The sequence below is a fragment of the Microcaecilia unicolor genome, chromosome 3 (assembly GCF_901765095.1).
Source record: "Microcaecilia unicolor chromosome 3, aMicUni1.1, whole genome shotgun sequence".
Classification (NCBI taxonomy): Eukaryota; Metazoa; Chordata; class Amphibia; order Gymnophiona; family Siphonopidae; genus Microcaecilia; species Microcaecilia unicolor.
The window spans coordinates 213,373,763-213,431,582 of record NC_044033.1 but is presented as its reverse complement, the minus strand read 5'-3'; the positions used below and the strand labels follow the sequence as shown (position 1 = coordinate 213,431,582).

The 57,820-nt window shown below is 44.7% G+C and overlaps 3 protein-coding genes across 3 annotated transcripts; 2 read left to right on the top strand and 1 right to left on the bottom strand.

Moving 5' to 3' along the window:
- The first annotated feature begins 4,710 nt into the window (after window positions 1-4,710).
- LOC115464345 lies at window positions 4,711-28,786 on the top strand. The gene is made up of 10 exons (XM_030194734.1): window positions 4,711-4,737; window positions 5,033-5,126; window positions 9,212-9,247; window positions 12,186-12,462; window positions 14,957-15,105; window positions 19,408-19,684; window positions 23,063-23,211; window positions 26,382-26,470; window positions 28,120-28,198; window positions 28,724-28,786. The coding sequence occupies exons 1-10, from the start codon at window positions 4,711-4,713 to the stop codon at window positions 28,771-28,773; spliced, it is 1,227 nt and encodes a 408-aa protein (XP_030050594.1). The 3' UTR covers window positions 28,774-28,786.
- Window positions 28,787-30,273: 1,487 nt separating this feature from the next.
- Window positions 30,274-41,388, bottom strand: LSM2 (LSM2 homolog, U6 small nuclear RNA and mRNA degradation associated). The gene is made up of 5 exons (XM_030195351.1): window positions 41,248-41,388; window positions 35,865-35,932; window positions 35,113-35,143; window positions 33,050-33,109; window positions 30,274-30,966 (listed from the first exon to the last, which is right to left on the bottom strand). The coding sequence occupies exons 1-5, from the start codon at window positions 41,248-41,250 to the stop codon at window positions 30,841-30,843; spliced, it is 288 nt and encodes a 95-aa protein (XP_030051211.1). The 5' UTR covers window positions 41,251-41,388; the 3' UTR covers window positions 30,274-30,840.
- A 2,940-nt stretch (window positions 41,389-44,328) lies between these two features.
- On the top strand, window positions 44,329-46,459 carry LOC115466274 (heat shock 70 kDa protein 1B). Its single transcript, XM_030197429.1, has one exon. It carries the CDS (start codon window positions 44,426-44,428, stop codon window positions 46,346-46,348), a length of 1,923 nt encoding a protein of 640 aa, XP_030053289.1. The 5' UTR covers window positions 44,329-44,425; the 3' UTR covers window positions 46,349-46,459.
- The last annotated feature ends 11,361 nt before the right edge of the window (window positions 46,460-57,820 follow it).

Sequence of the window (57,820 nt, the reverse complement as noted above, 5' to 3'; positions counted from 1 at the left end):
CAAGTAGCTGTAACGACCGACGGTTTATAGCAGTAGCAGCAGCAGCACCACCTACTGCCCGGTCACTGCAGCGCTATGTGTGCCTGATGTTAGCAAATGGCCGAAGCGCCGTATATATAAACAAACGGCCGCTTTATTAAACCTGCTTACGTCACTTATATATGTCAACAGTCAGTGAGGCAAGATTTAATAAAGCGGCCGTTTGTAGCGTAGCTGCAGCGCCACCTGCTGCTCGGCAACGGTTACTTTAGTTTACAGCTGTGTAGTAATAGTATAACACGCCAGAGGGCAGGATTGTAACCGCTATCTGCTGGCCAGAATAGTCATTGCAGTGCTATATTATGTGTGGCTGATGCCAGCAAAATGCTAACAGATCTGAACATCATAATGTAGCAGCTTCACCTGCTGGCCGGCATTCCATGATACATATGAATAACATTTAGTTATAAGTAAAAGGCAACATACTATTACTACTACTAATCAGCCTTGGATTAACCATTAAGCAAAATAAGCACGTGCTTAGGGCACCAAGGGAAAGGGGGTACCCAGAGTTTTTTCCTCTAGCCACAAAGCCAAGTTACCCAATTCCAGGCTGGAGATTTTGGGACAGTCTTGGATTTCTGACCACCTCATCCTGATGCATTATGGGACTTGCAACACTGACTTCAATGGGCAGAATCAGGCACTACAAATCCCACACTGTAGTTTCAAACCAGGACTGAACAAAAAGTCTTCATAAGAACATAAGAATAGCCATACTGGTTCAGATCAATGGTCCATCTAGTCCAATATCCTGCTTCCAGCAATGGCCAATCTAGGTCACAAGTACCTGGCAGAAAACCAATTAGTAGCACCATTCCATGCTACCAATCTCAGAGCAAGCAGTGGCTTCCCCCCATATCCATCTCAATAACAGACTATGGACTTTTCCTCCAGGAACTTGTGCAGTTACCATATCCTCCTGCAATGAGTTTCAGAGCTTAACTATTCTTTGAGTGAAAAAATATTTCCTTCTATTTGTTTTAAAAGTATTTCCATGCAATTGCACCTGCCCCATAATGCCACCCAACCCCGTCCATATCAGTACCAGTGGTAGTCTCCCCTTCCAGCGGCAGCAGGAGAGGCCTTCCTAAGATGTCATCTCCTGCTGCTGGCAGGAGGAGATGATGTTTTGCTGCCACTGGAAGGGAAGGCTGCTCAGTGGGAGATCCCGACTCCTTGACCCACAATAGCGGGAGTCTCCCTCTGAAAGCAAGAGACTAGGTAGGTCTGGATTTGCAATTGAGACAGCGGACTGAAATAATGTTTTGCAGAATTATTCATGATGACTCCAGATTTGGGGTAGTAATTCTGTGTTGGACACGAGGGGCATTTTCTAAAGAAAAGTCTAAGTTGGGATTTAGATGTCTTTGTAAAACGTCCAAATCCAGAGGCGGGGAAAAGCTTATTTTCGAAAAGAGATGGACATCCATCTTTCATTTCAAAAATACCATGGACGTCCTTAGATTTGGACATCTTTGAGTTTTGGCGATTTTCGAAACCAAAGACACATCCAAGTCAGAAATGTCCAAATGCAAGCCATTTGGACATGGGAGGAGTTGGTCCCCCTGACATGCCAAGGCAGCAATTGGGCACCCTAGGGGGCACTGCAGTGGACTTCATAAAATGCTCCCAGGTACATAGCTCCCTTACCTTGTGTGGTGAGCCCCCCCAAAACCCACTACCCCCAACTGTACACCACTACCATAGCCCTTATGGGTGAAGGGGGTCACTTATATGTGGGTACAGAGGGTTTCTGGTGGGTTTTGGAGAGCTTGCTGTTTCCGCCACAAATGTAACAGGTAGGGGGGTATGGGCCTGGGTCCGCCTGTCTGAAGTGCACTGCACCCACTAAAACTGCTCCAGGGACCTGCATGTGCTGTCTTGGACCTGAGTATTACATCTGAGGCTGGCATGTTATATTTTTAATAATATTTTTTGAGGGTGGGAGGGGGTTAGTGACCACTGGGGGAGTAATGGGAGGTCATGCCCAATTCCCTCTGGTGGTCATTTGATCATTTTGGGCACCTTCTTGTGCCTTATTCGTAATAAAAACACATCCGGGTGAAAACGTCCAAGCTGTAGTCATGGACGTCTCTGCTTTTTTCGATTATGGGTCAAAGACGTCTAAGTCTTAGGAATGCCCAAGTCCCGCCTTCACCACGCCTGCAATATGCCCCCTTGAAATTTGGACATCCTTGCGACGGACTTCAATTAGAGACATCCACAATCGGGTTTCGATTATACCGATTTGGACGACTCTGAGAGATGGATGTCCAAGTACCGATTTATGTCAGAAGATGGACATCCATCTCTTTCGAAAATGAGCCTGAAGGTCTACTACGTGGCTTTGTGGGTTGAAATCCTGGTTAATTTCTTTAGATTCTGAAAACAATTTTTTTATTCTTAACTGAGGTATTGTAGTTGCATTCTAAATTAGGTGAGCAGAGATCTCTGGAAGAGTCCGTAACTACAGCTTTAGAAGTTTATTGCCGAAAATGCCGAAAACAGTACTCTCTGGAAATCTGAGTCTTGAGACAGCACTGGAGTTTTTGTGATCATGAAGGGATGTGATTTCTATGCTGCTATTAATAAGTGACATACCACTTGTACCTGGGTTTGATAGCAAATTCTAAAGGCAGTGCTTTGCTTAGTGACACACAGGATGTTTTCAGAAAGTGTATTGTTGAGCTCCCTTATTTACACTAGTAATAGGAAATTTTGAATAAAGCCACTGCAGAACACCTACAGCACAGGACAGGAAGCTACACACACACACCAACAAAGTCTAGAGCAGGGATTCTCAACTCAGTCCTGGTTTTCAAAATATCCATAATGAATATGCGTGAGATAAATATGCATGCACAGCGTGCATTGTATGTAAATCTATGTTGTGCATATTTACTGTGGGTATCCAGAAAACCTGACTGCAGGAGAGTATCTGCGTGGGGCCATGGGGGCCTGGGCCCCCGCAGATTTCGCCCTGGACCCCCCTACCACCTTCAACCCTCCCCCACTGTTGCCGTGGGCTACCTTTGCTGGCGGGGGACCCCAACCCCCGCCAGCCGAGCTGAGGTCTTTTAAGTTCTTCTTTGATCGTCCTCCGTGCTGTTCAAAGCTGCTGAATCCAGTTTTGGAGTCTGACGTCGCTGCACGTTGTACGTGCAGGACATCAGACTCACAGACTCTGTTTCTGTGAGTCTGACGTCCTGCACGTACAACGTGCAGCGACGTCAGACTCCGAAACTGGATTCAGCAGCTTTGAACAGCACGGAGGACGATCAAAGAAGAACTTAAAAGACCTCAGCTCGGCTGGCGGGGGTTGGGGTCCCCCGCCAGCTGAAGGAATATTTTTAAAGGCAGCGGCAGGAGGAAGCGGACCTCGGCTGGCGGGGGTTGGGGTCCCCCACCAGCAAAGGTAGGTGACGGCGGCAGGGGGGGTCGGTGGCGGGGGGGCTATAATGTGCCCCCTCACTCTGGTTCTGGCCCCCCCTACCGCCGAACTTCAGATACGCATCTGCCTGACTGGCTAAGTGTATCCCAAAGACTGGGTTGAGAACCTCTGATCTACAGCAGGGTTTCTCAACCCAGTCCTAAGGTCACATCAAGCCAGTCTTGTTTTTAGGATTTCCACAATAAATATGCATGAGATAAATTTGCATTCACTGCCTCCATTGTATACAGATTTATCTCATGTATATTTATTGTGGATATCCTGAAAACTTACTGACAGGATGGTGTTTTCAGGATGAGAGTAAGGTTTCAAACTGTATCCCGATTTGCCCAATAGAGTTGATCCAAAGCTGCCTACTGCATGCACAGGGCCTTATAGTCTTGCTTTTCTTAGGGAATGAATGTAATGGAGAAATCAGAACTATGTGATGCACTGAGGTAAACCCACGACTGGATCAACTGTCAGGTGAATCTGGATCTAGTTGGCAACACTAGTCTAGAGGGAGCCAAGGTTTGTGGCCCCAGCTGAGGACTGTCACTGTGATGGTTCAAATACTTGGGTGGGGATAGAGGAAACCCCTGCATAACTGAGTTCGATTCCCACTTCAGGCACAGGCAGCTCCTTGTGACTCTGGGCAAGTCACTTAACCCTCCATTGCCATATGTAAGCCGCATTGAGCCTGCCGTGAGTGGGAAAGCGCAGGGTACAAATGTAACAAAAAAAAAGGCTCAATGGACCAGACTTTGTGGACAGTCCTGGTTTTGAACTTACATTTCAAAGCAGTGTGGGATTTGTAGTTCCTGGTGTTGCCCTTTGAGAATCAGTACTGCAACGCAACAGAATAGGGCGATCAGAAATCTAGGACTGTCTCAAAATCTCCAGCCTGGAACTGGATAACCCGGTGTCTCTGCTGTAAGCTGAAAGACCACAGGTAGCTAGAGAAAACCACTGGGCCAAGCTACACTAAAATAAACAGAAAAAGAACTGAAGGGAAAACAGGTAAGCTGTATTTATGTATTCAAAGTCTGTGACGCACAGCAGAGCACCAGAGCTAAGCTCATGCAAAGTGATGTCTCTTAGAAGAACATCTCAGAGCTGATAGGACAGATAGGGACACTGACACTTGTAAAGACAGAGGTCAGATGCTTCCTGAAAACAGGCACTCCAGAGTCTATAGCCACTATCAACTTAATGTTCCCTCCATCCTGAGAGCGGATATGTCCTCCAGCTCAGAAATGGAACAGGTACGTAATAGAAAAGGGGAGAGGATGGGGAGGTGGGACAAGACCAGGTCAAAAGCTGGTATTCATCTACTAACTACTGCTCAGTATTTCAGCAGATAGTGACAAAAGCAAGTGCTTCATTGTTTCTGCACCTCGATTACTGCAGTGTGCTGCATTACTAATTTTTTTGGCAGAACACATCCTGATCTTTGTGTTCCACTGCCACTCTACAGTCACTGCACTTATAATAAATGCATATAGAGAAAAAGGCCATAGTTACAAAGAATTGTATTTATTTTTTACATGTGTATTTAAGAAGAGAAAGTTTGACCGACTGAAGCTGAGGATCCTTCTGCTTCCTAATGGTGTCTGCTCCACATTCCTTCTGATGTTGCTGCTGCTCTGGAGAGGTACATGCATGATGGATTCCTGATGAGAGCTAGAGAGTAGGCAGACAGAGGAAGGTCAAGACATGAGGGTTCACTGATAATGTTAGACACGGGGAGAGATGATGAGCTTCAATGGCTCCCTGATGAGAGCTAGAAGAGGAAAGAAGAGAGAGAGGCTGTGCAGGATGGCTTCCTGATTTATATTTATTTTCTTTATTATCACCACAAAATGCTGGTAGGGTGCAAAACAATTTCATAAAAATATATACAATCAATAAACCAATATAAAACATTGGCACATTAAAAAACCTATAAAACATTTCATCTCAAATACATGTATGCAGTTTATAACACCCTCTCCTATGATTAATTAAATGTTTACAAATATTTCTTGAAGATGAATTGAGCATAAATCCTGATTCCAATGTGCAGGAATCACACAGTAAAAGTCCATCGCATTGCTCATGGTGGCCTATATTCTGTGGGGAGCTCACAGAAGTGAACGGGTCTGTGACATTGTTAAGCCTTAAAAATAAAAAAGGATATCACCACACTAATTTACAGAATAGGTGCACTTATTCGCATGAATTACATCACAAATTGGCATTTACACATGAATGTTTTAAGTGCTATTCTAAAAAAATTGGTGGACTAGTCACATGGCGCATAAAAGCAAAAATAGGCTGTACCAGTGGGCGAAGCATGGATGTGTCATGGGCATAACAGCAAATGGGCTGCACCGGCGGGCGGAGCATGGATGTGTCATGGCCATAACATCAAATGGGCTGCATCAGTGGGAGGAGCATAGACATGTCATGGGCGTAACAGCAAATGGGCTGCACTGGTGGGCAGAGCTTGGATGTGTCATGGCTGTAACATGAAATGTGTTGCACCAGTGGGAGGAACATGGGCGTGTCATGGGAGTAACAGCAAATAGGCTGTACCAGTGGATATACATGAACATGTCATTATAATTATTATTATTATTTGTTAAAATTGTATCCCACATTTTCCCACCTTTTGCAGGCTCAATGTGGCTTACATATAACCATTAACAGCGTTAGCCAGTTACGGTTTGAACAAATACATAGTATGAATGAATACAAAGTGATATTGTGTTGTAATGAGGTTTATGTGTGGTAGGAAATATTTGGGGGGAACTTAGAAAGGGAAAGGGGGAAGAAGAGTCAGGTAATGTCCGTTATGGTCTTTGGTTATATTGTGTCGCAAGTGACCGGTATTTTATGTTGGGTCATTGGGCATGCTCTTCTGAACAAGTCTGTCTTTAGTGCTTTCCGAAAATGTAGGTGGTCGAGCATGGTTTTTACTGCTTTTGGCAATGAGTTCCATAGTTGTGCGCTTAGGTAGGAAAAGCTGATTGCATAGGTGGATTTGTATTTGAGTCCTTTGCTGGTTGGGTAGTGGTTTAGATATGATTGTACAGATTTTGTGGTCTTTCTAGTTGGCAGGTCAATGAGGTCTGTCATGAATCGCGGTGCCTCGTCGTACATAATTTTGTGAACAGTCGTGCAGATTTTGAAGGTGATGCGTTCTTTGATTGGTAGCCAGTGCAGTTTTTCTCTAAGTGGTTTGGTGCTGTCAAAACGTGTTTTTTCAAATATAAGCCTGACTGCTGTATTTTGGGCGGTCTGAAATTTCTTTATGATTTGATCCTTGCATCCCGCATAGATTCCATTACAGTAATCTGCATGGCTTAATACCATGGATTGAACCAGGTTACAAAATATTTCCCTCGGGAAGAATGGTTTTATGCGTTTGAGTTTCCACATTGAGAAAAACATTTTCTTTATGGTGGCTTTCGCTTGGGTCTCTAGTGATAGGTTATGGTCGATTGTTACTCCAAGAATTTTCAGGCTGTCAGAGACAGGGAGGGTGTATCCTGGGGTGTTAATGTTTGTGGGTTTGAATGTATTGTATTGGGATGAGACAGTGTGTTTTTTTATGTCATGGGCGTTCTGCCTAGCAATACGCACACCTTATAGAATAGTATCCGATGCACAGATTGCAAGGTGCACTTAGGCACCGTTGACCTGGCATAAATTGTTGCACCTAAGTTTCACTACGCCAAAGTGGCTTTGCACTAATGTTCTATATCAAATTATGCGTGCCTTAATGCCATTACAGAATAGGTCAGCGATTCTCACACTCGTCCTGTCCAGTCGGGTTTTCAGGATGTCCTCGATGAATATGCATGAGCTAGATCTGCATACCAAGGAGGCAGTGTATGCAAATATGCATATTCATTGCGGATATCCTGAAAATCTGACTGCTGGGGTTTCCCTAGAGCAGGTTTCAGAATCACTGGACTAGGCACTGGGGAGGGCAGAGGGGATTTATTTATTTATTTAAAATATTTCTAAACCACACTATCATACAATTCTAGTTGATATACAAAGGGAACATACCTAGGAAACGTAGAAATACATATACCGGTAATAATTCATCACAACATATAATTAACATTACACAATGAACATCTTACAGTCCTAAACCAGATTGTCATGCCTTCACCAGTTAAAATTAAAATATAGCACCTATATATGGTATGCCTGATTAAAATCAGTGTTTTTAGCTGTTTTCTGAACTTGAGAATTGAGTTAATACTTCGTAGCTCTATTGGCAAAGAATTCAAAAGCCTCGCCCCTTCAACCTGAAACATGGAAACACGATAGACATCAAGTCTGGCGTGTTTAAAAGTAGGGACATCTAAAAATAGTTTTTCGGCTGAGACAGCAAATTGTGATTTTTCGGCTGAGACAGCAATTGTTGTGCGTGCCTCATTGTTCAATGCTTTGCGAATCAAGGTAAGTACTTTCACTTGAATTCGGAAACCAACTGAACCAAAGCAAGTCTTTTAGCATTGGTGTAATGTATGTGTGACATGAATTCTAAGCGCCTCAATATCATTCTTTGGTGCGACCTCACCTTGAGTATTGCGTTCAGTTCTGGATGCCGTATCTACTACTACTACTTATCATTTCTATAGCGCTACAAGGCATATGCAGCGCTGTACATCATACACAGAAAGACTGTCCCTGCTCAAAGATAAGATAGGTAAACAGAACAATAAGGGTAAGGTAATAAAGAGGAGAGGATAAAAGGACAGGGCAGGTGAGTGGTGGTTAGGAATCAAAAGCAGTGGTAAAGAGGTGGGCTTTAAGTTTGGACTAAAAAATGATATAGCGAGATTAGAAAAGGATTAAAGAACAGCAACCAAAATGACAAAGGGGATGAAACTCCTCTCATATGAGGAAAGGCTGAGCATACACAATGTGAGGGGAAGCAGGGCAGGCAATGCGGCAGAGAACAGCGCTGGAGAAAGGCTTCTGTTGGCGGGGCTTGGGGACCTCCGGCAGCCACACCAGAAGGCCTGAAGCTGAACCCAATTTGGAATCCTGTGTCTGCTCCTCCCCAGCCTCTAAGCGGAGCCCTGGTAGTTAGCACGATCACCCAAGTCCCATCAGGAACAGGAAAGAAACATACCCCGGCACCAGGCCCCCCTTGGAGACCTGGCCTGGTGGAATCTTGCCCCCCCCCCCTTCCCCCTCTCTCGGTGGCCCTGGCGAGTGCCTATCAAGGGTTATAGTAGAGTAGTTCCAGATAAGTGTCACTGCAACATTTCATATTGGCTGCCATTAGGATGCAAAAATATATTTTAGAAAATAATGAGATATTGATATTAGAGACCCGTTCCTCGTTTGGAAATAATATTTTGCACATAAATTTGAAAAAAGATAAAAAAGAAAAAAAAAATAGAGGGTGGGGAAGGTTTTTGGTCAATGATTGAAAATATCACCGTCAGGGTTTTGCTTTAACCAGCCAATATTTCAATGGACAGTTTCCAGGTGACATCTGAGACCTTTTCCTCCTAACTAAAGTGAACTATTTCATCCACTTTAGTGCTGTATTTTTGTCCCCGTGGCCCCACCTAGCTATGCCCCTGCGAGAGAGGCTATGCATAATGAGTCTTTGATGAAACTAAGTGGTGAGAGGAGTAAGGCGAGAGGCTGTACATGACTTCCTGATGAGAGCTGCATGATGAAAGAAGTAAGGATTGAGTCAAAATCTAATTCCTTCTTTTGCAGACCTGCGAGAATCTGATGGAACCTCAGTGACTGAAGGTGAGAACAAGTCTGGCATGGAGTCAGAGGAATGGAATCAGTCAGAAACAAGAAGGTTTGATTAACAGGAGAAAGTAGGAGCATGCTTGGTCTAATATCTGGCCTGCAGCCAGTAGGCGAAGCTTGTCATCCTATCAATTACATTGGTTTGAGTGTACCAAGATGGTGGTGGCTGCATTGGGGAGAATGAAAACCTCTTTGGGTGGACAGGCTTCAGGACATCACACCATCTCCTGTCTATCCAACCTCCTTGATCAGAAACTAGTCATAAAATATTTATTTATTTACATTTGTTATACTGCTAAATGATCCGGAGATATCAAGGCGGTTTACAAAAAGAATGTATAGGCTGGGTAGGCCACAGTACAGAGACAATGGACACAATGAGAGAAAAACTAGATATGTGGGGAGGTAGGTGGTGTTACACAACAATCATTACCTAAAATACAGCAAAAATTTAGAGAATCAAGTTTCCTTGTTAAAATAAAAAAAATTGCTGAACACAACTGGATGGGGGAGAAAAAGTGGTAGAAGGGAGACAACTCGGAGTGAGCTGGGGGGGGGGGGGGGGTCATTCCACAAAGAAGAGACACAATAACATGTAAAGTTACCACATGTAGACATGCTGTCGCTGAAACCACAAAACAGTGGGTTAAGGTTACCATATGTCCGGATTTCCCTGGACATGTCCTTCTTTTACAGCCAGCCCATTTTCTAGGCTGGGCTGGAGGGCAGGCTGGCTGGGGGGCTGGCAGGCTCACCTTCTCCCCCCCCCCCCAAGCCTCAGGGTGCCCTACAGTAACGTGCCCTGGTGGTCAAGTGGCCTCTTTGGGGCAAGAAAGAACTCCGCTCTTTCCTGCCTCCGCTGCTGACCTGTTCACTGCCGCTGTTTCTTCAAAATGGCTGCCCAGACTTCAAGTGGCAGCCTTATGGACTACAGTGTGGCAGGGGTGGGGCTGGGAGGCATTTTATTTTTTGTATCCTCTTTTTTGTCTCCACAAATATGGTAACCCTACAGTGGTTCCAGTGGATATGAGAATGCAGAAAGGCCTATATGGAGTTAGGAGAGAGGCCAGACAAGGCAGCATCATGGAGTACGTAGAAGTACCTTATATCAGATTCTATTGCCAACAGGAAGCCAATGTTGTTCAAATAGGAGAGGAAAGACGTGATCATACTTTTTGGCATTGTAGAAAATCTTCACGGCAGTATTTTGAACAAGTTGCAAGCGGTGGATCTTATAAGTAGGATGTAGGAAGGCTGACTAGCAAGGAGTTACAGTAGTCTATTTGATTAAAGATCAATGCATGGATGAAAGTTTTTAAGGTCTTATTGCTTGGTAAGGGCTAAGAGATCAAATTTTTCTAAGTGCTGAAAACATGCTAGTGATCATAATGGAGATGTGCTTGGAAAAGCTGAGTTTAGAGTCGAAAATCACTCCCAAGGAGCAAACTGAGTCTGTCAGGGGCAGATGAACCACCACCAGAGACAGCTGAACAAACTTCCATAGCACTATCTGGGCAAAGTTGGGAGTTACCTGGTTATTGTCGATTTTCTCTCTGCTAATCGGTTAACTAACCAGACAGTGTCCCCCTCCCTGCTCACTTAACCCAGTTATTGCAGTAAGAATCCTCAGCAAGGGCCCATGGTCCACGGTTCCTATTTAACAATGCAGTCAGTGACTGGCCCTAAATTTGGCCACTAGGTGTCACCAACCTGCAATCACTAGGGTTACCTCTCTTTTCCATCCCCTCCCTCCCCCCCCTTCCCCCAAGATTCCTCCTGCCCTGAGCAATGAAAAACTTGAGCTAGAAATTAGACCCATTGCCACTGAGATGCTGGTCTGGTCTCATAATATGCCATGGTCAGCCATTCGCTGCAAGGGTCAGCGACCACAGGCACAGTATTGTCACACAGTGGAGAGCCATTCCCAAGCAAAGTGGAACATGTCACTCTGCTTCAGAGCAAATTCAGGGTCTGTTTCTTTTACTGTATTTTTTAATTTAATTTTTGTATTTCAAATCTTTTTGTAACAGTACAAAGAATACAATCAAATTTACACAATCTTAGACCATACAATTTAATAGCTATACAACTTGAGGCTTCAGTTCATCTCAAAATATTTAATAGAAAAGTGTCTCTCTTTCTCTGACGAGATACACCCGTTAGAGGTCAACCAAATTTCAGTTTCGGTTTCAGCATCGAAACCGACCCAAAATCTGGGTTTGTGTTTCAGATGAAAATGCCAGTGCATTTTCATCTGATGCCGAACTCCCTCCCCCTCCTCGATGATTCTCCGCGCCCGCATCCCCCTCCCACCACTCACCACCCAAAGGCCCTCCCTGGGCCTACCTTTAAACCTCCTGGTGGTCTAGTGGCTCTTCAGGGCAAGAGTGATCCCAGGTGGCTCTTGCCTCCTCTGGTTCTACAGCCAAAATAGCTGCTGGGACTTCCCGCAGCAGCCTTGCAAGACTGTTGCAGATGGTCCCAGCAGCCATGTTGAGATTGGAACCAGCATAAGCAGTAACAATCTCCAGTCACTCCTGCATATGTTGTTTCCATCTCAATATGGCTGTGGGACCTCATGCGACAGTCTCGCGAGGCTGCCACAGGAAGTCCTGGCAGCCATTTTGGCTGTGAAACTGGCAGGGCCATGAACTACTGTGGATCGCTCTTAATCTGAAGCGCCACTAGACCACCAGGAGGTTTAAATGTAGGCCTAGGGAGGGCCTTTGAGTGATGGGTGGAAGGTGGTGGTGATGGTGAGTGAGCGGAGGAAGGGGGGGGGGGGCACCGAGAATGATTGCGAGAGTTGCAGGCGGAGGGGGGTGTTCGGTTTCAGTTTCAGCTGAAACTACACTGCAAATTTCAGTTCCTGGGTTCCGTTTTGGACAAGTTTCAGTTGCCCTCTAATACCCATCATGGCTTATTTCCACAGGGATCAACGTGGCTCTTCGTGGCATAGCCAACCAGTCAAGCACCTTTGAGGGGGTTGGATTGGCCAGCAAAGCCATTGATGGGAGCCTTGCATCAAATTATCTCCAGAAAGAGTGCTCTCACACTGACAAGGACTATGAGCCCTGGTGGGCCGTGGACCTACTAGACACATACCACGTGGCTTTTGTGGCTATTACCAGCAGAGGAGATTTTGTGAACCAGAGGTTAAACGGGTCAGAGATTCAAGTGTGGGGCGACTGGTATAGCCATCACAGCAGGTGAGGTGTGGTGTCATTGGGCACAGGGTGGCCTCAGGCCTATGTGAAAACAAATAGGGAACTGGCTATGTTATATGAGTTAATGCACATGCGGGACTGTCACGGGCTTTTCACCAGGGAGGCTGTGGTATTTACAGAAGTCTGTCAGTGGGGAAGCATTGTGAAATTTAATGAAGTTTATTACTGGTGAAGAGGAGTCCATGATGTTTGGAGTCTGTGAGTGTGCTGGTAAGTACTATGAGATTTCAAGAAGTTTGTGAACAGGGAAGGGCTGTGAATTCCAGAGAAGTCTCTCAAAATAGAAATAAAACAGAAGACATTTATTAGACTAACTTCATATTAAATCTCTAACTTGAAGAAGGTGTTGCCTTTGAAAGTCAGTCAAAAATGTGTTAAAGTTTGTTCAGATAAAAAGGTATCATCTTATCTTTCTTTTGATTTGTTTTATTTCTATTTATTACCTTTAAAGTGGACTAACATGGCTATCACACTGTTTTATCTAGGGAAGTCTGTGACAGGCACGGGCATAGCTACTGCTGGGCCCAGACCCACTCAGCAGCAGCAGATAACTTCTAGTAGCTCTCCCTCCTCTCATCCCACTGGCGATCTGGCATCTGTCCTGGACTTGGTTATATTGCAGTATCAAATGGTGTTGTAACAAGGTAAAACCATACAAATCCAGTATCAACACCCAAGCATAGCAATGTTCCACAATAATGAAAACATTAATTTTAAGGCTTACTTCCTACTTACAAAAAAAAAATTTTTTTTTGAGAAAATGGAGACCTCAGATTCAACTTAAGTGCTGTCTTTTTTGGACTTATATACTACTACTACTACTTATCATTTCTATAGCGCTACTAGACGTACACAGCGCTGTACACTTGAACATGAAGAGACAGTCCCTGCCCGACAGAGCTTACAATCTAAGGATATACAAACAGGACAAATAAGGGAATTACTAAGGTGGGAATGATAAAATAAGGGTTCTGAACAAGTGAATAAGGGTTAGGAGTTAAAAGCAGCATCAAAAAGGTGGGCTTTTAGCTTAGATTTGAAGACGGCCAGAGATGGAGCTTGACGTACCGGCTCAGGAAGTCTATTCCAGGCATATGGTGCAGCAAGATAAAAGGAACAGAGTCTGGAGTTAGCGGTGGAGGAGAAGGGTGAAGATAAGAGAGATTTACCCAGTGAACAGAGTTCCCGGGGAGGAATGTAGGGAGAGATGAGAGTGGAGAGGTACTGAGGCGCTGCAGAGTGAATGCATTTATAAGTCAATAAGAGGAGTTTGAACTGTATGCGGAAACGGATAGGAAGCCAGTGAATTGACTTGAGGAGAGGGCTAATATGAGCATAACAACACTGGTGGAATATTAGTAGTGCGGCAGAATTTTGAACAGATTGAAGAGAAGAGAGATGGCTAAGTGGGAAACCTGTGAGAAGCAAGTTGCAATAGTCTAAGCGAGAGGTGATAAGAGTGTGGATGACGGTTCTGGTAGTGTGCTTAGAAAGGAAAGGGCGAATTTTGGTGATTATAAGAAACGACAGGTTTTAGCAGTCTGCTGAATATGTGCAGAGAAGGAGAGGGAGGACTCTTTGAAAGTCTTTGTCACTATTTAAATATTACGTTATTTTGAAATCACATTTAAGTTTTGCACATTATATTTAAAAATAGTTTTTTGGAGACTAATGAAAGAAACTGAACACCGGCATTGCTCTATACAGAGCTTGAAGTGTCAGAGGTTGGTTCCTTGGAATCTGAGGTCTCCATTTTCTCCACAAAAATTTAAAAAACATTTTTTTGTAAGTAGGGCATAAGTCTTAAAATTCATGTTTTCATTATTGTGGAACATTGCTGTGTTTAGGTGTAGATATTCAATTTGTATGATCTCTCCTGAACTCTCAACCCTCCTCCCCTTTCACCCATGTATTTTTTAAAATGTTCACTTCCAGAGGTCGCCGGCAGCTAGCAATGACTCATACACGCTGATCGGGCAAGCCCCAGAGCCTTCCTTCCGACCCAACTTCCTGTTTCCACATAGGTGGGACCATGCCAGAGGGAAGGCTATGGGGCTGTCACAAGATGTGTGTGAATCATTGCGCACTGCCGGCAACCTCCAGAAAGGAAGTTTTAAATGATACCATGGTGGGGGGGGGGGGGGGGGGAGGCAGGGGTTGAGAGACTAGGAGAGATGCCAGATGACCAGTAGGGGAGGAAAAAGAGATGCCAGACTGCAGGCGGGAAGGCAATGGAGATAAAAGTTCGTGTCCACCCAAAATTGGCCTTCTGGCTAAGCCACTGAATAGAAGGTTGTGATTTCACAGAATTTTGGCATGGGGGAGGGGCATTGAATTATTATAGAGCATTGTGATTTGGAAGTCAGCATTCTTACAGAAGTCTATGGCTGACCATCCTCAACTTCTAGATGAAGAAAAGGTTAATTCCCCCAGTTCGTGCTCTCCACATATTCACCCCTTGTCTCTTTCCCTCTAGGTGTGCCACCATCTTCTCCATTGGCACTGGGGAAACCAGGTTCTATCCTTGTGGTGGGTTGAAAGGGCGCTATGTGGCCGTGGTCATTCCTGGGCGCAGAGAGTTTCTGACTCTTTGTGAAGTTCAGGTCTTCACCCTGCCCCTACCAGGTGAGCCTTTTCAATTTTCTTGCAGTGGACACCATAGGATGCCACAATCACTCTTTCAGTCATAATTCTGTTCGCCGTATCTAAAAATATATAGCAGAATTAGAAAAGGTGACCAAAATGATTAAGGGGGTAGAATAACTCTCCTATAAGGAAAGGCTTACGAGGCTACGGCTCTTCAGTTGGAGAAGAGACAGCTGAGGGAGGATATGATAGAGGTCTACAAAATCCTGAGTGGAGTGGAACGGGTAAGTGTGAATCGATTGTTTATTCTGTCAAAAAGCGCAAAGTAGATGACGGCAGAAAAAGACCTGCACGGTCCATCCAGTCTGCCCAACAAGACAATCTCATATGTGCTACTTTTTGTGTATACCCTACCTTGATTTGTACCTGTCCTCTTTAGGGCACAGACCGTATAAGTCTGCCCAGCACTAGCCCCGCCTCCCAACCACCAGCCCCGCCTCCCACCACCGGCTCTGACACAGACCGTATAAGTCTGCCCAGCACTAGCCCCGCCTCCCAACCACTAGCCCCACCTCCCACCACCAGCTCTGGCACAGACCGTATAAGCAAAGACTAGGGGATGCACCATGAAGATACAGGGAAATAATTTTAAAACAAATAGGAGATCTGGGTGGGTTGAAGTGAGACTCAGACTTCAATGGCAACTCCAGTCTTTGAGGAACAAGACCAGAGCCAGGCAGACTTCCACAATCTGTGCCCCTAAAATGACAAGGACAGACCAAGTTCAAGTATGCATATGTAGTATCACATCATACCATATGCTAGAAGTTTATCTTGTTGGGCAGACCGGATGGACCATGCAGGTCATTATCTGCTGTCATTTACTATGTTATATGTTAATATGTAGTTTGGAAGGGGGGAAAAGTGAGAGGAGGAGGCAGTGGCATAGCTACGTGGGGCCTGAGGGGGCCGGGGCCCCCGCAGATACACCCCAGGACCCCCCTCCCGGCGAACCCGCCCCCGCTGCCGCCTACCTTTACTTTTGCTGGCGGGGGATCCCACTCTCCGCCAGCCGACGTCTTCTCAGTCCTTCCTGCTCTTCAATTTGTTTGCTGACGTCCTGCACGTAATTGTACGTGCAGGACGTCAGCAAGGCGGGGGATCCCACTCTCCGCCAGCCGACGTCTTCTCAGTCCTTCCTGCTCTTCAATTTGTTTGCTGACATCCTGCACGTAATTGTACGTGCAGGACGTCAGCAAACAAATTGAAGAGCAGGAAGCGACTGAGAAGAAGACGTCGGCTGGCGGGGAGTGGGATCCCCCGCCAGCAAAAGTAAAGGTAGGCTGCAGCGGCGGCGGGTTCGCGGCGGGAGGGGGGCGGCAATGTCGGCGGTGGGGGGGGCGGCGCCGGGGGGAGGGCTAAAATGTGCCCCCTCCCCCGGGCTCTGGACCCCTCCCCCACGGAAGGCTGGCTACGCCCCTGGGAGGAGGAAGGATTGGGTTTCACAGTGGAGTTTGTGGAAGGAGAATGGAGCAGGATAAAGCCAAGGGGCACAAATCCACTTACCTCAGGGCCAGAATAAGGTCAGCTGGTGCCCCTCTGCCTTTCCATTGCTTAACTGACAAGACATTAAGAGGTAGATGCACTAAACGTTTTTCATCGTTAAATGAGCCCTCAGGGAAGAATTTCCTATCCTTTCCATGCACTTAAGCCTATTTTCCGACGACAGTAGCAGCTAACAAAAACGGAATGGAGATGAGCAATTAGTGTGAAAACCCCATTGAAACGACATGCACTAACCTTTTCCGATTGCCTTTACGCAGGAAAAAGGCAGGAAAACTAACGAGAGGTCTGGACCTCTCGTTAGGACAGCTCCGTGGCAGGAAAAAGTGTTAAGTGAAAAAATAAACAAACTTTGAGCCAATCCCAGCGCATTAGCATAGCTAAAAGCGCTGTGATTGGTCCAAAGGACCTCAGAAAACACATAAAAAAATAAAAATAAAAAAAGGATCGGGAGGGGGCAAGGGCGCTCATCAGGAGCGTCCTGTACGGACGGCCTTGCCCCCCCCCCCCCGCTCCCCACTTTCCGCCGCTCCCCCCACCCCGAAAAAGCAAACTTCTAGAAGCCCCTGCCCCCCTCCCTTCCTCACTACTCTCTCACCTCAGCTCCGCCTCCCGACATCCTCCATCCGTGCCCCGCCCCCTTTTGGGGTCGTCGCCGCCATTCCCCTCCTCCATCGGGCCCCCCTTCCTCTTACCGGGCCCGTGCAGCGCCTCTCTCCTCTGTCCGAAGGCGCTGCACGGGCAAGAAGAAAGCTGAATCAGCTGATGCCTGCCTTCGCGATGGCGCGTCTTTCTTCTGCTGCGCCCGCCCCTGTCTGACGTCAGTAACCTACGTAGGTTACTGACGTCAGACAGGGGCGGGCCCAGGAGGAGAAAGACGCTCTATCGAAGCTAGGCGAAGGCAGGCATCAGCTGATTCAGCTTTCTTCTTGCCCGTGCAGCGCCTTCGGACAGAGGAGAGAGGCGCTGCACGGGCCCGGTAAGAGGAAGGGGGGCCCGATGGAGGAGGGGAATGGCGGCGACGACCCCAAAAGGGGGCGGGGCACGGACGGAGGATGTCGGGAGGCGGAGCTGAGGTGAGAGAGTAGTGAGGAAGGGAGGGGGGCAGGGGCTTCTAGAAGTTTGCTTTTTCGGGGTGGGGGGAGCGGCGGAAAGTGGGGAGGGGGCAGGGGCTGCTAGAATTTTGCTTTTTCGGGGTGGGGGGAGCGGCGGAAAGTGGGGAGCAGCGGGGGGGGGGCAAGGCCGTCAGTACAGGACGCTCCTGATGAGCGCCCTTGCCCCCTCCCGACCCTTTTTTTTTATTTTTGTTTTTATTTGGGAGCCATGTGCTTGCGATTTGACTGTGTTTTGACTGTTTGTGGCATGCGCAGAGCAGCTAACATAACGCTTGGCTGCTCTGCGCATGATTTGGGGGCCGATTAACGATGTGTATTGTGATTCTTTGATACATTGTACGTTTCACTACCGATCTCAGCATGTGTGACTTTTTTTTTTGGTGCATTTTTCGTTATTTTAAAATCGTTAGGGACTTTAACGATTTAGATTTTTTTACGTTTGGTTGCTGCATCTGCCTCTAAGACTCAGTAAGTGCTGATAAATATCATTATTGTACGAAACAAAACATCATATATATATTTATAATGATTAGAAAAACACCAAAATTCATGCTGGATAATGGGTGTGGCAGACGGCAGTGAAAGAGTTAAGGGCATGATAGCTAGGGGAAAAAACATTGTACTGCCCCCCCCCCCCCCCCAATGCTCTGAGCATCTGCTTATTTTGCTTAATGGTTAATCCAGGGCTGACTTACCTGAACCAAGTGGTAAAATGGTTGGAACTGGCACAGGCGAAAGATACTAATTTCAGCAAAAGAACACAGAATGACCCGTATTAAGGCTACTGTTATGTTAACAGAATTTTCAAAGGTAGATTGATGTGGCTGAAAAATCTCCTCCTTTGTCTGGCTAAATGTTTGCATCTTCACAGTGTCTGTGCCTGGAGGAGTTTGTGGGATGCAAGGGTGGGTGGGTGGGGGCGATCTTACCAACAGTCCAAGTCTGGATTTTGAACTTCATGGGGATGGGCAGGACAGACTGGAATAAGAAGCCAGTTAGCAGCAATATTTGGGCAGCTGCAAACACTCATGCCTAACATTAGGTACGGAAATGCAGACTTACATTAGTACTCTACAACCGTGGGTCTGTGTGGAACTGCCAATAAAGAATTTGTGATTAGTTCACATCCTCAACAGGCTCTCTTGAACTCAACTAGACGTAAAAGCTTTCTTTTTTTGCTGCCCCGTCCTTATGAAATTCTTTACCCCCTTTCCATTCGAGCTGAACAGTCTCTTAAAAAATTTAAATCTGCCTTATAAACTTGGCTGTTCCATCCTGCGTTTGATCATTCTTAATCAGGTTGCAATCTCATATCACTGGGTTTATGCTTCTTCAGTCTTTCTTTCTTTACCCTCTTCCCCTCCTTCTCAACCCCTCCTTCCCCCATCCTAACTTGTTTTCTTCTTCCCTTCCCTGTCTCTACAGTCACATCTTTTCTTTTGCTTTCCCTGCTTTTCCTTTGGTCTGATTATTCCTGCTCTTTCCTGTCAGAAATTTGTCATTTCTTTTTTTCAATAAGCTTTGTATTTTTAGATTGTAAACCGCCTTGATCTGCAAGTTAGCAAAGATGGTACAGCAAGTGTAATTAAACTATAAACTATCCCAGCGCCTACATTTCGGGGCTATTTCTTGAATTTACCCCCATTGTGGATTGTTTTTACAGGGACCAACATAGCTCTTCTCGGCACAGCCAACCAGTCCAGTACAGCTCAGAGCTTCTCTGAGGCCGGCAAAGCAATCGACGGGAGCCTAGCATCCAACTATTCTCAAGGACAGTGCTCTTCCACGGACTATGAATACCAGCCCTGGTGGGCAGTGGACTTGCTGGACACGTACCCTGTGACCTTCGTGGCCATTACTAACAGGGGAGATGCTGTGAGCGAAAGCATAAGTGGGGCGGAGATTCAAATCTGGGATACCTGGAATAACGTTCACAGCAAGTGAGTGGTGCTGATGGGGAACTGGCTCTATCATATGAATTAATGTCTATAGGCCCGACATTCAACCGGCGGGAGGCAGCCCATATAAGTGCCACGATTGGTGCTGATCCCGGATGTTCAATGCCGGCCTGTTTCTGGTGACCAACATTGAATATCCCTTTTTTTTTTTGTCTGGCTCAAACCTAACCGGCTAATACCGTTACCTCTAAGCTGATTGGGAATCTTCCATCCACAGTCCTGGCCGTGGTGGGTACTGTTTCACTATCAAATTTTCAATAGTGAGAGACAGGCAAGCTCTGCAGGACACCAGGGAACCTGCCTATCCCTAGTGATTGAAAACAGAATATTGAAACACTGCTCCAGCGCCCCCTACTGGCAGCAATGCAGTTGGAGGACTCCCGCTCAACTTAGAGGGTACAGTGCCGGCTAAGTGAATATTCAGTTCCGGCCGGTTAAATTTATAGCAGGCAAAGATAGGACTGCTATTTATGCAGTCTGATTTGCCCGATAAACTTAGCCGGTCAGCACTGAATATTCACGATACAGCCGGTTAGCCGCTATGGGCCAGATTCTATATATGACGGTTTAAAAATCCACGCAGAAAACATTTCCATCTAAGCGTATTCTATAAGATTTAGGCACAGTATGTAGAAATACGCTTAGTTGGTATCTCAGCGCCTAAAACTGTGCACCTCTATTTACACCAATAAGTAATGCCACACTGGGAAAAGACCAAGGGTCCATCGAGCCCAGCATCCTGTCCACGACAGCGACCAAACCAGGCCAAGGGCACCTGGCAAGCTTCCCAAACGTACAAACATTCTATACATGTTATTCCTGGAATTGTGGATTTTTCCCAAGTCCATTTAGTAGTGGTTTATGGACTTGTCCTTTAGGAAACCATCTAACCCCTTTTTAAACTCTGCTAAGCTAACCGCCTTCACCACGTTCTCCAGCAACGAAGTCCAGAGTTTAATTATGCGTTGGGTGAAGAAAATCTTTCTCTGATTTGTTTTAAATTTACTACACTGTAGTTTCATCGCATGCCCCTAGTCCTAGTATTTTTGGAAAGCGTGAACAGACACTTCACATCCACCTGCTCCACTCCACTCATTATTTTATATATACAAAATTGTGCCCTATCCTGAGATGTGTGCACAACTGAATTTTAGCGTCGAAAAGGAAAATCTTATCCCAGTTGTGTATGCCATTATAATATTAAGACTGGATTACTGTAATACACTCTAGAATGGTCTGACTACAAAGGGTCTGCACCAGCTCCAATTGATTCAGAATGCTGCAGCAAGACTCATAGAAGGTAGCAAGTGACATAACCACATCACACCATTTTTGCAAAAACTTCATTGGCTACTAGTACAATACAGGGCTAAATTTAAAACTCTATGTCTGATCTTCGAGGCCCTTAAAGGAAATGGCCCCAATTACTTGAAGAACAGGATGACCCTCTACACACCTCCAAGAACACTAAGGTCCTCCCAAGGAGTATCCCTAACCACACCCTCTCCAAAAGACATTACATGATGTGATACCCACAAGCGAGCCTTCTCCGGAGTAGCCCCCACACTCTGGAATGCACTCCCTGAAAGGCTCACACATTCCCAAGGAGTAATACAGGCTGCACATATTGCACAATGAAAAAGTGGCGTAAATCAATGGGTCATATTTTATAACAACGTGTGTAAATTTGGGAACACCCACAAAATACCCATTTCCCTGCCCATGGCCATGCCCCTTTTGAATTGTTCGCTTTAGAATTTAGGTGTTCATTACAAAATACGCTTAGCGAGTTATGCGTGTAAATTCTAATTATTGCCAATTACTGCTCATTATTGCTTAAGTGCTGTTAAAAACACTGACTGGCTTGTTAAGCCAATTAAGTTACCCACGTTGTTATGGAATACACTTAGATTTCAGCACGTAACACTAGGTGTGATATATAGAATCCGGCAGTATTCGCAAGGTTAAATAGAGCTGAATATCGAGGGGATATGTGACTGGCAAAGAAGCCCGTTACTAGGGAGGTCTTCAATGTTTGGGAACATCTAGGACTGTGGACACGTGAGTTTTAGAAAAGTCCGTGAAGAAGGAAAAGGTATGAATCTGACTGTGGAAGTGCAGTAAGTGTTTGAAAAGTCTGTGAAGGAAGGGGTGTGAATTTCAAAGAAATGTGGGATTGTTGGGAGACTTAGGGGGGTAATTTGCTACAGGTCATCTAAAGTTAGCCAAGTTCGAATTCTATATCAGCAATTATCCTTCCTATAGTTATTGAATGACTGATGACGTGCATGGTTTTACTTTCCTATTTTTTTTCTTAAATTTGGAGTTCCTTTCATCTTAACTTATTTAATTTATGTAAACAGGAGCGGTATAACAAATGATAATAAACAGTAATTGCTGTTATAAGAATAGTAACATAAAATTGAAGTTATGCACCTAACTTTAGCTCAATGGTTGATACGAATGCTAGTATCAGTTAGACACATAACTGCCAGTATTCTAGAACCCGTGTGCATAAGTGCTAGACACGCCCCTGACCCGCCCATGCCCCTCCCAGGTCCACACCCCCTTGCAGTGGTGCACCATGATTTTGCGCTCACAATTTATAGAATCCCAACCAAGGGCAGTTACTTGTGTAAATGCTAATTAGCAGCTGATTTAACAAGTTATGCATATAACCTACCACAATTCTATAACTTGCTTGCACAATTTTTATGCACAAGATCATAGAATTAAGGCGTTAGTAGATTTGGGAGAAATCTGGCTGAGCACGTGGTCTGATTAGTTAACAATATCTCTAGCAGTGGCGTAGCCAAGGGTGGGCCTGCGCCCACCCAGTAGCAGCACACCTATGATGTGGCTGGCAGGGATTCCCAAGCCCCACCTGCTGAAAACTCCCAACAACTGTGTCTCCTGCATAGCTTGTAAATAGATCTTCGCCTGCTCGCACTGGCCCCACAGCCTTCCCTTTGACGTATTCCCACCTGTGCGGAAACAGGAAGTTGCATCAGTGGGAAGGCTGTGGGGCCAACATGAGCAGTGCATACAAGTTGCTTGCTGCTGGTGAAAATCTGTTATTTAAAAGGTTGCGGGAGAGGGGAGGATGTTCGAGAGACCACATGGCATGCAGGTGAGAGGAGAGACCAAATCACCTCTGGGACAGGGTTCTTCTGCCCACCCATCTTGGGCCCAGGCCCACCTAAAATTGGGTGTCTGGCTACACCCCTGATCTCTAGATGGGGGAGAGGCAATGACTTTTGATTAGGAGGGCAAGAGTTGGTAGCTAAGTCTACAGCCAATGACCCTTAGCTCCAAAAAACTATAATGTTCATTGTCTCATCTCATCCTCTTTCCCTCCAGGTGTGGCACTGTCATCTCCATGGGTGCCGGGGAAACCAGCTTCTTCTCTTGTGGTTCAGTGAAAGGGAGATACGTGGCCGTGGTCATTCCTGAAATCTCTGGGTTCCTGACCCTGTGTGAAGTCCAGGTCTTCACCCTACACCCACCTAGTGAGTCTTTACACTTCTTGTGCATGGTCACTATAGGATGCCTCCCAGGGGCAGTTCTATCATTAAGCATGGTGAGGCACTCGCCTCAGGCGGAACATTTTTAGGGGCAGCAGTATGGACGATATGGTCAGCAGAAACATGAAAAGAGAGTGGAGAGACTTGTTGACCTGAACATGTATACCCTGGAGGAAAGGAGAACAGGGGTGATATGATACAGACGTTCAAATATTTGAACGGTATTAATCCGCAAACAAACCTTTTCCCTAGATGGGAAGGCGGTAGAACTCTTAGAGGACATGAAATGAGATTGAAGGGGGGAAGACTCAAGAAAAATGTTAGGAAGTATTTTTTCACAGAGTGGTGGATACTTGGAATGCCCTCCCACGGGAGGTGGTGGAGATGAAAAGGTAACAAGAATTCAAAAAATGCATGAGATAAACATAAAAGAACCCTGTTCAGAAGGAATGGATCCTCAGAAGCTTAGCGGAGATTGGGTGGCAGAGCCGGGGCTAGTGCTGGGCAAACTTCTACGGTCTGCGTCCTGAAAAGGGCAGATACAAATCAAGGTCAGGTATACACATAAAGTAGCACATATGAGTTTATCTTGTTGGGCAGACTGGATGGACCGTACAGGTCTTTCTCTGCCATCATCTACTATGTTACTATGTAGAGTAATACTGTTAAACATAAGCAGTATTTGTATGGGTGAGCGTCTGCCCTAGGTAACTGCTTTCTCTTGCCTAATGGCTGGACTAGTTCTGCTCATCTCACAAAATTAAGTGTATAGGTGCAGTCAATTAAACAGCAAAGCCACTAAATTATTTTCAATCCCTCTCATTAAGCCGTGCACAATATAAGCACCATTTTTTAAAAATTGTGCCTGTTTTGGAGGATGTGAAAAAGCCAACAGAAAAATAATTTTGAAGTCAATATTCACCCATTTTGAGGACTGTTTTGATAAAGCTCACAGGTTCTGGGCTGGTCTGGTAACAAGAAGAAGGAGAAATTAGGTCTTACCTGATAATTTTCTTTCCTTAAGTCCTACCAGAACAATCCAGAGTGCAACCCAACTACAGTTTTTTCCCATATAATAGTTGTTACACACGTTTAAAAGTTCACGCTAATGTATGTTTATTTTTTTTTCACTTAATGCAAATCTTTGCAGTTTTTTCACACCTAAATCCTGGGAACACCCTAACCCACCCATGCCCCCATCTGAGTTGCAGACGAGAGAATTTAGGCATGCAGAACAGCACATAGGCAAATCCGTGTATGTCCTAATTATTATAAGTACATAAGTAATGCCACACTGGGAAAAGACCAAGGGTCCATCGAGCCCAGCATCCTGTCCATGACAGCGGCCAATCCAGGCCAAGGGCACCTGGCAAGCTTCCCAAACGTACAAACATTCTATACTTGTTATTCCTGGAATTGTGGATTTTTCCCAAGTCCATTTAGTAGCGGTTTATGGACTTGTCCTTTAGGAAACTGTCTAACCCCTTTTTAAACTCTGCCAAGCTAACCGCCTTCACCACATTCTCCGGCAACAAATTCCAGAGTTTAATTACACGTTGGGTGAAGAAAGATTTTCTCCGATTTGTTTTAAGTTTACCACACTGTAGTTTCATCGCATGCCCCCTAGTCCTAGTATTTTTGGAAAGCATGAACAGACGCTTCACATCCACCTATTCCACTCATTATTTTATATACCTCTATCATGTCTCCCCTCAGCCGTCTCTTCTCCAAGCTGAATAGCCCTAGCCTCCTTAATCTTTCTTCATAGGGAAGTCATCCCATCCCCGCTATCATTTTAGTCGCCCTTCGCTGCACCTTTTCCAATTCTACTATATCTTTCTTGAGATGTGGCGACCAGAATTGAACACAATACTCAAGGTGCGGTCGCACCATGGAGCGATATAATGGTATTATAACATCCTCACACCTGTTTTCCATACCTTTCCTAATAATACCCAACATTCTATTCGCTTTCTGAGCCGCAGCAGCACACTGAGCAGAAGGTTTCAGTGTATTATCGACGACGACACCCAGATCCCTTTCTTGGTCCGTAACTCCTAACGTGGAACCTTGCATGACGTAGCTATAATTCGGGTTTTTTTTTCCAAATGCATCACCTTGCACTTGCTCACATTAAACATCTGCCATTTAGCCGCCCAGTCTCGTAAGGTCCTTCTGTAATTTTTCACAATCCTCCCGCGAATTAACGACTTTGAATAACTTTGTGTCATCAGCAAATTTAATTACCTCGCTAGTTACTCCCATCTCTAAATTATTTATAAATATATTAAAAAGCAGCGGTCCTAGCACTGACGCCTGAAGAACCCCACTAACTACCCTTCTCCATTGTGAATACTGCCCATTTAATCCCACTCTCTGTTTCCTATCCTTCAACCAGTTTTTAATCCACAATAGGACATTACCTCCTATCCCCTGACCCTCCAATTTCCTCTGTAGCCTTTCATGAGGTACCTTGTCAAACGCCTTTTGAAAATCTAGATACACAATATCAACCGGCTCCACTTTAAATTGCCATTTAAACACCAATTAACAGCTCATTATTTAGTTTGGGCACCATTTATAGAATCCAGGGTATAATGTATAATATTGTATAAGTAACCCATGTAAATGTGAGCCCTGTTCATGTTGCACCCAGACTCTACCTATGCGTACATGGATCTGTCAGATATACACTATGCAAGATATGTGCATTTACAGAAATGTGTTTAAGTGGAATCTTTTTATTTTATTACATTTGTACCCCGCGCTTTCCCACTCATGGCAGGCTCAATGCGTCAGGCAATGGAGGGTTAAGTGACTTGCCCAGAGTCACAAGGAGCTGCCTGTGCCGGGAATCGAACTCAGTTCCCCAAGGACCAAAGTCCACCACCCTAACCACTAGGCCACTCCCTTGGCATTCGTGTGTGTGAACGCATGCATGCACATATGTGCCATTATTATAATTATGTGCATAATCTGCTTTATAGAATTATACTCATATGTATTTTATACGTAAAAGGCTCAACATTCAGCAATGTTTTAATAAAATACTAGGGGGTTATTTGAATGCACAGAACTAAATGTTTCTTTTCATACAAACTTATTATTTGGGGGGGGGGGGGGGGGGGTCTGTGTGTGTTTTTTTTAATCAACAGTCCAGAAGACCGTGCTGCGTGTGGTTTTAGCATCTGCAGTGGGAAATGCTTTGGAGACTCCTGAAAGCCAGGACTTGGTTCTGAGGAACGTAAGCCAGCTCCCATCTTATGCTTTTTCCAGGGTCTCCTATCCATCTCTCTTTTCTCTCCCCATATCCACCATGATTCCTTCTGTTTCCCATCCAACATATCCCCTGTGTCCCTGTCTCCTCCCCCCCCCCCCCCCCCCCCCCAATGTTCAGTACTTTCCTCTGTGTCCCCATACTACTACTAATCATTTCACTAGCACTACTAGACATATGCAGGTACTTTCTCTGTCCCCGGAGGGCTCACAATCTAAGGGGCCCTTTTACTAAATGAATGGGTGGTGGTAAGTGCTCCCTCCAGCATGGCCACAGAGTAAATACAATTTTACCACATGGCCCTTTCAATTATCAGCCTTTTTTTTTACCCGCTGCGGTAAAAAGGGCCCTGGTGTGCAGCAGAAACAGCAGAGCCCTTTTTACCCACAGCTGGGTAAAAGGGTCCTTAAGGGGTTTTTTTGTACTTGGGGCAATGGAGGGTTAAGGGGCCAAGGGTCACAAGAAGCTGCAGTGGGAATTGAACCCAGGCTGCCATCCTCAAAGCCTGCTGCACTAACCATTAGGCTACTCCTCCATCCCCATCCCATCTCATGTCCAGCATCACCCCTCTATGTCCCTGTGTCCAGCTTCTACTCTTCTGCCTTTTCTCCTGCACCCTTCACCCAAGGGGCCAGTATCTCTCCTTCTCTCACCCCTGCCTCTTTACCCATAGTACATCTTTCTCCCTTGGTGGGTCTATTGTCTCTCCCCACTTCCCCCATCTTGTCTCTCTTTTCCCTCCACCCACCCTCAGTCCCCTCTCTCTCCCACCATGGGCTCAGTGTCTTTCCCTCTCTCCTCATGAAGCTCTCTTATTCCCTTCACTCCCTCCTTTTGGCATATCTCCCTCATCCCCCCCCACCCCACACACACACACATTTTTGCATCTCTCTCCACTGCAGTCTGGCATATTTTTATCCCTTCCCTTTCTTCACCTCCAGGTGTGGTATTCTCTTTCCCTTCTCTTCTCTCCGTGATCAACCTCCAACCTTCCCCATGAGCCGCTGGCAGCATCAGGCTTGACAGCACATTGCCTCTTGCTGAGCCCCAGAAGCAACTCCTTCTGCTACATCCCACATCTTCTGACACAATTTCCTGTGTGCAGGTAGGTGGGATGTGAGAGAAGAAACTCTTTTGGGGCCAGCCAGAGGTAGCGTTTAATTATTGACACTGGTGGCCTGTTCGGCTGAAATTGAAACAAAGCTAGATACCAAATTTGGATCGGTTTTGGGGCCAAAACCAAACTTCAGTCAGCCTCTATTTCAGGCTAAGAAGCATACAAAGCACTAAGCAGTTTACAATAATATAAAAAAAAAAAAAAGAACAGAATTATAATATTCAAAACAGCATAAGCAGTAGGAAGATCACGGAAGAAGAACAAAGACAGAGGGAACCTCACCAGCTGAACCACCCAGCTGCAAATGTAAGGAACAAGGGCAAGTGAGGCTACAGCCCTGCACAGGTTCAGACAGTATCAATTAGGTGGTTGCATCTGAATCTTCAGGACTCCCAGGTACCGAAGAAGAAGAAAAAAACCAAAAAGATCAACTCTGCTTTAAATTTGATCGCCCTGTCTCTTTCTTTGTTGCTAACATCAGCTTCTCCCTCTTTTTCAGCTTGAGGCTCATATTGAAACACATTTCGCCGCTGACACCTTCAACCTGACCCGGGGAGGTTACCATATCGAAAGTCAAGGTGACCGGAAAACATCTACTGTTATGGATTTATTGGGGTGAAGAAGGCATAGTTGCTCAGTCCATCATCTTTCAGCACAAGAATATGGTGGTTTGGGGGGGGGGGGGGGGGGGCGAGGAGGATAAATGATGCTAAAGGTTAGGCAAGAAAAGTGCCTCTGGCCACAGATGGAACCACAAGGTGGAGACAAAATGCAGAAACAGAAGTATTTAGTCAGAGAGCCGACACGGTCCACCTTTTGGTGTATGCCTGTATCAAGGGTCAGTGAAAGGTACAGCAAACGTTTTCTTTACAACTCTGAGCCACTGCTAGTACTACTTGTTGCCATGCAGAGATTTCAAATTCTATTCTCACTTGTGGCAAAGAATATGCCTGCAGAATGAACCATAAAGTGAAAACACCTATGCCCAGATCTTAAATTTAACCCTTAACTCAACAGGCAGCCAATGCAAAGCTTTGAGAGGTGGCAATATGATCAAAGCAAGAGTTATGAATATCAACCTTCTCATGTTTCTGCTTGAACAGCTCCAGCGGTCAAAGAGGAAACCAAGACCCAGGACTGCCTTGGCATCTGAAACAATCCGCTTCGCTTTTTGCAGTTCCTTGACTTCCGGAGCGCTGGGGGGGGGGGGGGGGGGGGGGGGGGGGGTGTGACGACAGCGGTTTTCAGTCGTCATGTAACAATCATATTAAAAGGGCCAAAAAACTGACGTACGAGTGCGTTACATTCTTGCAAATGTGACAAGGACTGCAGCTGGAATAATGTGATTTTGCCAGTTCAGTTAGGGGTCCAATATTCAGTGCTACTTAATAGTTATCACCGAGGGGTCAGAGTTGGATTTTCAGCAGCAAATAACCAGATCGTGCTGCCAAAAATTCAGGTAGATGGCTGTGGCACTATGCCATCAGTGTCTGGAGGACATATGCAGGAGTTAACACAGGTACTGCCACAGTTCAGTGGCGGTGCCCAGCTGGGTTAACTCAGGGCAAAGGCTACCCTACGTTAACTGCTATCTACGAACCATACTGCACCAGATGTAAGGTCCTGTTTACTAATGTGCACTAGCATTTTTAGTGCATGCTAAAAATTAGCACACACTTAACAGTGTTACGCCCACAGAAATATTATGAGCATCTACATGGTTAGCACACGCTAAAAACACTAATGCGCCTCTAGTGTACCCCGACAGAACCCAGCCCTGCACATCTAGGCACAAAGGGACTTACGACTTAGAAAGCATCTGAACCAAGAAATCACAAAATACAGACAAGAAAAAGGAGGAAGAGATCCAGACTAGTTTTGCTAGTCTCAGCCCACACATGCCCTGAAGCTCCAGCGCTATTTTCCTGTAGGCTTAGTCCAGCTTCAGGTTTTCAACCCAGTGTGTCCTGGCAAAAATCTAAATACATTGAACAGACAGGACAAGACGTCAACACGTGATTCTGTTTATTTCCAAAAATAGCTCATTCATAATATTAATAAAATGGCATAAAACAAAAGTCAGAGAAAGGTTCATCTGGTCTCTAGAACATCCCATCTGCTAGAAACAAAAAAAGTCACCACCTTAAAAAAAAAAAAAAAAAAAGCCAAAACACAGCCAGCCATCTTACTTCGGCTTTGAACAGAAACAAAAATGACAAAATGCTTCTTCAGCTGGCGATAAACCTTACAACAAAAATAACCTCCCAAAAGCTTAAATACTGGTATTTGTCAGCAAGTTCCAGTGGCTCCTGCCTTCTCTCTAGTCTCAAAGAGTGGGATGCAGACAGCTGGTGAAGTAAACCCTATTCCCAGCAGCTTAATCTTCATGAAACAAGCTTGGTGAACAGCACAGGCCTAAGATTCATTAACCAGGAAATTTCAGCAGCCCAGGCTACTAGGACAAGGTGGTAGGTTTACTACAAAAAAAAAAAAATCCACCACCCATCCCCATTTATAACCCAAATTTAAAAAGAGCCTCAGGAAAGGCAGACATGTGGCTTGTAACATTGGGGGGGGGGGGGGGGGGGGGGGGGGGGGGGGGCGGCGGAAGAGTCCTGGAAGTTGCAGTTATTAATCTTTCAGAATACGAGGGTTGTTTTTTTAATTATGGAAATTGGCCTGCCTTGCATACTGGTCTACTTGAAGTCCCAGTTCAAAGAGCCATTTGCTTACAGCTGGTCACAGAACAGATAAGGATTCAATGGTAGTATACCTGAAGGTTTCAATTTTTTGTGAAAATATTTCCAAATTCACTTCTACAGAATACTTCAGTCCTTACAGTATTTTTCAGTGCTGCCAGCACCAGCTTGTACCATTTTTCAAGACAAGGCTGCTATGATTCTGCATTTCCACCCACTAGTGGTTCTCAACTATCTCGTGCCCCAAGTGCACTTGCTTTTCAGGGTAATTGATCAGTATATGTAACCTGGCTATCAGCCAAAACATATGCAAACACAGCTCATGTATGTGTCACACTACCCTAAAAATAGAGGCACGTAGTTAAGTATCACTAACCCAGTGTATGCTTGTTTTTTTTTTTTTTTTGTTCTATGTGTAGGGAAACTGTAAGGACTACTATACTGGGTACGGTCAGATCACTAATGACCCTGCTTGCCCACTCAATCCAAGCCAATCCTGTGCAAGCCATGCTGTAGCAGCGTCACTGCTTCTGCTGCATGGCTTCTTTGCGGGCCGCATCTTGCAGGAGCTGGGTATCCACCTCGTCTGCTGGCAGTTGCACATAGCGTACCACTGAGCCTCGGATGAAGCAGTTCTTCACAGACAGCTAAAGGGAACGTAGGAAGAGAAAACAAAATTAACAGAAGGACAAAGAATAGAAAAGAGCAAGCTCAGACCACCTCCTTTCATTCAGGACAGAAACCTAGGGTGCTTTACGGCTCCAGATCAGTGGTCCTCCACCCAAGGCTTGGGGACACAACCTAGCAGTCTGGAATCTCCATAACAAATATACAGGAAATAGATTTGCATCTAATGGAAGCAGTACACACAAAGATTTGCATATGTAGGATATATCTCATGCACATCACTCCTGCCTTTATTTACGTTGGTTACCGAAGGAATTTAGGACCCAATACAAAACCTTAATGCTTGTTCTTAAGGTTTTAGGAAAGGGTCTTCTGTAATTGCTGCTCATTTACTTCTCCATCAGCCAACACTATCTTTAAGATCTGCAGCAGCAAATTTACTGGATGTTCCCTTAATTTGCATAATTAGTTTAGATGAACATAGACATTCTATTTTTTATGCTGCAGGCCCCAGGTTATGGAATTCCCTGCCCTACGGTAAGATCTTCAAATTAATTTTCAGATAATGTGGGATATAACAAATCTTTGAGAAGTCTGGAAGACAAAATATTAAGAACTATTTAAAACTATTTTGTTTCAGCGAGCATTTGAGGGTGATCTAAACTGAATTATTTTTATCACTGGCTTATTGAGTTTGTCTTCAAAGTAGATTGCCTTACATGTGACTAGTTAAAACAGCTTTATAAATGTTTGGTTAAGGTGAGTATTTATTGTGTTACTTATCTTGTACTGGGTATGTGAATTGTATTTTGCTTAGAATTATAGATAAAGCGGATTATAACTTTTAAATAAATAAAATTGTGGAAGTCATGAAAATCTGACTAGCTGGGACTTTGGTCTCTCTCAGTCCAACAGCCACCAAACGGTTAGATTCTCAGACTATCCATAGTGACTATGCACGAGAAAGACTTACATATAGCTCATGTATTGGGCATGCATGGTCATTAGGTACAGCCTTATAACCTGACTTGTTGGCTACTCTCAGACTGGCGGCCAGATGCACTAAACCTTAACGACCCTCCAACAACCCTTTAACGAAGGAAATTCCTAACCGTTGCATGCATTAAAGGCCTTTTTCCAACGAAGCAAGCAGCTAACGAAAACGGAATACAAAAGAGTAATTACCATTGTAATGTGGGTGATTCGGGATGCACTAACAATACCGACGATTACACCGAATCATTTACCGCGACATATTAAACGTATGGCCAGAGCAGTCGTAAAGGCCTGAGCTGTCATCTCCCCGCTTCCCCCTGCACCTTAAAAATCCAAGCTGGCATGTTGAAAAACAAAAAACACAAACATGTGGCTCCCCGCTTCCCTCTGCGTACAATACAAACGAAACGAAAACAAAATCAAAAAAGGACTGGGAGGGGGCAAGGGCGCTCATCAGGAGCGTCCTGTATGGACGGCTTTGCCCCCTCCACATCCTTTTTTGATGTATGTTTATTTTTGTATTGATGCAGGGGGAAGCGGGGAGCCACGTGTTTGTGTTTCTTTGTTGTTGCTGTTTTGGACGTTTGTGGCATGCGCAGAGCAGCCAGCATAACGCTTGGCTGCTCTGCGCATGCGTTAGGGGACGATTACCAACGGGGATTACAAATCTTTGATACATTGTACTTTTCATGTGCAAACATGTGCGACTTGTTTTTTTGGTGCATGCTTCGTTTTTTCAAATTCGTTAAGGACTTTAACGTTTTAGATTTTTTTTTACGTATGGTTGATGCATCTGGGCCTGGGAGTGAAAACCAAGGAGATAAGTCTAGCGAGGACTGGATTTGAGAACCACATGTGCAAAACCCATCTCTAAGGTGCAGAAGCAAAGAGAATATTTATGACACCCAAACTGAATGATAAAGATGGAGAAAAAATCTTTTTATTTTATCATGTTTATGTCACAAATATAGAGAGAAAGTGACACCCCTCGGAGGCTAGAGAGTCGGTGACAAGCTGGGGGATTAGAACTGAAGCATAAAGAGATACAGGGACTTGCCCGAGGGCCTACGAAACAGAGTCCAGGATTAGAACTCGATCAGGATTTACCATATGTGGATACTTCTCAGGGTCCGTCACGCTGATATCGGTCAGTTTGATATTCAAGTACTGCCAGTGAAAGAAAACAAAACAAAATTAATTTTTAGCTACTGATGTTCTAGTCTGCAGCTAGTTGGTTCCACCAATAGGTAGTCGATTTAATCAGCACATCCATCTAATTAAGAAGCTATAATGGTGAACTGCAGCACTGCCGGAAGAGATTAAAAGTTTTCCAGCAGTAATCGGGAGACAGATACCGAACCCCCATGATCCTATGAAGCTGCATCCTGCCAGTACTCTGCAAAGGAAAGAAAATTCTCCATAAAAGTATTAGAGAAATCAAGTGTGCAGTAATCATTGCACTAAACCACTACAAAATCATTAACGTAATTAAGCTCTGGAATTTGTCACCAGAGGATGTGGTAAAAGCAGTTAGCATAGCTGGATTGGACAAGTCCCTTGAAGAAAAGTGCATAACAAAATTAAAATAAATTTCTGTATTCCACCTAAGGGGGATCACAAGCCAACATATAGGCAGAGGAGAAATCAAACATATAAACGGCGAGTGACTCACTCGCAAATGCGCAGTAGAGACTTCCCTCTCTGTCCCGCCCCCGCGTCAATACGTGATGACGGGGGGGGGGGGGGGGGGGGGGGGGCGGGACAGAGAGGGGAAACTGCGCAAAGCCGCCGAGGTCGCTACCGTCCCCGCCCGAGGTCGCCGCTACCGCTCCCCCCACCCGGTGTCACCACTGCCAGCCCAGGCCCTGTCTCCGCTACTGATTACTTACATCCATTCGCCGGAACGCAGCACGCACATCAGCTGAGCTGCCGTCCGCCTTCCTTCCCTGCCTGTACCCCGCCCTCGCTGACATTACTTCACACGAGGGTGGGACACAGGCAGAGAAGGAAGGCCGACGGCAGCTCAGCTGATCTGCCCTGCTGCGTTCCGGCGAATGGATGTAAGTTCAGTAGCGGAGAGAGGGCCTGGGCCAGGTGGAGGGCTGGCGGCGGTAGCGTCAACCTCCGAAAATCCCAATACCAGCCCGTTTTCCTTCCCTGCCTGTACCCCGCCCTCGCTGACATTACTTCACACGAGGGTGGGACACAGGCAGAGAAGGATAGCCGACGGCAGCTCAGCTGATCTGCCCTGCTGCGTTCTGGCGAATGGATGTAAGTTCAGTAGCGGAGAGAGGGCCTGGGCCAGGTGGAGGGCTGGCGGCGGTAGCGTCAACCTCCGAAAATCCCAATACCAGCCCGTTTTAACGGGCTCAACGGCTAGTGGATATATAAAACATACGTAATGAAGCAACATACAGAATAGTAAACAGACTCAGGGAAAGCCACTGCTTATCCCTGTAAGTAAGCAAATGGCAGGGAATCTAGTTACTGTTTTGGGATATGACCAGGTACTTGAGACCTGGATTAGCTACTTTGGAAAAAAGATACTGGACTTTTATGTAGCAGCCAAAGAAATTTCAGTTTTGGCACAGAAACTGGCCCGAAATCTGGATTTGGTCACGTTTCATTTTGGCTGCCAAAACCAAAACTCTACCCCCCCCCCCGATAAAGAGACAACTCCACCACCCATAGGCCAACCCTAGGCCTACCTTAGAAGCACTGGCAGTCTAGTGGCCTCTTCGGGGCAGAAACAATCCCCACTCGCTTCCGTCTATGGTGGCAAAATGGCGTCCGTGACTTCCCGCAGCAGCCTCACAAGACTGGTAATTGCCTCTACCCTTATTAGTTCTAACTTCAAAATGGCTGCTACGAGACTGCTGCAGGAGGCCCTAACAGTTATTTTGAACATGCAAACAGCATGGGCGTCCGGGAAGGGCCTATGGGTGATGGGAGGGGCTGCCCAAATTCAGTTTTGGCTGAAACCGAAATCCACGATTTTGGTTGCCCTCTAGCTCAGTGAACCTGTGGTCTGAACCAGTATGGCAAATCTTCTATTCCTATCAATACAGGAGCCCACAGCTGATAAACACTGGAGGTCTCTCTCGTGTTAAGCAGCAGTGCTAGTGCCAGACCAACCACATAAGACAAGGGAAAGGCCAGCATTTCCTTACCTGGTCAACCGAATGCAGCGTTCCACAAATACTGTAACAGACAAAACGGAACAAGGTCATTACAAAACACAACCCTGTGACGTCAATGTAAATAAGTCAAGGCCGCATGGAACGTCCCTATCTTTTGTAAGGAATACTGCACAAAGGCTTTATGGGTAGCGTTTACCTCACAGAAATCTGAAAAAGATTCTTTATATACCACCTTTCTGTGGTACAATCGAAGGCCTTCAGAGCGGTTTACATAACATTGAACAAAGGTAGGTAAATTACAAGCATTTAGTAACTATAATAAGACAGGAGTGAGCAGAGAAAAAAGAAGTGACGAAGATAGAAACAAACTCCATTAGACATAGGACAGGGCCAAGTGAGGCAAAGCAGAGCACAGGCCGAGTGTTGATACACGCAGTCCAAGCCGCACTATCACAAGAAAGTACATGGCACTAGTGCCTCAGCTGGTCGGAGGTGAGCAGAGGCCAGAAGGGAAGAAAGGACTAAGGACTTGAGTCTAGGCATCCGTAAAAAGGTGGGTTTTAACAGCAGACCAAAAGTCTGGGTATCTAGGTGGGAGGGTAGAGCTTTCCAAAGGGAATCTGTGGAGGGAGGGAGGGGTGGGCTATAACAGTATTTGAACAGAAGGATTATGCAGTTCATTTCTGCACAACTCACTTGAGGGCCACCTTGCATCCCATGTGCTCTGCCAGCCCACTGGGGAGACAAATACCAGATACCTAAAGCAGATTTGAAATACACACCTTAAGTCATTCTTCAGCTCCACCACCACATCCTTCCCCACCAACGACTTGAAAAAAGAGTAGAAGAGCTGCAAGTGGTAAAGACAAAACGGAAAATACTAAACCACAAACAGAGTAAAATTTACCACCAGGCTTTCCTGAAGATTTCCTCCCTTGCCACTCACTGCTGCGGGACGCTTCCAGCAGACTATCTTTAGCCTCAGACATGGTTTTACAGTGTCGTGTGAATTATATACCAGTGAATTTAAAACAAAACTGAAACTGGACATCAGAAGGTCCATTTTGCGTCTAGGACAGGGGTTCCCAAACTTTTTCGGTCTGCAGCACCCCCCCCCCCCCCCATGGGTGTCTGCGGTACCCCTCCCCACACACACATTGGTGTCCCTTTCCCTGCAGCCCCCTCCTCTCACACGAGCACACCTCTGCCTCCCTGCAGCCCCCTCCGCCTTCCCTAAATCCAGCATCACTTACTATCTTCCTTCCTACAGGTCCAGGATCGCTGCCGCTTCCTTCTCCTTCCCCCACCGCTGCTGCAGTGCTGACAGCTTACATTTTCGGGCCATCCACGATTCACACAGGCATTCCGGGGCCTTCCCAGTTTGCCGCGTCCGGCTCTCTCTTATGCAACTTTCTGTTGCGAGGACCGGATCCGGCAGAGGGAAGTCCCCACACTGCCTGTGTGAATTGCGGACGGCCCAAAAATGTAAGCTACAAGCACTGCGGCAGGGAAAGAAGCAGGAAGCAGCAGATGCTGGACTGCGGGAGGGGAAGTAGGGAGTGATGCACCACAGCACCCCGAGTGTTCACTGCGGCACACAGTCTGGGAACCGCTGGTCTAGGACATTGAACAGAAAATTAAACTGGCCATGCAAATGGACCTTACAGTACGATACACCTGTAATTTATGCTTCGATACTGGCTGCTCAATGCAAAATCTCAGGGCACAAACCAGTTAGATGCTGGTGTCTGTGTCATGCCATGTCATGTAATGTATGGCAAGATTCCCACCTGATCGCTCCTAATTACTTAAACTAAGGTCTAGGTAGGTGTTGGCTCAATGCTGAATCCAAGGACGAACACCTCACAGAAAGATTACCTGCAGACTTGTTTTTCAGGCCAGTGCAATAAGATCACTCCTTCATGCACTGATGTTATCTATATTAAGAGGCTGACATTCAGCTGAAGCTAATTAGTACTGTAGCTGGACATGCTTATCCATTTCTAGCCGAGATCATTTTCGTGTAACGGTTCTGACTCCACATGCAAGAGTCGTCCATATTTTCTGCAGAGCTGCCAAGTTACCCATTCCAGGACGGAGATTTTCAGGCCAGTCCTGGTTTTACATTTACATCTCAAAGCAGTCTGGGATTTGTAGCCCATGATTGTCTATTGAAAACAGTGCTGCAGGTTCCATAATGCAACAGTGTGAGGTTGGCAGAAATCCAGGACTGGCAAAAAAAAAAAAAAAAAAAAAAAGTCACCCTCCTGGAATGGGTAACTTGGAAGCCTTTTCTATCTAACTCTTGTTACACTCTCAAATATGGCCTGCATATAAGAAGCCTTGAGGGTCTACTAGTTGTATTTTTAATAGTTAAAAAAAAAATTCTTCACTAAAACTGTCTAGTCCTGGAGACTCACGCAGCTTAACTGTCAAATTAGCCCTAAGATTTCCAGCCCAGAATTAGGTACATTTAATTAAGTACTACTGCTTGAGGGAGCTTGAGTAAAATGAGCCCTCAAAAATCACTCAAGTTGCTCCTTAATACAAGAAACCTCTGAGCTGTATAGTTTCTTATAGAATAGTGAAAAAAGCCTGTTTAATCTCACTATGCTTTTGAAGCGCACCTGTTCTGTTTTTTCAGTGCCATAATGGGTTGTGATCCTACCCAAGACCTGGTCAAATTTACAACATTTTTTTTTTTTGGGGGGGGGGGGAGGGGAGGCATATTACCAAATTTATATATTTTTCTTAGGGTTCCTTTTACAAAGCCACGGTACTGATTTCCTGCACGGCAAATGCAATGAAGCCCATCCACTTCCTATGGGCTTTGTCTCATTTACCGCTGGGGGAAATCAGTACCACAGCTTTGTAAAAGGTGCCCTTAGTTTGCTCCTGTATGAGATTATTCAATGCTAACCGAGTACTATGGAAACTATTCAGAGGAGCTTTAGTTGGTGAACCACAACTCTGTTCATGCTTGTAAACCTTAGCTTCTAGGTCTAATACAGAGGATATCACTTTTCTTTTGCGCTACATGCAATAATATCCCCTCAAAACAGATTTTGCAATGTACCAAAACAAAATCTTTATATTAGTGGTTTAGCCAGCATCTTGCCACCTCTTTTCCAAATAAGATGCAAAATCTGTCTCATACAGAAGTTGTACCAGGAACTTTCATCTAGGTGTCTCCATATCATTTCCTACAATGCTTTCCAGGTCTAACCAAATCAAAGTATGGTCAGAAATTTCCAACTCCGAACCATATGGAAAAAAAAAACATTTTAGAGAAATAAAAATATGATCAATTCTGGACATTATATAATGGGACTTCCTAGTCCCTTTCTTGCAGATGTAAAATTCACCAGCTATCTGCTAGTTGTAAGGAAGTTACAAAGGACTGTAAACTTTGATCTGCCACTCTCTTGCAAGGCATGAAATGCTCCTCGGATGTATCTAATTTACAGTCCAGAACTGAATTAAAGTTTCCCCAACACAAGCATAGGGATCCACAAAGCTGAATAATGGGACAAAGCACTCAGCAAATCTCTGGTTCATGTTTGGCACGTAAACTGAAACTAAAATTTTCAGTGGTAGCCTAGGCAAATTACCCCTTACATTGGCAAAACGACTCATCAGGTCTAAGACAAGACTAGATTGTTTCTTTCACACTCTCTCATGGATCAAAGTAGCTGTTCCAGCCTGGCTGCGGACTAATAACCGTTCCACCCAGTACTTAAGCTTTTCATGTTCAGAATCTGAGAGCTTGGTCTCCTGCAGACATGGCACAGCCACTTTATGCCTATGAAGTAAGTGCCTGAAGAATTTTTCTGCGCTTTATCAGAGATCCAATGCCTACAACATTCCAGGATATTATTCTAATGCATCTGTTTACCATATGACATCAAGAAAAGGACTGAGTCATAAACATCCTAAAAAATATATAGGCATAGAGGGCCCAGCCCCAACCTCTCATCCAACATTAAGTTCTCTACCTACCAGTACCGACACTTACAAACCAAACACCCAGGTTGCACACCCCTCCCACCTCCCCTCTAAAGCCCAATTTGCTTGAAACCCCTTCTTGGAAGTGTCAGTCTCCTTGATGATGCATGTAGCACTGCAAATGGGACCACCTCAAAGTAGTAATGCAAAATACAATAAAACCATGATGAAACTAATAACGTAATACCACTAGGTAAGGTAATGCAAATGAAAATAAAAAATACCCCCCCCCCTTTTCCTTTTTGTCCAGCACGTCTGGCTATCTGGTTACCATCTCCAATAACTTCCAGTAGCTAACACTACGATACTATGTTACTTGGATGCCAGAACTGAGTAACATAGTAGATGATGGCAGAAAAAGACCTGCACGGTCCATCCAGTCTGCCCAACAAGACAATCTCATATGTGCTACTTTTTGTGTATACCCTACCTTGATTTGTACCTGTCCTCTTCAGGGCACAGACCGTATAAGTCTGCCCAGCAGTAGCCCCGCCTCCCAACCACCATCCCTGCCTCCCACCACTGGCTCTGCCACCCAATCTCAGCTAAGCTCCTGAGGATCCATTCCTTCTGAACAGGATTCCTTTATGTTTATCCCACGCATGTTTGAATTCCGTTACTGTTTTCATTTCCACCACCTCCCGCGGGACAGCATTCCAAGCATCCACCACTCTCCGTGAGAAAATACTTCCTGACATTTTTCTTGAGTCTGGCCCCCTTCAATCTCATTTCATGTCCTCTCATTCTACCGCCTTCGCATCTCCGGAAAAGGTTTGTTTGCGGATTAACACCATTCAAATATTTGAACGTCTGTATCATATCACCCCTGTTTCTCCTTTCCTCCAAAGTATACATGTTTAGGTCAGCAAGTCTCTCCTCATACGTCTTGTAACGCAAATCCCATATAGCTAAGCGATTTAAGATTGCTTTCAGTAATCAAATTAAAACTCTTCAGTATACAGAATGGCAGAATATCACCGCTATACATATAGTTGATCATTTTGCCCTTGTTATGTATAGGCATTAGCTGTACAGTTCGACCTCGCACTGAACATCTAGGTCTTTAATACTGGCTGCTACAGGCTCAGTATTGGGGTGTGGGCAGAGTGTAAGATTATTTCTAATGTAGAAAGGAATTTAGTTTTATTCTAGTACTTCTATTCCACTTAACAAGAGCAGTTCAAGGGCTCAAGGCGGTTCACAAAAATCTCTATATATAAAAGGCACCACCAACGTTCTAAATGAAGCCTCCAGCCGGAAGTGTGAAGGGGGAGAGATATCCGGTTTCCCCATGAGTGTCTGCCCCGCCCTCGCTCTCTCTGTAACACAAACAGTGAAGGAAAACACAGCAAAGCACGAAATCAAATCGCTCTCTCTAACAGTGAAGGACTGGGGGGGGGGGGGGGGGGCAGAAGCCCTCACTATCTCTGTAACACAAACACAGCACTGCAGGAAACAACACTAAGGGACTCGACTCCGAGGGGGGAGGGGACAGACAGCACAGGGGACGGGAGAGAGGGCACAGACACACACACTCCCACATGCACACAGAAGACAACCTTGCTAGCCCCCGTTTCATTTGCATCAGAAACGGCCCGGGGCTTTTTTTTACTAGTGTTATCATATCACTACTTAAAGTAGGGAAGGTCGGGTCACGCTGACCACCCAGTGGTGGAGGGCTGCTATGCTACCCCCAACTCTATTAACCCCCGAATAACTTCATCCCAAGCCTTCTGAGTAGGCTCCAAAAGGTCAAAACAAGAAAAAAAAAAAAAAAAAGCCCTCACATCTCACTCAAGCATAATTAACAATAGGGGGTTGCAAACCGGACCCATATTCACCCAACAGGGTTGATCTTTATTCTACTGCTGGGACTTATCACTTTTAAAGTTTCCCGATTACATTAACACAAGTGACTGCATGCAACGCACTATGGCGCGAATGTAGTAGTGCAACCACATTGCAATAACAGCACAGACCCCACATCTCCAGGCGCTCACGTGACCGAATGGCCAGCGGGGGAGGGAGGGGGCTTTGATCACCACCATACTAAGCGGCAAGCGCACGTCCGGGATTACACCTACGCGCACGTGAGCGTACCAACGGCACGCACAGCAAGAGAATCACGGAAACCGACACCTATACACGAGCTCCCCTTACCATCTTCCCTCCACGCGTCTCCCGTCCCGGTCCTACTCGTTTCCCGACCCTAATCTCTTTTCTTCCTCCGGCGCTTTTAAATCCAGCTCTTTCTCGGTGTCGCTCTCGCGAGAGCTTACAAAAAAAAAGGGAAACGCTTCAAGTTCACTTCCGCCCTCCTGTGATGGGCCAGAAACTTGAAAGATCAAGACCTCGCGAGATTTGGTGGGAGTTCTTAATTTAAGCTTTTTGTTTGTTTGTTTGTTTCTTTTAAATATGTAAGATAGGCAATAGTATAACATAAAGTTGTAAAAATTAATGCAAGCAGTACAGAATTAGCCATGTACTACTAGTAATTAAGTACATGAAGCAGAAGATTTCAAGTAAGCATCACAGGACTTTGGAAAAGGGACGTATGTTAAACAAATAGGCTTGTTCATATAATAGCCCGATTCCACCAAATGTGTACTGTAAGGTTAGTGTTGTCCTTCCAGTGATTTGATAATCAACTTTCAAAGCAAAAAGTCAAATAAAACTTTGCTTTCATCTGTAAGATCAGTTGCTGAGTCTTAAGATTTCCATACTAGGTGTTTTCAAGATATTGATTCATGAAGTTTGAAGACTTGAGAAAGTTCTTTCCAGATGTCTGACCAATATAAAGTAAGATTTGGGCATTCAAAGATGAGGTGAGTTAAGGAAGGTTCCAATTGATGATTTACAGGACCAACACAAATCTGAAGAAGTAGGTCCACAAAGATTAGGTTTTCTTGGTGTCTATAAGGAGTGGTGAAACAGGAAAAACAAGGATTGGGAGATGGATGAGACAGGTTTAGCGGACCAACATAAATCTGCTTTTCTTGGTGTCTTGTTTTAAAACATTGTATTGAGTAACATAGTAGATGACTGCAGAAAAAGACCTGCACAGGCATCCAGTCTGCCAACAAGATAAACTCATATGTGCTACTTTTTGTATATACCTGACCTTGATTTGTTTCTGCCATTTTCATGGCACAGCCCGTAGAAACAGTGTTGCCAGATGGAAAAAAATTTCCACACCCAAAACCAGCCCAAAAACTGCACAAAGTCATTTGCATATGAATGACATCATTAATAAATATTAATGAGGCCATTTGTGTACACATGACATCATTAAGCCCACCTCTATGGGGCTTCTGTTGGCTGCGGGAAAACTAGCCAACCCGCGGCCGTGCGAAAAAATTGCGGCAGGCCAAAAAAAAAGCCACCCAAAATCCTGCAACCCGCATGCGGCGTGAAAAAGCTCCGTCGCGGAAAGGAGCCCAATTGGGCGAGAAACCCGCAGCCCTGGCAAGTTTACGTAGAAGTCTGCCCAGCACTAGCCCCGCCTCCCAACCACTAGCCACGCCTCCCACCACCGGCTCTGCCACCAAAACTCCACTAAGCTGCTGAGGATCCATTCCTTCTGAACAGGATACTGTCTCCAAAATAAGAGGCAGTAAGTGTTCTCATGTTAATTTTTTAATAATGGCCACATGCTAATGGTAACAGTATTATTGAAAATACAAAAATATATAGTTAAATTCAGACACAAGTCACAAATGTATAATAGTAACAAGAACAGTACAAGTACTACAGAGAAAGCATGAGCACAAAGAGTGTATATCAAGGATCAAAGTATAAATATTCTCGGATAACAAAGTAGCTGACCTTTGTGAGTTTTGTAATAGATAAATAATTATCTAAAGTTTTCTATTATATATATATATATATTAGGTCAGCATTATTCCAAAGTATTACATGAAATTATTCAAGCAGATGCCCAGAAATAGTGCTGTGAAGTTTGTTGGAAGAGATTGTGGCTGAAATGATAGGGGATAAATGATCCCAATACTTAGCTTTACTATTGGTATTGGATAAGATATACTCAATCTAACCTTTTTGATCATTATAGCCCAAGGAGGTTTGTTACAGCCTTTTGCCCCAAGGAAGCTGATTCATCCAACCACCTTGTGCCCCTGCTGTATGTATGAACTGTGACTAGTTCTGGAGAAGAGGTGTTTCTGGTTGAGGTTTATATGCCAGCTGGAGAGATAAAGGAGTTTTTAATTTGTATTTATTTATTTTTTTGCAACAGTCCCAGATCAATTATGTAAAGGGAGCAGATAATTTGTGCTTGTGTCTTCATGACTCCTAAAGTTGGAGGTGGAGAGGGACAGAGAGACCATAAGAGATTACAGTATGCTGCTCCAGGGGTTGCCACTTCGATCCAGATTTGGCCAACAGAGTGGATCCAGTCGTGGGTGAACTCCATTGCATGCATGCACTTGTCTTCTTTTTTTTATTAGGGAATGGAATGGGGAAATAGAACTACAAGTCCCGGCATGCAATATGGTAAAATCCAGGACTGGATCAACCCTGTCCTGTTAACTTGGATCCCAGTTGGCAGCCTTACAATACCACCAACAACCAGGTAATCCTAGCCCACACCCATCCTCTAACAGTAACCCTCCCCCTGTTCAATAAATACTTTAGGGATCACAACTCTGATTCCTTCAGAATGAGCCCAAAAGTTGTGACCTCCTTAACCCTAAGAGATAATCCAGGCCAGTTTATTCTGGCATCCTGTTCCTGTCAAATCTGTAATGACTACGGATACTTAGTGCGATGTGTAGGAGCTGTGCCGTAAGAATTCATTCCTTGAGTCCCAATCAATCCACTGTCACACCGGAAATAAAGTGGATAAAACTACAGAAGTCCTCTCTTGATCACCGGCTGGACGTCAGTTCATATGAGCTGCCAGATATCGGGAAGAGCCCAACAACACCGGGGCTCCGGACAGTTCTTCCAAAAGGGGGCGCCACACACAAATTGGCTATAGAGAGACAGCCGCTTCCGTGCCGTTGCAGGAGGTGGCCGCCTCTACTTGGTTCTTATTGGCTGCGTGAGCAAACCCTGCCTTGGAGCTCTTGGCTGTTGCCGAGGTGCCTAGGAATGCCGTACTCTGATTGGTCAGGATAATAATAGGCACGTTTCTGGCTGAGGCTCCGCCCCATAGCTCGTGCTGCTGTTTTGGAAGGCAGAGAGCAGGTTCCATAAAGAGCGGATCGCTGAACGGGGAAAAAAAAAACGGCAGTTAGGGGAAGAAAGTGACGAGGTTGGAAGTTGGGTAGAGTAAAGCTGTCACAGCCTAAAACGTAATCTTACAGCGAAGGAATCCGAGATGTCTTTATCCAAAACAGTAGCCATCGGCATTGATCTGGGCACCACCTATTCCTGCGTGGGGGTCTTCCAGCATGGCAAGGTGGAGATCATCGCTAATGACCAGGGCAACAGGACCACTCCTAGCTATGTGGCCTTCACTGACACGGAGAGGCTGATCGGAGATGCTGCCAAGAACCAGGTGGCCATGAACCCCCAGAACACCGTCTTTGATGCCAAGAGGCTGATTGGCAGGAAGTTTGAGGACCCCGTGGTGCAGTCTGATATGAAGCACTGGCCTTTCCGGGTGGTAAGTGATGGGGGCAAACCCAAGGTGCAGGTCGACTACAAAGGAGAAACTAAGACCTTCTATCCAGAAGAGATTTCTTCCATGGTGCTGACTAAGATGAAAGAGATTGCAGAGGCTTACCTGGGGCATTCAGTAGCCAATGCTGTCATCACTGTACCGGCTTACTTCAATGACTCCCAGCGCCAGGCCACTAAAGATGCAGGAGTGATAGCTGGATTGAATGTGCTGAGGATCATCAATGAGCCCACCGCAGCTGCTATTGCCTATGGTCTAGACAAGGGTGGCCGTGGAGAGCGTAATGTCCTTATCTTTGACTTAGGTGGTGGCACTTTTGATGTTTCCATCTTGACCATTGATGATGGGATCTTTGAGGTGAAAGCCACAGCAGGAGACACTCACCTGGGTGGAGAGGACTTTGACAACCGCATGGTGAACCACTTCATGGAGGAATTCAAGAGAAAGCACAAGAAAGATCTTAGCCAGAACAAGAGGGCGATTAGGAGGCTGAGGACAGCCTGTGAGAGAGCTAAGAGGACTCTATCATCCAGCACCCAAGCCAGTATTGAAATTGACTCCCTGTACGAAGGCATTGATTTCTACACCTCGATCACCAGGGCTCGCTTTGAGGAACTATGCTCTGATCTCTTCCGAGGAACCCTGGAGCCAGTGGAAAAGTCCATAAGAGATGCAAAGATGGACAAGGCACAGATACATGACATTGTGCTGGTTGGGGGATCTACTCGCATCCCTAAAATTCAAAAGTTACTGCAAGATTTCTTTAATGGCCGTGAGCTGAACAAGAGCATCAACCCAGATGAGGCTGTGGCCTATGGTGCAGCTGTGCAAGGAGCCATACTGATGGGAGACAAGTCTGAAAATGTGCAGGATCTACTTCTCTTAGATGTGGCACCTTTGTCCTTGGGTCTGGAGACAGCAGGAGGGGTGATGACTGCTCTTATTAAACGCAACTCTACCATTCCAACTAAACAAACGCAGATCTTCACCACCTATTCAGATAACCAGCCTGGTGTCCTGATCCAGGTGTATGAAGGTGAAAGAGCCATGACTAAGGACAATAACCTGTTGGGTAAGTTTGAGTTGTCTGGAATCCCACCTGCACCTCGTGGTGTGCCACAGATTGAAGTCACCTTTGACATTGATGCCAATGGCATTCTGAGTGTTTCCGCTGTGGACAAGAGCACAGGCAAGCAGAACAAGATCACTATCACCAATGACAAGGGCAGGCTGAGCAAAGATGAGATCGAGAAGATGGTGCAGGATGCAGAGAAGTACAAAGCTGATGATGAAACCCAACGGGCGAAGGTCTCTGCCAAGAACTCCCTGGAATCCTATGCTTTCAACATGAAGAGCACTGTGGAGGATGAGAACCTGAAGGGCAAGATCAGTGAGGATGACAAGAGGAAAATTGTGGAGAAATGTAACCAGACCATCTCCTGGCTAGAGAGCAACCAGCTGGCTGAGAAAGAGGAGTACGAGCATCAGCAGAAGGAGCTGGAGAAAGTGTGCAACCCGTTCATTACCAAATTGTACCAGGGAATGCCAAGAGGAGGATGTGGAGGCCAACCTTGCCCACGCACCTCTAGTACAGGCCCCACCATTGAGGAGGTGGATTAAATAGATTGTGATTGACAGTAAAACATTTATTTCCAGTTTACTTAAAAATGAATAGTGTAATATTGTTATTTCTGCCTATAATGCATTTAAATACCAGAGAGTGACAGATAACAGATCTTATTAGATAATTGAAAACATTTGTTGAACAATATCGTTTTAATAGTGTTATATTTTTACAATATTTGCCACCACGTGTTGCCTTACCTGTGTTAATAAAAACATTCAAAGCTATTTATTTATTAAAAAACATTGAACAAATGATCATCTCTTTTCTTTTACATTTAGAATTATTTTTAAAAATTGTATAGTATTATGAAGGCAGGAAACAATAATAGAAATAACTGGGGGATAGTGAACAGTGCAGTGACTTCTAATGCTATGATTTTGATTTAAAGATTTATTTATCCAAGGCAGAGGACAATAAAACATAAATAAAAATAACAATATACAAATATCACAATATCAAAATATAACAATTCAAAACGGGGCAAATGAATGTCCGTACATTGCAGCTCATTGTCCAAAACAAAATCAAAGCAGTCCCATTTCATTAGGTACATGATCAGCCAAGCAAAGCAAATAGTCCCTTAGCTGACTCTTAAGTGCAGCTAAGTGTGTCTGCTTTTTTGCTCTCAAAGATAGCTTATTCCATTCATGCAGTCAGGCCACAGAAAAGACTTGTTTTATGGTTTCTTCCGATCATAATCATTGCAAAGCAGGAGTGAGAAAACAAGAAGGCAGACAGTCTAATAGATCCAACATGGAACAGAAAAGAGAAGCAGACCTTATAAAGAAAAACAGTCTTTATTGGCGCATTAGTACTCACAGGATTCACGTACAAGTGCTAGGCTCGATGGACCTTGGTCAGACTCAGTATAGCTTATGTTCATATGAGGTTATGTCTTGTCTTTACAAACTTGAAATTTGCATTTAATTGCACTCATTCAAGCCGCCAAAACCAAGTGTAGTGGGCCACAGGTAGGACAGAGGAGCAAGGACTCAAAGTAGAGGAAGCAATATTTATTCAAGGACCTTCTAGAGCATCTGGACCCTCGAGCCTCTGGGTCCTTGGGCACTGCTTGGTATCCCAAATGGTCAGTCCGCCCCTGATATCTGGTATTGGCACACTAATAGAGGAAATACCTGGACTTATAGAGAGGATTGTTAAACCCTTAGTGCACAAGAAACAGCTTCATAGTGGAGGAGTAGCCTAGTGGTTAGTGCAGTGGACCTTGATCCTGGGGAACTGAGTTTGATTCCCACTGCAGCTCCTTGTGACTCTGGGCAAGTCACTTAACCTTCTATTGCCCCTGGTACAAAATAAGTACCTGAATATATGAATGTAGTTGCAAAAAACCTCAGAAAGGCAGTATATCAAGTCCCATTTCCCTTTCCCTTCATACGGGACACCATAGACTTTCTGAACAAATTGGAAAACATCAAGCAGTTACCACGGGTGGTCAGTGTGCAGTGAATGGGCTGTGTCGGCATTAGCACACAGCTTAGTAAATGGGGGGGGGGGGGTAGATATTTAGCCTTACAAAGAAACATACATAAAATAACAAACTAAGGGGTTATTTTACTAAGGCACTCTAACAAGTGGCCTGTGCTACTCCGGTCACTTTTAGCATGCCAGTAAAATGGTCATGTTTTTCCTTTTTTTTGTAATGGCCACGTGCTAATTTCCCAGTTACCGCAGGAATCCTTACCACTATCTATTTACTAGGTGGAAAGGACTCCTGTGCTAACCAATCGCTAATCGGGCAGTGCAGTGCAACATTTTAGCACACTACCACGGGACACAGCGTGCTTTTTTTGCTCGCTGTTCGCCCGCACTAGGCCTACCAAAGGATCCCTAATTGCACAAAACTCACAAATTAAATAGAACACATAAATAATAATAGTTTCTTGGCCATCAAATTACCCTACATAGAAGATAGAATTCAAGTCAAAAGTACATTCATTCATTCAAGTATTAAATACCGCTTAGACCTAAGCGGTTTAACTCCAGATATTTGCCGAAATACGGCCCGTGTCAGGTCTCTCAATAAAGATCACATTCCATACCGATTCCTGAGGCCTATGTTCTTGGTGCACTGGCAGGGCTGTGGGAGTCTCAGTTCTAGACACACAAACAGTGGATCCAAAAAGAGTCTTCTTACAGTTGGTGTCTTCCCAAACAAGTTCTTTATTCAAATGAATAAAAACAACCCGACACGTAACGTGTTTCGGCTGGCACTTTGTGTTTGACAGGACTAGTAGCGCACTGCACAAGATATCTCTGTTAGCAGACATTTGACTGTGTGTCAACTGCTTTACAAGTTATTTTGCATCAAAGATCAAGAGACCCCTGACGCAGGCCTTTATGGCCGAAACACGTTACGTGTCTGGTTGTTTTTATTGATTTGAATAAAGACCTTGTTTGGGAAGACACCAACTGTGAGAGGACTCTTTTTTGGATCCACTGTTTGTGTGTTTGGCTTTGCTTCTCCTGTGGAGAGATCACCTTCTGTGGGTGTTTGCAGTCTCAGTTCTAGAACAGCAAAGGGTGCTACAGGGCAGGACTGAGGTGCACTGGCAGAGCTGTGAGGGTCTCAGTTCTAGAACAGCAAAGGGTGCTACAGGGCAGGACTGAGGTGCACTGGCAGAGCTGTGGGGGAGGTCTCCGTTCTAGAATACTGCAACAGCAGGAAATGGTATGAGGAAGAAAAGAGATGCATTGGCAGGGCGGTGTGTATTTGTGTGGCAGGCAGCAACAAGGTGTGTTAGTAGAGTTTTATGCCTATGGTTAAGAAGGAAGGCATCTTGACCCTGTAATAGCAGAGTTTTCACAGAGCAGGAGTGTGGTGCATTGGCAGAGCTCTGTACTAATTCATTTTATCCCTCCCAAAACAGAGCAATGAATTTCGCTCTGGAACTCCTCCAACCACTGTTTAATCTAGCAGTTCTGCAGCATTCCATCCCTTCCGATGGCTTGAAGGACTGCAGCTGACTCACCCAAGTCTCTTTCTCTACTTCTGAAGCTTTGCTGACCCCTCATTCCCTCCTGTGACTGTTTCAGCTACCCGCTCCCTCAATGGAAGGAGGAAGGTTTGTTTAAATCCAACTGCAGAGCGGAAAAAGACAAAAAAAAGCCACCTGCCACTGGGCTCCATTTCCCCAATGTCCTTACCACTGGGAGACCACTGACCTTCACCAGCTGCTCCAAAATGAATTGCTGGGTTCTCTTCCTCACTTTGGATTTTCTCGTGTGCCCTGGTAAGTTTTGAAATTGTGACTGTGAATGCATTGGTAGAAAATCTGATTTAGTTTATAGCAAAGGACTGATACTAGATGTGGGGAGGGATCCAGGACAGAAATTTGGGAGGGGTCTATTAAACCCACTGGCAGACTGCACCTTCTTCAACTTCAGGCAGATTTGGGGTGCCCTGTAGCATGGGCTCCCAGGACAGTTGCCGTGAAAGAGGAAGAAAAGCAGAAAGACCAAGCCTGAAGAGGAAATAGGACCAGGGGAAAGTCCCAGAAGATTTACTTTGATAAAGAGTTGACCATAAGAATTTTCTCTGTGGGGAAAGAACCGACACTCAATACATAACAACATAGTAAATGACGGCAGATAATGACCTGTACAGTCCATCCAGTCTGCCCAACAAGATAAACTCATTTTACATGGTATGCGATACTTTATATGTATACCTGAGTTTGGTTTGATTTGTCCTTGCCATTCTCAGGACACAGACCATAGAAGTTTGCCCAGCACTCTTCTTGTACTAAAAGTTCTGAAGCTAACATCGAAGCCCCTTAAAATGTACACTCTAGCCCATCACTATCTATTCAGTCACGATCAGGGCGTAGACCATAGAAGTCTGCCCAGCATTGGTTTTGCTTCCCAATTACCAGCATCACCATCCAATCTCCGCTAAGATTCCGTGAATCCATTCCTTCTAAACAGGATTCCTTTGTGTTTATCCCACGCATGTTTGAATTTCATTACCGTTTTCATCTCCACCACCTCCCATGGGACGGCATTCCACATATCACCACCCTCTCTGTGAAAAAAAAAATACTTCCTGACGTTACTCCTGAGTGTCTGCCCCCCCCCCCCCTCCAACTTCAAGTGGAGGAGTGGCCTAGTGGTTAGTGTGGTGGACTTTGGTCCTGAGGAACTGAGTTCAATTCCCACTTCAGGCACAGGCAGTTCCTTGTGACTCTGGGCAAGTCACTTAACCCTCCATTGCCCCATGTAAGCCACATTGAGCCTGCCATGAGTGGGAAAACACAGCCTACAAATGTAACAAAAATAAAAACTGTAAGTGTAAATGCTGAAAATATAAGCAATGTAAATAGCTGCCTCTTTTGTTTTCACAAGAAAACGTGAAGTTTAAGTAACCCTTTGGTTTTAAACCTTACATTCTGTCCTGGACTGGATTATTGTATGCCTGGAGAGTATGGATTAATTATTCCAACAGCCTCCCAGCTCCTGCTAGTCCCAGCCCTGACCACCACCAACAAACTGTAAAAATGATATAAAACAAGCTGTCTGATGCTCACCGAATGGAAATAGGGTTACATATATTTGATTCTTATATGTATAGATTATCTGTTTGGTTCAGATGTGAAGACCAGGTGTAATTTAGACTGTCCGAGCCAAACAGATAATTTGTATGTATAGTGTGAATTTCCAGGGCTAGACTCAAAAATTAGCGGCAAAAAAAATCAGTGCTGAACGATACTCTATAAGTTACTATACTAAAAATTATAAGACTGGTTAGTGCTTCTAGAAAAAGCAAAGATAAATCTCCAGCATTGAGATGAACCACCCTTGGCGTCTCTACTGTTGTAATATCTTGAAGTTGATTGAGATGCATTTACAGTGTCTCCTCAGCCAGACCATGTCTGTTTGATGTAGAAATTTGATTGCTAGGCTCACATTCAGTCTGTATTCTGCACACCCTAGGCATATACAGTAATACATCAGATGATGGCAGAGGCGAACCAAGCAGCCCATGCAGCCTGCTTAGTCATTCTTTATCCACTGCTAAGGATAGCCAGTACATAAGTATTGCCACACTGGGACAGACCAAAGGTCCATCAAGCACAGCATCATGTTTCCAACAGTGGCCAATCCAGGTCAAAAGTACCTGGCAAGATCCCGAAAAAGTTCAATACATTTTATGCTGCTTATCCCAGAAATAAGAAGTGGATTTTCCCCAAGTCAATTTAATAATGGTCTATGGACTTTTCCTTTAGGAAGCCATCCAGACCTTTTTTAAATCCCGCTAAGCTAACCACCTTTACCACATTCTCTGGTAACAAATTCCAGAGTTTAATTACACAATGAGTGAAGAAAAATTTTCTCCAATTCGTATTAAATTTACTACTTTGTAGCTTCATCACATGCCCCCTAGTCCTAGTATTTTTGGAAAGAGTAAACAAACGATTCACGTCTACCCGTTCCAGTCCACTCATTATTTTATAGACCTCTATCATATCTCCCCTCAGCCATCTTTTCTCCAAGCTGAAGAACCCCAGCCGCTTTAGCCTTTCCTCATAGAGAAGTCGTCCCATCCCCTTTAGCATTTTCGTCGCCCTTCTCTGCACCTTTTCAATTCCACTATATCTTTTTTGAGATGCGGTGACCAGAATTGAACACAATATTTGAGGTGCGGTCGCACCATGGAGCAATACAAAGGCATCATAATGTACTAATTTTTGTTTTCCATTCCTTTCCTAATTATACCTAACATTCTATTTGCTTTCTTAGCCACTGCAGTACACTGAGCAGAAGGTTTCAACCTATCATCAATGACAGGCTCTAGGCAAAGAAACATGTTGCCCCCCTGCAAAATTATACATGCATTTTATAATTGCCACAAGTCCCACCCCCCCACCCCCATTCCCATGTGAATATGACCATAGTGGAAGAGGGAGGAAGCAGCATGGGAGAAGTGTTGCTTTCTTGTAAACTGGAGGAAAATGCACATAGTTCTTGCCTCCCTAATCAAACTACCAAAATCTACTTTGAGAGCCATTGAACTAGCACATTTAAGATAGCCCCTTCTAAGCATTTGGGCCCTAGGCGCATGCCTAGTTTGCCTCGGCTCAATCCTGCCCTTTTTGTAGCCACATCCCAAAGGTTAAGAGTTCCATTGTGGAGCAGTGACTGAGCTAAGTGGGCGTGCTCTGTGAGCCAGGCATGCAGATAGAAAGACCATCACGAAGTTAATGTCTGAACCTTTGTCATCTCACTAGCCCCAACAAACTTTACCATGGAGGGCAAAGAAACATAAAGAAGAGTTCCACTTCCTGGTCAGAGTGGAGAAACAAGGTCCGCTACAGGTAAAGCAAGACAAAACGAAAAGGAGGAGTAGCGTGACCAACAAGACTCTTCCAATGAAGCCCAGGAGACGGAGAAAATGTTATTGGCTTTATTCCCTAAATAAGTACCACCTTCAAAATCTGCACCTTGGTCCACAAAATTATCTAGGGCAAAGTCCCAGGATACATGACAGACCTCATAGATCTACTAACTAGAAATGCAATCAGATCATACTACTACTACTTAACATTTCTAGAGCGCTACTAGGTTTACGCAGCGCTGTACAAATTAACAAAGAAGGACGGTCCCTGCTCAAAGGAGCTTACAATCTAAAGGATATCAATAGAAATCAAACAAAATAAAACATGGAAAAGAAAATAAGATGATACCTTTTTTATTGGACATAACTTAATACATTTCTTGATTAGCTTTCGAAGGTTGCCCTTCTTCGTCAGATCGGAAATAAGCAAATGTGCTAGCTGACAGTGTATATAAGTGAAAAACATTCAAGCATTGCTATGACAGTCTGACAGGGTGGGAGGATGGGGGTGGGTAGGAAGTATGCATGGGGACATCAAAGTATATCATTGGTATTCTAACAGGGTGGGTGTGGATAATTGAGGGGTGGGGTGATCAACAGAGACATACAGCTTTATGGTTTATAATGGGCTAGGAACCCCAGGTCCTTGTTAAGTCCTTTCTGTTGGGTGTTAAAATATTCAATCATTCTGACCTCAAAGGTCTTACGTTCTTGTATGGTTTTAAAGTTACCTTTGAGGATTCTCACTGTGAAGTCACTGGTGCAGTGTCCTGGTCCTGTGAAATGTTGCCCAACAGGCGTGGGAACCCTGCTGGCACCAGCATTGTTTATATGATGTCTATGTAAATTGAATCTTGTCTTAAGCATCTGGCCTGTTTCTCCAATATAGCATCCTTCATTACATTTTTTACACTGAATGATATATACCACATTGGAAGATGAGCAAGTGAAAGATCCCTTTATGTTGAATGTCTTTCCTTTGTGGATGACTTTGGGGTCCTGTGAAATATTTTGACATAGTTTGCAACTGGATAAATTACAGGGAAGTGTGCCCTTCTGTTCCTTTTCAGTCTGTGAAGGAAGTTTACTTCTGATTAGCTTGTGTTTTAAATTGGGTGGCTGTCGGAAGGCCAGTACTGGTGGGGATGGGAATATCTCTTTCAGTAATTCATCCTCCTGGAGTATAGGTTGTAGATCTCTTATGATTTTCCTCAGTTTTTCCAGCTCTGGATTGTATGTCACTACAAGCGGGATTCTGTCTGTGGATTTTTTCTTTTTGTACTGTAGCAGATTCTCCCTGGGTGTTTTGAGGGAGGAGGCAATATTCTTGGAGATTATTTTGGGGTTGTAGCCCTTCTGTTTGAAGGATTCAGTCAGGGTTTTAAGGTGTCTGTCTCTGTCCCCTGGGTCAGAGCAGATACGGTGGTATCTTGTGGCTTGGCTGTAAATGATGGATCTTTTTGTATGTGAAGGATGGAAGCTGGAGTTGTGGAGATAGCTACATCTGTCTGTGGGTTTCTTGTATACAGATGTTTGTATACAGCCATCACTGATTGAGACCGTGGTGTCCAAAAAATTGACTTTTTCTGGGGAGTAGTCAATTTTGAATCTGATTGTAGGATGGTATGTATTGAATGCAGAATAAAATTGTTTCAGAGTTTCTTCACTCTCCGTCCAAATCATAAAAATGTCATCGATGTACCGGTAGTATTTTAGAGGTTTGGTCTGGTGTGTATTCAGAAATGTCTCTTCCAGCTCAGCCATAAAAAGGTTGGCATATTGGGGTGCTGTCCTGGTGCCCATCGCAGTGCCCATTATTTGCAGATAGATATCATTGTTAAAGTGGAAGTAGTTGTGAGTTAAAATGAATTTGATTAATTTTGTAATAGTTTCTGGTGAGTATTGATGGTCCAGTGTGGATTTTTTTTAGGAGTCTTCCACATGCAGCTATGCCATCCGCATGTGGAATGTTGCTGTATAGTGATTCTACATCCATCGTGACCAGAAGGGTGTTAGGTGGTAGTTGCTTGATATTTTTCAATTTATTCAGAAAGTCTGTGGTGTCTTGTATGAAGCTGTTAGTTTTGTGTACGAGAGGTTTCAGAATTCCCTCTATGAATCCAGATATTTCTTCCGTGAGTGTGCCAATACCTGATATGATTGGTCTGCCAGGGTTTCCCAGTTTGTGGATCTTGGGTAGCATGTAAAATGTGCCTACGGAAGGTTGATTTGGTATGAGTTTCTTCAGGTGAGGTTGCGCTTGTGTAGGAAATGTTTTGATAAGGTCTTTCAGCTGTTTTGTGTAATCCTGTGTGGGGTCCTCAGTTAGTTTCCTGTAGTATTTATTGTCTGAGAGCTGTTTGTGGCCCTCTTCAATGTATTTTTGTATGTCCATAATTACCACTGCGCCTCCTTTGTCTGCGGGTTTGATGATAATGCGTTCGTTAGTTTGTAGGGTTCTTATGGCCGCTCTTTCTGGTGGGGTAAGATTGTACAGAATTCTTTTTTGTTTGTTGGAGAGTTGTGACTTAACCCTATGTCTGAAACTTTCTATGTAGTTATCCAGTTTGTAGTTTTGTCCCTCCTGTGGGGTGAAATAAGTGTTCTTCTGTTTAAGACTGTATTTCGGATCATTTGATGTCTCTCTATTGTGGAAATGTGCTTTAAGACGCATTTTTCTAAAGAATTCTTCTAGGTCTGAATATAGCTGGATTTCATCTAGGTTATTCGATGGGCAGAATGAGAGCCCTTTGGAAAGCACAGAGATCTCATGTTGTGATAATTGATGGTTCGAGAGGTTTATTATCCCCATTTGGTTTGCATCTGTAAAGGTGTGATCAGTATTCCCTGGTTTGTTTGGGCTCTGATTTTCACATGCCTCAGATGTGTATCCAAGTGTCTCCAAAGTGTCTGGAGCTGTTGGTTCTGCAGAGCTGTAGCTATTCAAGGATAAGCAGATTCAAAATTGACTACTCCCCAGAAAAAGTCAATTTTTTGGACACCACGGTCTCAATCAGTGATGGCTGTATACAAACATCTGTATACAAGAAACCCACAGACAGATGTAGCTATCTCCACAACTCCAGCTTCCATCCTTCACATACAAAAAGATCCATCATTTACAGCCAAGCCACAAGATACCACCGTATCTGCTCTGACCCAGGGGACAGAGACAGACACCTTAAAACCCTGACTGAATCCTTCAAACAGAAGGGCTACAACCCCAAAATAATCTCCAAGAATATTGCCTCCTCCCTCAAAACACCCAGGGAGAATCTGCTACAGTACAAAAAGAAAAAATCCACAGACAGAATCCCGCTTGTAGTGACATACAATCCAGAGCTGGAAAAACTGAGGAAAATCATAAGAGATCTACAACCTATACTCCAGGAGGATGAATTACTGAAAGAGATATTCCCATCCCCACCAGTACTGGCCTTCCGACAGCCACCCAATTTAAAACACAAGCTAATCAGAAGTAAACTTCCTTCACAGACTGAAAAGGAACAGAAGGGCACACTTCCCTGTAATTTATCCAGTTGCAAACTATGCCAAAATATTTCACAGGACCCCAAAGTCATCCACAAAGGAAAGACATTCAACATAAAGGGATCTTTCACTTGCTCATCTTCCAATGTGGTATATATCATTCAGTGTAAAAAATGTAATGAAGGATGCTATATTGGAGAAACAGGCCAGATGCTTAAGACAAGATTCAATTTACATAGACATCATATAAACAATGCTGGTGCCAGCAGGGTTCCCACGCCTGTTGGGCAACATTTCACAGGACCAGGACACTGCACCAGTGACTTCACAGTGAGAATCCTCAAAGGTAACTTTAAAACCATACAAGAACGTAAGACCTTTGAGGTCAGAATGATTGAATATTTTAACACCCAACAGAAAGGACTTAACAAGGACCTGGGGTTCCTAGCCCATTATAAACCATAAAGCTGTATGTCTCTGTTGATCACCCTCCCCTCACCTGTCCACACCCACCCTGTTAGAATACCAATGATATACTTTGATGTCCCCATGCATACTTCCTACCCACCCCCATCCTCCCACCCTGTCAGACTGTCATAGCAATGCTTGAATGTTTTTCACTTATATACACTGTCAGCTAGCACATTTGCTTATTTCCGATCTGACGAAGAAGGGCAACCTTCGAAAGCTAATCAAGAAATGTATTAAGTTATGTCCAATAAAAAAGGTATCATCTTATTTTCTTTTCCATGTTTTATTTTGTTTGATTTCTATTGATAACCTTAAGTGGACTAACACGGCTACCACACTCCTCTACTTAATCTAAAGGATGAAATGTCAAGTTGGGGCAGTCAAATTTCCTGGGTAGAGATGTAGTGGTTAGGTGCCGAAAGCGACATTGAAGAGGTGGGCTTTGAGCAAGGACTTGAAGATGGGCAGGGAGGGGGCCTGGAGTATGGGCTCAGGGAGTTTGTTCCAAGCATGGGGTGAGGCGAGGCAGAAAGGGTGGAGCCTGGAGTTGGCAGTGGTGGAGAAGGGTACTGAAAGGAGGGATTTGTCTTGGGAGCGGAGGTTATGGGTAGGGACGTAAGGGGAGATGAGGGTAGAGAGGTAAGGAGGGGCTGCAGATCGAGTGCAATCAGATCATCACGAACATATCTAAACCTCCAGTACCCAAATTGAAAAGGACTCAAATACAAATCAACCTATGCATCCAGCTTCTCCTTCATAAGCACACAACTATGGAACGCATTGCCAAAAGTGGTGAAAACAATCTACGCACTATATATATTACTGGGGATAAATATTTAAACTAGAAGAACAGATCCCAAAACTATATCACAAAAAACGTTCTTCCTTTAAAATATTTAATTTCTTTTATTACAATACATATATCACATAAAACCACTTACAGTATGCTGTGTAAGTTCCGGAACTTGCCCAGTCACACCCTTCACTTCACCACCCATTCACATAAACCTTGTGTGGGCACATTTCTATATATCCATAATCTGTGTACATGCTCCCCAATTGTTGTTTCCTCAATTTCAAATCTTCCACTTGTGTCTTAGATATCGTCCTTAAAGGTTCAAATTATAGTCCTTTTAAATCATAAAAATCTTCT

Bases quoted from the DNA above. Each gene is read 5' to 3' on its own strand.
- LOC115464345 (XM_030194734.1), top strand. From the start codon at position 4,711: ATGTCCTCCAGCTCAGAAATGGAACAG. The intron at 15,106-19,407 runs GTGAGCCTTTTC...TTGTTTTTACAG, and splicing joins CTTCACCCTGCCCCTACCAG to GGACCAACATAGCTCTTCTC. The intron at 28,199-28,723 runs GTGACCGGAAAA...CTGCTTGAACAG, and splicing joins TTACCATATCGAAAGTCAAG to CTCCAGCGGTCAAAGAGGAA.
- LSM2 (XM_030195351.1), bottom strand. The intron at 35,144-35,864 runs GTGTGTATTTCA...TGTCTGTTACAG, and splicing joins GAGCTGAAGAATGACTTAAG to TATTTGTGGAACGCTGCATT. The intron at 30,967-33,049 runs GTAAATCCTGAT...CGTTCCCTTTAG, and splicing joins CTGAGAAGTATCCACATATG to CTGTCTGTGAAGAACTGCTT.
- LOC115466274 (XM_030197429.1), top strand. From the start codon at position 44,426: ATGTCTTTATCCAAAACAGTAGCCATCGGCATTGATCTGGGCACCACC.